Consider the following 72,089-nt stretch of genomic DNA (forward strand, 5'->3'; position numbering starts at 1 on the left):
TACACATTAACACATAACTATAGATGCAAAATGGAGAGAACGTCTAAAATATTTTACAATATTATACACATGTTGCACAGGAATAACTTTGTGCTGTGGTCAAACTTTAAATTCTAGTGGATATGTCCATAGAATTTAATAAAAAAAATCAATGTACTACGTGTCACATGTCACATGTATTTGTAGAATGAATATAAATAATTCTACGTGGGAAGAAAATGTTGATCAGAATGTATTAATTTCATAAAGAGGAAAAAATGATATGTGAATAAAAAAGTCATACAAATAAGAAGTCAATAAAAAAACTTGTTTAGAAGTAGTACTGGAAGAATAAAACGGACCAACGAACAAAAGCTTTCATCTAGAAGGGTTGTTTTTTTATAGATATAGGTTGTCACGCTGAGTATATATTATACTTTTATAATATCATTATGAGCAATGTGCTCAAAAAGGATGTAGATCCTATCTTTGGCTCAAGTTATTGCATAACTTCTCAGGAAAGTCATTTCAGTCATTCAGTTAATGGAAGCATCAAACACATAATTTATAAGCAGCCAGTCAAACATATATATTTAGAGACGACATTTATAAAGTTTTACAAATACGATGTTATACTTTAGATGTTAGGCTGAACTAAAGTAGTTAACCCTAAACCAACACTTAATTGCAAAATAACACTTCATATTGTGTTTTTCCTATCGTTGTGAAAATACAGATAGACGTTATCAGCCGAGTACCCATCTGTCACTGGATGTTTCGCCTTTTATCTCGGAACATCATCTAGATGGTGGAGCAGGTAGTGTTGATCAGGTACTACCTGGTCTTCGATGGCTGCCCGGTTGGTTCATTGCCAGATTCTCAGCCAAAGCCAACTGGACGCTCTCTCTTAGTCTTGCCAAGAGCATGTGATGCGGTTTTCCGGGCTCCTCCTTTAATGCCCACTGCTCCCAGCATTTTCCAAACTGACTGTGATGGAAAGCCACTGCAGCTAACTTCTAATGGGAAGACCCATGACTTCCATCCTCAATCTCTACAAGTGTTCGCCAAGTCTTGGTATTTTCCATTCTTGATCTCATATGACTCTTCTACTCTCTCTTCCCAGGGGACTGTGAGTTCTACCATCACATCAGCTTCTGAGACCTTGACCACATAACTTTGTCTGGCCGGAGGTATGTGTGAGTCACTTCATCCGGGATCGTAAGTTTCTTCCCAAGATCAACCAACATTTCCCAGTTCTTGAAATCATGTAAAATGCCGGTACTTGTTGATTTTGCAGACTTCTTCTCCCCCTCTTTAACAAAGTTGAGTCTTGTTTAACGGACTATCTTTCTTTCTCTCTTTCTCCAGGATGTCAGCCATTTCACGAAGAACTTGGTCGCGGTGACATCTGTATTGTCCCTGGGACAGTGCGGTATTACATGATGCCATGAAATGGCGTAATGATCCCACATTCCCGCAAAGTGGTCAGCTGAGATCTTCTGACAACTTCCACAGTTTAAGATATATCGGGGAGGGTAGTAGGTCGTATACAGATCTAAGGAGAAAGCTCAATTGAAGTGGATCATATCTCCACAGCTCCTGCCAGTTTAATATCCTCTCTGGTAAATTCCACTTCATCCAGTTCCCCTGTGATCCAAGTTGAACTGATCTGGATGACCGTGTTTCATCTTCTGCTCTCCTTAGTTCTGTCTGCACCATCGATCTTCTGTTCACTTTGTCAGAATCTCTCCATCGCTGATTGAACCTTGTACCTAGTCCTTCTCTGCCCTTGTTTATGGGTCCTACAATATCCTGGGAGCTTTAAACTACTTTCAGCTTGTCCTACTGCCTGCTTCATTGACCATTTCTTCCAAGTTCTTACTTCAATGCCTGCACCCCTGATTCTTCTCATCAAACGAGTCATTTAGTGTAAGCAGCAGGCCTGCCTAAGCAACTTTGTACTCTTCAACAAATGAGTCGGATCAATGATAGACACTAAAATAATGAAAACAATGGAAAATCTACATTAACTTGCTTATCGTTTTCACAAACGAAAAAACAAGTTTGTTACACAGAATTTGAAAGTATAGATCAACTAGGGAAAGTAATGTACAATAAACACATCATAACCAATATCTAGCCGTACAGGACCAGTAAAAATATGTATCCTGTGTAGCACCAAACATGATCTGGGCCAAAGGCTATAGAGAACACTACAGACGGAGCAGAGTGTAGTTTTTTACTTTCCTAGAAAGTAATGTAAAGCATGTAAATATTTTACATGTTGTTTAGGATCTTGCTAAAACAAAACATGACATTATATATATTCATTATATTTTCCACATTTATATTATATAGCAATTTTTTATCTGTTTATTTAATAAAATATTTACATTTATTATTGTGAGGACTTACGTGAAATTCGTGCCTAAAACTATTAAATGTGATACTGCAATCCTAAGATATATAAAACAGTAACATTAGTCATGACTAAAAACATAACAATGATAAAATGAAAGTTTGGTACGACTTCCACTCAAGACAGGAATAATTAAATACTATAGAACTTCAAACATTCTATACTGATTGATTCTTATTATCACGAAAAGAAAATGTATTAGATATCTCTTGAATATCCCTGTACAGATGACAATCTTTCTTTTGTTTACCAAATGAGTCATAAACAGAGGAATAAGTCCTAAAATCATTTGCATAATTATTATGAATTAAAGAATTATGTAGAGTTATTTGCATTGCAGTTGTAACCTCTCATGACTAAATTAGATTTACAAAAAAATGATAAATACAGAAAGTAACCTATAAACAAAAAAATAAATACATTTGAATCTAAATTTAAACCTGGTTTAAACACGATCAGAAAATGCTATCGCGCCCGTCAAATATTAAAACCATGAAAAAAGATTGACTGCATAATTCTTAGTGCAAAATATTTTTATGAATGGTTTGTTTTTATCCGTTGGAGAATTATTTAAAATCGTTTGTTTTGTTTTTGTTTGTTGTTTTTTTGCGTTTTGTGAAGAAAGGCTTTTGTTTGTTCATTCTGTTTATCTATCCGCCTTTAATTAAGAAAAGAAGTTATGTTCTTTTTGATGAAATAATATTGTATCATAATAACAGTGAGATTTTGTGTATGAGAGGTCACAATGTTATAGTTTCAATAATACAATGTTATTTTCTGACACAAACACATTAACAAACATGAACAAAAGTCTATAGATAACACTAGTATTTTTATTGAGCATAAACTACGAACTGGGAAATGCAAACAACATGATTCATGCAAAGTATGACGTGAAAAGAAAAAAACGTAATTTTGAGAAAACATAACGTATGTCAAATGAGTTTGATACGGCGTTTATATATTTATCAAATGATTCATATAAAATTTCTGGAAACAGGGATCTCTAGATGTCAATGAAAAACAAGAAAGGAGTAAAATAATATTTGAAAATCTAGAAAAGGTATATGCCTCGAGAGGTGTTACAATTTGCCAATAACATTAAAAGACACACATGATTTTTTATTAGAAAGTTAGAAATGCATATACCGAACAAATATTTTTTTCCGAAATTGGACGTTTGAAATTCTGAAGTGTGTAAAAGAATGTGTTTTTTTTTCAAATCCAACAAAGAGATTTCGTAAGGTTTTTTATCAGTTAACCAGAATATACAGGTTTAAAATGTGGCAGTATTTTCGCTAAAGATAGTAAATAAAATTCCTGATGATAAATAATTCTACCAAAATATGTGATATTATCATGCATACAATTATGACATGAGAGGATTAAACTTTACCAGATTAGGTTTTGTGAATGAAATATTTTTCTCCTTAAAACATATCCTCTTTAATTTGCTTTTTGATAAACGCGTTTGCTATAGTTAACATCTGTTGTGGGGTGCAAACAAAAATGGTTTATTTGCATTCGACCTAAAACCAAATGTCAGTGGTTTTATAGATATTGTTTCATGTCGTGTTTTTATCTGATAAATTTTATAAAATATTTGATAAAAATTATCGATATATCGTAAAAGAGATAGCAGTTTCTTTTGAAATACTGAGGATACCTACAAATTTAATTGTACTATCAAAAAAGTAATACACCCAGTAAAATATTGTTTTTGTTTTTTTTTTTATTGAATCAAATTGACATATTTCACAAAACAAGTCGTTCAAATATTTTAATTCATGCATTGACAAGTGCAGTGCCATTGTAATTCATGAGGAATGTTTGGTACAAATTAAGATATAACTATAGATGCAAATTTTCGGGAAAGTCTTTAATCTTTTACCAGTGAGTATGCGTCGTAGTAAAAGGCACTGCTGGAACCTTGAGCACTAGATCAATATCATATTTGTATGAATGAAAATAAATAATTCTACTTGAGAAAAAAGGTGGATCAGTATTATTACGATAAAGTTCTGAAACTGTTCTTATCAGAGAAAGCAATGCGAACAGAGGGCAAAATACTTTATGTGAAAATTATAGGCATACAAATAAGAAGTGAATGAAAACCTATTTAGTATTAGTACTTGCAGTTTAAAACGGACCAAACCAACAAAAGCTTTCATCTAGAAGGGTTGTTTTTATAAAGATAGGTTATCTCGGCGAATATATACTATACTTTTATAATATCATTATGACGAATTTGCTCAAAATGGCTATAGATGATATCTGTTTTTTGTTTGTTTGTTTTTTGCACCACTTCTCAGGGAAATCATTTTACGTCATTCGATGAATTGAAGACTCACATATTTTATAAGCACCCAAACATATACGACATTCATAAAATATACAAGCACGATGTTTTATTTTAGATGTTAAGCTTTTAAAAAATATAAAGCCCGGAACCAACACTAAATCGGAACATAACACTTCATAGTGTAATGTTCCTATCAAATAAACACTAAAGATAAAGAAAACAATGGAAACTATCTTCACTAACTTTCTTATCTGTTTCACAAACGGGATACAAGTTTGTTAAATAGCATGTGAAAGCTAATAGATCAACTAGGGAATGCAATGTTCAATAAACACATCCCTACCAATATCCATCCGCACAGAACCAGTGAAAATGTATCCAGAGTGGAACCAAATATGTTAATGGCAAAAAGCGGGACGGAGCAGATTGTAGCTTTTAACTTTCCCGGAAAAATACAAGAGAGCATGTAATTATTTTGAAAAAGTTGAAAAACTAATCCATGCTTTTTCACACTATTTCAGAAAAAATGTTGTTTTTAACGGGCTTTTATATGTGTGTGCGTGCGAGCGTGCGCGTGTGTGTTGGTGCGCGCGCGTGTGTGTGTGTACATGTGTGTGTGCGTGTGAACAATCATATCATTTAGAAAAGGAAGACCTTAAGAATTGAGTACCGCTCAAGTCGGTGCTAGGGGGCGTGAGGGATGTTGCACTCATTCATTATCCCTCATGTACAGACTCAATCAAACCGAGTCTGCAATTCTTATGTAATTTTTTTATGAGTAATGCTTCCGAGGGATAACTTTGTTTCCAGATTCTTAACATCAAACTATTTATTTCTTAAAACGAAACAATGACCTAACATACTGCCTGATGCATAGTATACAAACATGTCTCATCTTTATAGCAAAACTTTAACACTATAAAAAAACATTTCAAAACAAACCATATCTGTTAAATACAGTCCATAGATTAAATGAATCTAACAAGTCATTTTACGTTAAAATAGCATAGACTTGAAGAAATAGAAGATATTCTAAATGTGGATTATACGGCATTGATAACCTTGAATAACTTATTTGTTCTAGTTACAATAGCATTGTGTTAATGATCTAGTAAACTAGTAAATATCCTCAAGTTAATGTTTTACTTGTAACTGTTCGACGTTTTATGGATGAATGAAATAAGAATGTATTATGTTCGTCCATTACATTGATTGTGTACAAGTTTAGTGTCAGTGTAAACTGGTTAACTGGTTGACAATAATGTATTCTGGTTTTGGGGAATATTTTAGCCTTTACACAAGTCAGAAACTTTGGAATGATTTTATTTTAGTTTTAATGGTTTCCATTCAAATTGTAAAACGTAGCATTTACAGTCAAATGTACAATTTTATGTTTAATGGAATAAAAATTATAAAATATTTTTAATTCGTTAGACATCAACTTTGATGATACTTTTTTCCAATTCCTTTTCCAATAACATAAGGGCAAAGAACACTTAAATGACAATATTGAACGGAACTCATCAATGATTTTTTATTGATTTAGTTTATTTCAAGACATTTATGAATAACAACGAATATCTGAATAAAAACAAATGAGACAATCTCCTGGAATGTGAACCATAAAACCATACTGAGCATTCAGAAATAGTAAACGTACACATTTTCTACATTTGAAATAGATATCTTTCTACAACAAAACTAAACCATTTTTTATCAAATCTTGATAATAAAATTAGAGCATTACAATTTATTTTATCAGACTAGATTTTTTATAAAATGAATTGGTCTGTAAGGGAAGGTGTGTGATATATTCAATAATTATTTTTATTGTATGTAGCATCAAACATAAGACCAGGAAAGAATTATACATGGATGCTGTTTGCAAATGGGAGATGCAATATCCGGGTAAAATGTTGTAGAACAAAAATAGTAGTATTCATCATATAAATGTTCATACTAAATCACTAAGAATTTTATCAACATTATTTTTAAGTAATATTTTAAAAGAATGAATATATTATAAAAATTGTTTTCGTCAATATTTAAAACGCTTATGAAAAACATTTGCCCATTGTAGACCAATCTACTGTAAAGCATATCATGTTTATATTCATTTGATGATTAATACATCCTTTTGCTATGGCTCACACTTGTTTTGGGACTAAGGAAGAATGATCTATTTGCGTTCGACCTAAATCCATATAGATATTGTTTCATGACGTGTGTATATTTGATAAATATTGTACAATATTTGATAACATTAATTGATATATGGCTAAAGAGATAGCATTTTCTTTTGAAATGCTGAAGCTACATACAAAAATTAATTGTGTTATCAAGTATGATGCATGAAATATCTGTTTTTAATTAAATTAAATTCACATCTTTTATAGGAAAAGGAAATGAATTCGACAAGTTCTTCAAAAAATTAAATTCATGAAATGTTCAGAGAAATTATTAGTCATTATAAAAATGTTAGTTTCAAATTGAAAAATTATAGACATGAAATTTCACGAAGAATTTCAAATTATTTTATAAAAGTATGGATCATTACGCATATAGAAATATTAATTATATTGAATCAAATGATAATCTGCATGAGTATTGAAACGTTAACAATCAAGTAATTGTCCTTTGAATTTACAAAATTTTAAAGTCAATAAAACGTTTACAAAACTATTTGTAAAACTGATTTAACATGCAACTTTAAACGGGGACCAACACAGCTGTTCATGGATTAGCACTAAACTTGTACTTATGTCTCTCACTAAAGTCACGCATTTAAGAATAAATTAAAACTGCCAAATGAATACATATACAGACGTATCTAGCTTCAAAATTTCACGATTTCCATAAATGCTTAAGCCGGTGCTATTGGCCGTGTACGACACTTTGCACTTACCTCTACAATCCATGAGCATGCATCATTTTCAATTTAGTGGATTTTTTGTGCGGAGTAAACTGCTTTATGTAGAAGAAAATATAACAGCTGTAGAAAATTCATTCTTTTGTATTGAGTTCAATATTTTTAAATACACACAGATTTTACACACAGATTTATATTTGTACAGGGAAGTAGGGTTGCTAATGTCAGAACGTGTTGTTCAGTCATTTTGCCCTTTGTCTTGATTATTGGTATGTGTAAAAAAATGTAAAATGTGTACAAAACTCTATACAATGTTATTAAACTAAACTATACAAGACATGACATAACTTTTTATACGTTCAGAAAATTATGAATGGTCTATTTAAATTAAAATCGCGTGATATATTATGATATTATAATGATCACATCCCACCGACTGAGAGTGACCTGAGACAAGTAATTTGTATCGAAAAAAATAACGTTACATAGAATGATATCTAAAATGACTCAACATTTACATAGACACGAAGTTCATACCTTTTTAAGTACCCATAAATTTCTGTTGAAAATGAAAAACTCTCCCATTATCAAACTATATATTTCTTCAAATTAAACAATGACCTAATAATTTGTTGTATGCATGATACACAAACATGTCTTATCTTTAAAGCAAATTTTCAGACTATTAAAAATGTTTCCAAACAGTATCTGTTGAATACAGTGCTTTGATAAAAGAAAAATAAACATCTGAAGTTTAAAATAGAATCAACGTGAAAAAATAAAGATATTCTAAATGCGTATTATTTGAAATGAAATTTCTAAGATAACCTAGAATATAATTTATTGTTTTCGAAACAATGGCATTATTTTAATGACATGGGAAACCTCAAGAAAATAGATATATCTAAACGGTTTGATTAATTGGTACTTTGATGGATTGTATTTTGTTAGCATATAAATTATATTCAAATTGTTTAAGATGTACAAGTTACGGATGGGTGTGAAAAGATAAACGAGTTTGTTTTGTGGTTTTTTGTTGAATGTTTTAACATTTTTACATCAGCACCCTCTTCGAATGTTTATATTTTCGTTTTAGATGTTTTTATTCACGGTGTAAAACCGTAACCACAAATCACCACAACCACCAGTCGAATCTGCAACAGTAATGCCTTTATTTTATGAATGAAAAGTGATAGAGTATATACTTTAAGATAAGCAAAAAAAAACAACGTTTACAGAACGCAAAATTTAAATACAGTTAAAAACATCCGTTCCTATCGAATTTCATGTGAACGCAATAACTGCAGAACTGAATTGAATGAAGCTATCAATCGTGAATGCAAAAAAGTAAGAAAGCATTTTTAACAAGATTATAATTGAAAAATAACAAAGAGATTAGGAAACAAAAACATCTTATTTGAAGAGGAAATATGACTAAAAATAAAGATAAGTAAAATATATTTTAATAAAGGATCGTTGTTTTTCTGTTCTATTTACTATGTTTACATTTTATCTTGGTGCCGTAAAAACTACTTTCAATATTTTATGACCTTGGTCCTCTTTTGAAGAATTTTATTTTTAGTGAATGAGGTGATGTGTAAAACATTTAGATCTACCGCCTTTCAAAAATAATGGTCTTGAGATAAAAGAATTAATGGCTTAATATATCAAACATGAAACAATATAGAAATGCTTTATTGTTGATAAAAAACGCATGTAATCGTGGATTGTTATAATTCCTCCTTCTAAAAGTAATCATTATATAACATGAATACTTGAAAACAAGAAACAAGCACAGATAATATTGTGACCATGTCAATTCTATTTTTGATATCCCTTGAACAGAAATGAGGATATGAATAACACTTTATATAATTTGGCATTAACAAATCACATAATATCTTTAAAAAAAATATTCCTATCTTGGTTTACTACACCTTTAGTTTATACAAATAATTTTACTTCGATTGTGTTGAACGCTATTAGCTTATTGAAACACTCGAATCCGTTGAAGAACCAGTACAAAGCAACGAGTGTAAAGTTCCTTGCTCAAGGAAACAACGGCTTGCCCCCGACAGGGTTTTAACCCAGGCGGTCAGTAATCCTACGAATACTAGTCAGACGGATCGACCACTCGACCACGCCGCCACACCATTAACGTCACTCATTCGTATTGGCACTTATTCTTTTTTCGATCAGATCATTAAGTATGCCTAATGCAAATTGTATCACATAACAAGCACAAAATGCTACAATTGCCATAGGAAACAATTGACATAAACAAAATTTATAAAATAATAATTTCCATTGATTTCGGTTTTATTCAAGACAATCATGTATAACAACAACCATTAACATCAGCACTGTATGTAAATATTACGTAACACAACAGCAATATGGCAAATGTTATAATCTCCGACAAGTAGGACATAAAACATGCTGAGCATTAAGAAATATATAATAATTGTACTAATTAATACGCTAATTTCTTGACAAAGTTATCACTTAATGTATAAAGCCTATTACATTGAATAGGTAATTTTCGGTTCTCGCAATAACTGCAGAGCCAAATGTCATTTAGTACATAAAGATTTTAGCATTCACGAAATACGGATTATCTCCCTTCCTTCTTTATTAACATGTTACACTTTGAATGACAAGTATTATAATAAACTGATACTAGTACCACACAAACGTTGATCTTACCGACGTAACCAAACAAATTTGTTTTACGGTAACAGATCTAAAGCGACTTAAAACAAGCATTCCAAACTATGGAAAAACATTAAATTTTTGTATTCTTTCGTTGCTTATCTTATTTCTTTTCATTTATTGATGTTTTAAAAATTTTATATAGAGTCAACATCGCAAAGCAGTTACTTCATTGTAGTGAGTTCTGTAGAATTTGAACTGCAATCTGAACTTGAACGTTCCATGTAGATTCAGAGTAATTGAACGTTATATAAACATTATATAGACCTTTAATCAATTTCACCCTGGCCACCATTAACACAATCCATTCATGTCCAATCCATGGTATATTAACAGGTTCATTTAAAGGAAAGTTCATGTAGCGTGTTTCACTAGATGCATATGTATATGTATCTCACAAAGGATGGGAAGATAGTTGTTCAAGTCTCCGGCCGATGTCTGGTAAAACTATCAAGAAATCGTTGCACCTTCCCAACTTCTGGTTCTGAAATGTCAACAAAAGATGATATTTATGCATTATGATTTATGGTCGTAACATGGTGTACATTTAAAAGACATGTACAAATACTTTTTATATCCTATAGTTATAGACGATAAATAATTTGCTTAAATCATAATTTGCCTAAATTTGAATCACACATGTCACTAAATGTCCTAAATTCAACTATCCAGGTTTGGATATAAAATTGTAGCATGTAAATATTAAATACATAATCTTGCAAATACACTGATGATACCAAGAATTGTTTCTACCGTCAGAAATTGTTAAATTTTTATTCTAATCTTCTTCTATATATATCCACCTCCACCCCAATTTTTTCTATACGGGGTCCCACTGGGTGTCAATCGTAATGCCATGTACATATAGATGGAAATTATGGCTGACTACATCCTATGAATTTTGATCTCGCTTGCTGAACTTTAATTGATTTTATGCTATTTCTTGTTTTAATTGTGTCCTGTTTCATATTCTACCATACATTCCTGAAGCATTTCGAAAGTTAATTGGCAAGTCCTGTACTTCCTTTACTAAATACATTATTTATTTACGTGCGTTACTATATATACATAATGATAGACTTGTGACAGAAACTTAGAGCAAGATAAGTTTGCATATTTACCACTTTTAGAACTCTCTATACTCTATATATTGCCGGTTGCTCAGTTTGATAAACAATGACAACAAAAATTTACAATATACGACACTCTTCATGAAATGAGATGGCTTCAAAGGCACCGATGATGTATTGAGAGCAGCTGCAAATGCTTGGAAAAGCTTTGAGTGTGTGATGGTTGACGCCATCGCTTTAACTATATGCGCCTAACTAAGTTTGCTTAGATATGCATGTGCTGGTTAAGAGTTGTTTAATTGTTATAGTTTTAAACTTAAAAAGATTATCGATTCTGTCTGTAAGTATTTTATGTGGTAAGATAGTGTTGGGTTTTTTTATATTTCTAGAGTAATTTCAGATATTTCTTGAGAATGAAGTGCGTCAGACCGGTACATTTAGCAAGACATTGATAATAAAATGGAAGCAGAATTTTCACATATCCCTGTAAGAAATCCTGACAAAGATAAAAAATACGTAGGAATAAAGATGTGGAAGTTTTTACCAGAGGAGGCAGACGTGGAAGATGGAGCAATGGTATGTCTTGTGTTTATCTCTGTATGAGCTCTGTGTTCCTCTATGTTGTAGGTGTCGTCACCACTCTCACTGTGCATTGATGCCATAACTGAATAAATCAAATAAACTATCATTGTTGTAATATGGTCGGTTACACAAATAACGAAATGTATACATCATTACTTCATCTGTTCAGCTGTTCAGCAATAATAATAGAATAAAACATCATCATGCAACTGTTTTGCAATACGTTCGATTACACAAATTACGAAATATATACATCATTTGTTCATGTATTAAGCTACTCAGCAAAATTCTACATACTCAAGACATGAGAAATATAAAGACATAATCCTTATATTCATTTTTTTTATTGTTGATTAATTAGTGCGACAATAATGATTGTCAAAATCAATTTTAACATCTAAATCTACATATTTATCTTCACAACAACATTTGAAGAACGCAGCATTCGACCAAATACGAACCTATACACAAACAAGACGACGCCAAAACTTAACACACAGTGTGATTAACAGCGGTAAAAATGATTATGTATTGCATTGACATAATGATAAACATTATTTACATTGTATAAAAGCGCTGGTTCTTACATGTTTTTTATCTGTGTGTATTTTCTTCACAGTAATGTATCCTTTATTTCATTTTCAAAAGAACAACCTATAGGCTGATGAAATTCAAATACGAATTAATTCCAGCACGTATGTTGGGCAGTAATTTCCTGCTAAAACTTATCATTGTGTGAAAGGCTTCCGTTCTTTTATTGACTTATCGTACAATATTACAGACTGACTCGATGTCTACTTAACGCAAGGAACATGACTGTCAAGATAATTGCAGAAGACTGGCGTGTAGAAATATTAATGAATAATTTTTTGGCAGAAAACAAGCATTCTTCTAAAATTAGCGTCAGGCATCGCGTGCCAGATTGAGTGTAAAATATATGTTTATCAAATTGACCTTTGCATAACGCCTGTCTGGATGCTTCCAGATTGGCATGATTCAAAATTTGATATACATATAAAAAATATTGTTGATTTTTTTTATGAACTTCATAACGTCAGAATTTCCCTATATTTCACCAATGGCATGTATTTTGTTATAGAAATTTTCAATGTACAATTCGATCAGTGGTAAAGCATTTTCTGTTTTGCTGATAATACGAGACAGAAAACATCAATGTCTTAAAAGGATACACTGTACATATGAAAATAATCCAAATAACATAATGCAAAGGTGATTGATGTGAGTAAAAAGCGTTAAGTTGATGTTTTAAAAATAATTAAACCTAAAAAAAAAACATTTCGAAATTGTATATAAAAGCGTAAGAGCAAATCATATATTTGTTGAATTATTCCGCCCAGATCACACCAGAAACCCTAAGTTATACATGAAATTTACTTTAAATATCATTGATATGCTTGGATTTTAACAGTACATTGAATCTTATAGAAATTGTAATGTGTGGAAAATAAAATCTTTAAGTATGAATTGAACTTATTGATTTCAAATGAGCATATACTTTTGACTAATGTTTTGTAACAAATATCACTGCATATTATCGAAAGGACATATAACAAAATAGTTATTTTTTGTTCACTTTATTAAGATAAAAATTAAGAAAGCATTATTTTTTACATAAATAAATAGGTATTTATTTAAAGACCTATTTATTTAAAGTGTCCCTAACAATATAATGACATCGATATAAGATTTAAAAGAACATTATTGCTGCGTAAACACAATAAATATAATCCAAAGACTTGAACAAAATGAAATGAAGCATGTAATTTATATGAACACATACTTTTGCTAAAATTGTCAAAAACGAAATCCCTAAAGAACGTTGTGAATGGCAAAATTGAAAAATGTTGCAGGATTGGTTTGATTAAGCCTGTTTATTGAAGGCTGTGGAAAGTAAATGAAACTACAGTCCATCAACGTGGCACCGAATTAAGTACAATTCACCTTTTGAACACGGAATGGTGCAATTTTGAATGTAGAAATATCCAAAGTTGTGTTCATACGGCGATTATCAAGTAACCTCTTTTAATGTGACACTTTTGTGCCAGTTCATATAAAGCGGCATTTGGTCCTAGAGTAAAAAGAGTGTGTACCGTAAACTGGAAAACAATGGGCACATCTAAATAAATGAGATCAAAGGTAATGAAGACTGTCTGAGATAAAATTTAAAGTTTCGGGTTTTTTTACTACTTGTATAAAGTATAGTACATACCTGTCAGTGCTGACAACAATATTTGACCATCATCTTGAACAGCTTCTTGTATCACTTTTGCTATCTGAAACCAAGGCAACGGTTACTATGATATCAAATAAAGTTAGATGATATTTGAATGTGTGATATAATTATTATGTTAAAGGACTCTTGCATCTAATCTATATAAACAGCTGTAAAGACATAGAAATAGAGAAATGTCTTAAAACTGACCTCTTTTGGGTACACATTTGTGTTTTATTTGTAAAAGATGTAAAACAGTGTTAAAATATTCTCATTATTAATTCAACTTAATAAGTCTTTGCTATTTTCATTCGTTTTGTTTTAAACTCATTTTTCATACACATGTACTTGTCAACATGTTATGTAAGTTTGCTGTTGGAAGTATGTCATACAGAACGATTCATTTAAAAAAGATGTTTGTTTTATGTAAATTTACACATTTTAGCTTTAAACACATACACTAGTTGTATTCTTTTTTCTGATATTCTATGACATTTTCTGGATGAAACAAATTAAATAGGGGGCGCTTGAAACAAAATAAATCATTAAATTTCGTTTAATTGGCATAGTACATATTGCAGGTAAATCAATACAAAGTGCCAAGAGCAATATGTAGTCTTCATGACAATTCGTATGGAAATCAATTATCATGCTTGACTAAACGAAAACATTACAAATCTCTTATTTCAAGCAAGAAACGGTATTTTATAGATCTATTGCGAGTATATAAAATCTGGGAGGGAGAGAGAGATCTGCGGTAATGATTACATAGCGACAAGTTAAACACTCAGGCAAAGTGTGTCTCCTCAAAAAGATTAACGTCTTTCACAATCCAGACATGTGTTGACTTTGAAATAGTTGGCCTAATTTTACAAAAAGCAAATGTTTAAAAGGTGCACATTTGATAAAGTTATTCTAAAATGTTTAAAAATAGATTATCTAAGCACGAACTTTGTGGAGCATAAATATCCATATGTGTACATGTATATGCATTCAAAATTAGTTGTTTTAAAAACTAATAGGAGCATACATTATTCTAACAAGCCAATATATCATATTATAGCCTGCAAGTGACATTTAAGTATTTTACGGAATAAGATTATTTTATATGCGGAAACTATTCAACTAGTTTGCGGAACGATGGTTGTTCTACTCGGGTGACTGTTCGTGCCTGAAATATAGCACGGAAATGCAAAACAATTAACCACCCGGCATAGGACGCCTCTTATTTAATATTACCTGAGCTTCTAAATGGCGTCTGTAGACCTTTATGTACAAAGATGTTAAAAACTGGCACAGTCTTGCCGCGCCTCCCTGAAATTTAACTTTTATAATGCCAACAGTGCATGTGACGTCATGCGGAAGTGGGCGGTGTCTGTGGTGATGGGTCGGGCGATGTTGATTGTGATGTCGGCTGCGACGCGGTGGTGAAGGTTGTGATTCTAAATATAAAAAAAATCTATATAAAAATTTAAATCACATAAACAATACAAACGATACAACGCATCACACATGAAGTAATAGTTCTGTTCTGTTTGTATATTAATCAATGCATAATATATGCGGAATATTCCGTATGGTATCTATGTTTATTCCCTATGGTATATGTGTTAATTAAACGGTAATAAGTCGTCCTTGCCTTATACAAGTATTTCAATAAAGTATACAATGCATTAGGAAAATATATATGTGAAACAATTTAATACAGATAGATGTAAAACAGAAGAGGGTAAAAATTATAATAGTAAGAAATGGTCTTCATCGACTTTCTATATACATGTTTATTCTATAAAAAAAAAGGACAGCGCCATTTTGTATTATTTACATGTTATTATATGAAATTATGTCAATAATAGAATATACAAACAACAGATGTCGAATGCTTGTAAACTATTACATAACTTTTGTTTAGAATTGTTTTCGTATTACCATTCTATGTTGCATTTATAAAGAAAACCCTTACAAACGCAACAATAACTCACCTAATGCCAATTAATTATCAGTAAACACTTTCTACAACTTATACCATGCCACTATAATCAAACTTTATTATCTAAATTAAATTACTTTAAACTGTTATAAACGTTGGCAATCACATAACTCGAGCATTTCTTACAGAAATAAAAAAAAATCTATTAATCATTCGTACTGCGTAGGAAAACATTGTCGTCTCTGAAACAACAGTGATTAATAATTAATATAATCAAATTTGTCCTTGTGTTGTGATAATAAATACCTAACTTGGTCACTAACCTTAATGGACTAATTGTCAGCATATGGTATAAATATAAGTATCTACGTAAATGAGTATATACGAAGCCATAATATCTTATAAATGAATAATAAATAGTCTGATATACCGGGTATGTCATATGGTATAGAACTATGCTTAACAAAAAATCATGATTAAATAACGTCGATAATTTAAGTAAAAATAAAATACTTGGGTATCGAGAAGTATAAAAGAAATAATAATTAAAATTATAGCAATACTTGAAATAAGTAGTTGTCTTAGGTTCAGAGACTGGTATCCTTATCAGTAACAAAACATTTATGACAAGTCAAGGTTCCTAAATTATGTGCATATTATATCGATTTATATTATAAATAATTTCATATTATCCGGACATCTTCATATGATTGCTTACCTGTACTGTTGTCTTTGATTGTCAGACATATGGCACCAAGATCGAACACAAACTCTCCAGTCTTGTTGTAGCCAAGTCTGTCAAGGAAAATAGTGAAATAATCTTATCATGTTTTTACCATGTTATAAAATATAACCATCTTATATAAAGAGAAATCATAACATCAATATCAAATAACAGAGAGAGATACGGAAACCTTATCTTGTGTGACATTAAGACTACGGCTTTGTAAATTGAATTTGGAAACGGTGGTGCTAAGCTACTAATTTAATTCAATTAATTTGGGATTTGCACATATATTTTATGATTTAATTATTACCACCTTTTTAGTAGTGAAACAAGTGTCACCTAAATACTGGATATTCAGATTTGATATTAAAATAGCATAATTATTTCAATTTTGTTCCAATAAGGTTGATTTAAGAACTTCATATTACTTAAATCCAACTCATATCAAGAAATTAACATTTATTTTAGTATTAAAATTGCGAAAAAATATATGTTGACAAGATTTTATGAAAGTTAATAAGGACAGAGGTGTGTCTTTTATCTTTTACGATGAAATACCATGACGGAAGTAGGTGTGTTTGTTGACTGGTAGAAATCATTCAAATATATTAGAGTTAATGTAGCAATAAATAAGGTCGAGTAAATTATTAATGACACACTTAAAATGGTTACAAGCACGTTACTAATATTATTGTACTGTGAATGTTATTACTAATTGTCATTCATCAGAAACCTCGATAGAACAATAAACTAGATACATGTAACAATACTTTATTACTTGTTGTTATACAATTAATATTGCTATTTATTATATACATTGTACTTGTAACTTAAATATGGAGATATATTGATGAAAAAAAATGCGTATTTTCAATGCAAATAAAATAATTTTCACTGCAGTGAAACATATTTTCCGTATTTTCAATGGTGTCTTGCCGGACTACTTTCTGCTTAATTCGGCCAATATACAAAATTTAAGAGAAAGTCTTCAAAAAAGAGATAACAAAAGTATATGATAAACAGAAAATTCAAGTTTTTTTTTATATAAATACAGGATTTATTATCATCTTGTGGTATGAAACTTATCATATTTCATACCACTTGATGAAAATAAATCCTGTGTTTATAATTCTTGAATATCGTCTGTGCATTCTACGTAGTGTTTATCTAAATATAATGAGCGTATATTAGAATATTAAATTTTGTACAGATTAGTCTGAAACTTAATATAATATAATAGTGTTTCAGGTTTGGATAATTTTGTATGACTTGGACAATAAAATTGGAAGAAAAACAAGAACAATGATTATCAAATGGAGGAAATGTTTTAATCAGAGACATAGATAACATGTTATCTACATCTCTGTTATAACCATTTACATGTATTAACATACCAATTGTCACTTATGAATTGTTTCCATTTAAGTCATTTTGGATATTTGCCCGGTAAAAAAGACACGTATTTCTTCCATACTTAGTCTATCAACAAATAATATCCTAACAGCTCGTATTCGGCTTAATGCCAAAATGACGTAATCAGACGCAGTACGTGACATATACCATTAAGAGGGTAGAACGCCATTAACTCTATTACGATAATTACCTATCAAGCACTGATGACAATTTCTTATCTCTGAGATAAATAACGGGCCAGGAAAAAAGCGCCATTAGTATACCATAAGTATATGCTTTTAATCCAGTCTGTTATTTAATCACAATGCGATGCCTAGTTAATGATGAGGCGAATTAAGAAGTCAAGTGCGATAAAGCCAAGTTCGTGTCTTAGTATTACGATATATAGTCTTGTACAATTATCATTGTAAAATGTATATAAAAAATGAGATTTTAGATGTTAGGTCAATGTAGGTTTAGGAAAATGAGATGAAGCCATGTGTATTGCAGATACAAAAGTTTATCTTAATCTATATGATAACAAATGAAAAGCCTAATGTTTAGTGTCAATGTATCGAAGGATATCGAGATCATATCGTTTCAACGATAATTCGGGTAGCGTGAATGTATAGAGAATAAATGAGCCGTGTCACGACAAAACCAACATAATGCGTTTGCGACCAGCATGGATCCAGACCAGCCTGAGCATCCGCGCAGTCTGATCAGGATCCATGCTGTTCGCTATTAGTTTCTCTACTTGTAATAGGGTTGGTAAGCGAACAGCATGGATCCTGATCAGACTGCGCGGATGCGCAGGCTGGTCTTGATCCATGCTGGTCGCAAACGCACTATGTTGGTTTTGTCGTGATGCGGCTAAAATGATCAAGCACTGTTTAGATAGTTACAAACTTCACCATTTATAGAAAATAAATGAGCAGTCAATGTTTTGGTAGTTTCAAACGGTGCCATTTTTTATGATTTTTCGACAATGAACAACATCAGTTAACGTAACCAATTAGTTATAACACATTTGAGCTGGTCTGGATCCATGCTGGTCGCAAACCCAGTATGTTGGTTTTGTCGTGACGCGGCTCATTTATTTGTGAAACAAGTATCTGCAATTCATGTTAATCATTTTCGAGACCGATTCTTCATGAACTTAACCATGATGGTGTCATATGGGAAAACATGTGTCATATGGGGAAACATGGCCAAGTATGGCTCGGAGCCAACACGATCGCGATCACTTTAACCACTAAACCACATTTTCCCTTCTCCCCGTAACTTCAATGGCCAAACATATTTATCAATATAAGATTGTTGCAGCTTTCTTTCCCAGAATACCGAGGACATACCTAAAAACTGGACATGCTATGAAGATGAGCTTGACGTGTCTCGAAGACAACAATCTCTCCAGCAATACATACTTGTGTACTTGTTAACATTTGCAGAACATAGACCATCATCGAAATGAACCTTTAATTCTTATAACTGAATATTATGTCAAATCTTTACTTTTGGCTCCGAAAGATGTTTTTATCGTTTATTTTGTTGCAAAAAATCAACATATAGGAATAACTAAAATGTGACAAAATGCGTGTTAGAAATGGGCGGCAATGTTTAAGGATCTCCTAATTCATCATCGGAGAATTGGTAGGAACTGTTTTATTTTTTATTTTATTTTTTGTTCTAACAGGTGTTAAAACATGATCTGAGTTATGCAGTTTATTGCTTTTCGATACCATTATCAAATTTTATGAAATTCATATTTCAACTTGGGCGAGTTTATTAACAAAAATTGTTTTATATCCGTGGGAAATTTGATTTAGATGCAAACATTGAGGTAATAATTTGTGTCATTTATTGCATGTTACAGACAGATATGCAAAGAATGGTTTTGATAAATGACACTTCTGTACAAGAATTTATGATGAATTTAAATTTTATAAAAAATCATTTCATGCCGCAAATCCAGGAGATTTATAAACACATTTTGTAACATGTATAGATACTACATTGTATTTGTTTCTGTGGAAAATATTGTGTTTAGAATTGAGAAAATCAAAATATGTTCATGACTGATCAATGCGACTATTTAACATCGTAATGAATGTTATTCCATTATTCATATAATGTTAATAATTAAGTGTTTTCATAATGGCCGTGTTATTGGGCCGAAGACTGTCATATTAGCCTGAGGCCGAAGGCTAATATGAAAGTCTAAAGCCCAATAACAAGGTCATTATGAAAACACTTAGTTATTGACATTTTTTTTAATTAACTACTGTGTTATGTATCTAAAAAAAACTTATGTGAAATTCCGTTGTGAGGTATTGCAAATGAGATTCTTGTTTTAAAAATGTCTCGAAACCTACTTTGCAGCAATTCAAAATGACGACTATTTTTAAATGAAGAAAAAGCAGATTGATAATGACCGAGCTGGAGAGCCAATCAAAATTCTCCAATCTCATAAAAGCAGAGTTTTTCATAAATTCCGTACTTTTTGCATAATGGCCTTGTTTTATGTTCATAATGTCCTAGTGAACTACATATTAGCCTAACATTAGAAGTGAAAACGTGCCTTATATTGAAACGTGAATTTATAAGGAAACATAAGAAGTGAACGTAGGTTAATCATGAATATTTCATGTATATATTTAGTTTTCCTTTTCAAATGGAATATGGTAAGTGATTTAGAGTGTACTTTTCAGAAACAAGATAGATCTAATAGTCGCGTCACGACAAAACCAACATAGTGGGTTTGCGACCAGCATGGATCCAGACCAGCCTGCGCTTCCGCGCAGTCTGATCAGGATCCATGCTGTTCGCTTACCAACTCTATTACAAGTAGAAAAACTGATAGCGAACAGCATGGATCCTTATCAGACTGTTCGGATGCGCAGGCTGGTCTGGATCCATGCTGGTCGCAAATGCATTATGTTGGTTTTGTCGTGACGCGGCTCATATGTCTCAGTCTATAACTATGTGACTGGTAAACATTGGATTTAGCGCCTCTTTAAAGAAACAACTAAAAAGCATGTTTACCAACCCAATGGTTAAATGTGTTCATTAAATATTCTGCAAAAACTATAAGCACAACATGCTTAATGGTTTGTAAATCTCTTTTCAGAAATTCCACTATTGATGATAAACGTCTACACTGCCTATAGCTAGAAACAGACAAACTTACATATTGTAAAGTCGGCATTATAAATTAGGTACACACCAAAAACGTATATGAGTACATGGTGTATATGGGATTTTTCATACATTTGAACGACTTTACGTATATAAACACATTAACAATGCCATGCCATTCTGTCGGGTTGTAATATTGTCGCTCCGCCGCTACAACAGCACGAATTGTTGCGTGGACGCTAAGTCAGACTAGTAAATAGCTGTGTCGTGTTGGCGACATCACCTTTTGTTTAAGTGTTCTTGCGTGGTATAAAGATGGTACCGTGTCATAAATCAGAAAGACAAATAAACAGTCATAAATGTTCGCGCCAAAACGACAACAACTTATATTTATACTTACACCCCAGGTCTCTGTATATTGTAGTTCCCATGAAGTCTTAGAGCACCGTTGTTTGCTATAAACAATTTACCAGTGTTTGTTACTTTAGGCCAATGAACATGGACAATGCGCATTCTGGAAAAAAAGAATAGTTCGACAATCAGATATATCATACACGAGAGTTAATCTTACAGTATATACCAACCTTATAAACATTACAGAAAAAGTATATTAAACAAATTTACACATAATACAAGAGCAATATGCTCAGTAGTTTTAGTTGTTTGTTCTACAGGTATATTATAACACATTTTTGTAAGCAGTAAAAAAGTAAATACAAATATTAACCCTTAACCTTCTGAATGTCTTAATTGGACTTATCCAGCTACTTTTTACCATCCATTTTAATTTTTGGTGGTATTGACTTGGAGATGAAAATTGTAAGTTGATACAGCATGGTCCGACTGCAGGGATGTACAGGCTGACCTGGCTCTATACTGGCGGCAAAGGCTGGTCAATGTCGGTTCCAGCATTGGGTGGGTTGATGGAATTGTTTGTTAAAGGAGATTCTAACATTACTTCTTCCAAAGCATTAAATATACATGACAAACATATACCAGGAGCTCCTGGCGTGTCACATTGATATTCATGGTAGAAAATAAGTGTGAAACCATCTTGATTATCAATGGCATACGCCGAAAGCCTGTGGTATATACATGTACATACATTCATTTTGAAACTTTATAAAAGGACAGAAAACTTCCACTTATTTGTCAAGCTGGAAAAACAATTACTCTACTCTCACTAAGCAATCAATATTTTACGATTCATAAAGCTCTATAATTCTCTACATGAAGAAATGGCATAATGGTTGTTTTGCACGAAATTTGCGTGCCTGTAGATGACAACTGTAATCAGATAATGTTGATATTTTCAAATCTGTTTTCAAATAAACTGTTTTCAAAAGCTTAATCACACCATGTCACCAACAGACAAGGGAAAAAATAAAGTTAAAATAATAGAATAATGAGTCTATATTTGAAACATACTGTTTTCTGTAGAAGAACATGAAAGACAAAATATATAATTAAGTATACTATTTTATGTAAGAGTATTTAAGGAAATTTAAGATATAATACATTCTTTAATGACTTACTATAATTTCTGTGATTATTAAAACAAACCTAAGTAAAACGATATCGAATGACTGCTCATAAAATTTAACATTTGCCTACCCTATTTTTTTCATCCAATTTTCTATTTATTTATTAAACGATTTGCAATTTGGTCACATTATAGCATCCGAGATTTAGATGGGTATATATGGAAGGGTTAATTGTTTGGGCTGTCCGTAATCTGATCTGTAATCTTGAGGTTGAAGAGAATGTTATGGAGCTTTTTTCTTTGTTGTTGTTTTTAATATATTGCATGTGAGTTTTTGTAACGCTTGTACAAGTTAGTTAACATTATTTATATTATATTATTATACTTAAAGCTGATAACCTTTTAATAACAAATGTCGTAGATAAAAGAACAAATGAGCCGCGCCATGACAAAACAAACATAGAGCGTTTGCGACAATAATGAATCCAGACAAGCCTGCGCATCCGCGCAGTCTGATAAGGATCCATCCTGTTCGCATACAAACCCTTTTACAAGTACAGAAACTGACAGCGAACAGCATGGATGCTGATCAGACTGCGTGGATGCGCAGGCTGGTCTGGATCCATGCTGGTCGCAATGCACTATGTTGGTTATGTCATGGCACGGCTCAAATGATTACAAGACGTTTGACAAACGAATTTGCCGATGTCAAACAGGAAGTACACTCCAGAGGACAATAAATATTTTCATTATTCTACATGTGTATGGACATTGATTGATATGCAATGATTTAAGCAATGTAGTAACTTAATTAAAGTCATATTGTTAACGCATACTTATCGCATACAAAAAAGACAATATTTTGCCACCAGTACATAGCCATGACAGCCTTTGCACTCATGGAGGTTGAGCTCTACTGTTGGGTGACCAACTTGAGAATTTCGTCCTGATATCCTTAAGTTGTCTAAAGGCAGTTCCAAAAATGAAGTTGTGCAAGTCGTTTGGGGTTTACAAACCAAATATCAGTTTATCGCGGAAATGTTTTATCCTATATGTGAATTGCCGCAAAATAGTGTCCTATTAGTTACATTATATTTTACAAAGCAATTTGAATGCTTGAGTATACCTTTTTCGTAATAATAGTTTAGACATGCGATTCCAGATTAGGAGATGTTTATTTTGATTTTTGTAATGTTTTATTTATTTATTGTTGATATCAAAACGTACTATATATTCGTCTGCTTTCCCTATTATCAAGCAGTATGTATACATGTATATTTCATATACTCGAAAAATCATTTGACAATCATGTATAAGAAATCTAAAACAAGAGATTTAAACTTCAGACTTACTCTGTGAACCTGTAGTGAACCTTGCCAACTTGGCCAACCTGGTCAGGTACCACATGTTCGAGCAGCTTGTCCTGTAAATTCTCCATCAATTTCTGGTAATACAATTTATACAAATACGAAATTAAACAACCCATCTCTATTATTTACTTTATCACGAAAATTAAAACTACGTTGTATTTTATAAACAGATGCTGCATGGAATGCTAGCTTTTCAATTATACTGGAATTTGTAAAGCATTATATGTATGTATATATTGTATTAAAGTGGTAACATACTGTTGATAATGATTCAAACTTCATTTGCATGTACTTTATGTTGTTAATTGTTATACTATTACAATAGTGTTGCTGTATACAACATAGTGTATAAAAACGATAAAGTATAGAAAATACCAATCGCAACTTTCCGGCCCTTCCGTCAGTCTTCGGATACAGGCACATATTATTGATAACAGCCGAGATGTTCCGATTGAGAAAAAAATCACATTACAACAGATCGAGATATTTATTAATTTATAAAATAATTTATTGTGTTTGAGGTTTTCACCTTTTTGTACTAATAGTTCCACCATATACAAATGACCAATGACTGCCTACTGTGTTTGAAGTCCGGAGTCTGAGTCTGTGCAAATCTGTTCTCAACAATTATGACCAACTTTTATCATCTGAATGAATCAACCATACCTGATTAGCTGGAAATATAATGTGTTGCTGACAGTTGTCATTATAAAGAAATAGTTGCATACAGTTTATATTCAATATTTGTAAAAAAAAAAGTTAAAACAGTAATAGTAATCAACTTTCGCAATTTCTAAATGATTTCAATTACACGTGTATATATAATAATATAAAATTTACAACGCAAAATAATACAGTTAAACGATATACTTGTATACAACGGAATCACTTCGGAACAAGCGTACATTTACGCTCAAAGCATAAGACGCAGAATAATTGATGAAAAGGTCCTATCGGACATTGTGACACACGAGTTATATGGATCAAAACGCTCAAGCATTATATGTATCATAGAATGTAAACAGATATCGATATAGTCTCAAAAATAAACCCATTTCATCAATAGTGCAATTATTACTATCACTTTTATAGAGTGGTTTGGGCTGTTTCACTATGATTGAAAAAAAAATCAAATTAAGAGTAGAGTCCAATAAACGTATGAAATTTAATAAGAGTACAGTTCAATGTCTAATTATGCCGGACGCGTACACATACTACCGCAAACATGTATGGACAAGATGCTCAAAAGATGCGTGAGCATACCCTATTAAAATGCGTACATTTAGGTGTACACACACATATTTTATTATCTGAGTCATTCTTTGAACGTATATGAAGACATAATAACAATACCGTAAACAGAAGAGCCATATGATTATGAAAATCTGAAATATCATTACGCGCGCTTGAGGACAATTGTACAGGAAACATATGTTACGTAAGATCACTCACCTCATGTTACAATCCAAATGAAATCCTAAAGGAACTACTTTTTCCCCTGAGTGAAATAGTCAATACAATACGTGTAACATACTATATTGTCATCATTTAATCTCTGTATGAATATGCCTTTAACAGATTGATCGATATATTTAGCTGGTCTGACTCGAAGTTTTCCATTTTCACGCTGATCGAGAGTTTGTATCGATTATTGCGCTGTGAAATCTTCCTCCGTCGCTGGCGGTCCTGTAACCGAATGCTCCGCGGTACGGTAAATAAAATAAATAAATATGTAAGTTTGTTTGTTTGTTTTGGGTTTTACGTCACATCGACAGATAATAGGTCATATCGCGACGTTCCAGCTTTACTGGTGGAGGAAGACCACAGGTGCCCTTCCGTGCAATATTTCAGACACGAACGGGCACCTGAGTAGAACCACCGACGTTCCGTAAGCTAGCTGCATAGCTTCCTCACATGAAAGAATCCAAGGTCCCTGTCGGGATTTGAACCCACAGCGGTGAGGGGCAAGTGGTTTGAAGCCACTCGGCCACGGACGCCCCAAATATGTAAGTATTAAGTTTAATATATGCTGATATAACAACTTACATTTATCGCTTTCTCCTTTACAATAATTCCCTCTTTCTATTCACAAATAACAATTGTTTGATTTTAATTTAATGGGTGTAATTGTTATCTATAGTTTTTATCATGTGACAAGGCATTTGTTTATCATTGGATACATCATACAACAGAGACGCGTGCCTGATCAAACCTGGCTATCTCATACGTAATATTTGATAACTCTTTATCTGTTGATAACAATGTTGTTATTCTGCATGAATTTTTTAATTGGTACACAATTACTCTGGTAACAATAACGACTTTCACTTTCATTTGAACCAAATTTACATTATATTAAATATCGTTCAATACTCGATATATAATTTTTCCAATATATCTACTCATGACCCTTGTAACTAAGTACTTATGATGTTATATTAAGGATGTGAACTATCTAAACAAGAGCCATGTCAACAAAGCCATCCCCCGCCGAATGTGTTTGCTCATTGTAAGAATGTATATGTAGTAGAGCAGAATAATTCAATTTTAAAACGTTTTCTGGTAATGAAAACTGATGGCTGAAGTGATTACAGATTTGAAACCTATGTGAATACTGATGGCTGAAAATAACAAAGAGCAATAACTGAAAAATAATGATCGGTAGCGTTATCATTCTTATGCGCGGCCCTCCTCCTCAATGAGATAAGTTGATACCTCTAACACTTTTGAGATAAGGTCCGGACAAAAAGTATGAAAAATAACAAAGGGCAATAACTCAAAAAATATAAAGGGTAGAGTTATCATTCTTGCGCACATCATTCCTCCTCAATAAGATAAATCCACCTATGAAGTTTCATGTTGACATCTCAAATACTTTTTAAGTTATACTCCACTCAGGTGAAAAATTAAGTATGAAAAGTAACAAAGGGCAATAATGAAGGGTAGAGTTATCACTCGTGTGCACTGCAAACCTCCTAAGTGAGATCTATCCACCTATGAAGTTTCATATTGATATCTCAAATGTTTTTTTTTACTTATGATCTGGACAAAAAATAAGTTTAAAAAAATACCAAAGGGCAATAACTGAAAAAATTATGCAGGGTAGAAATATCATTCTTGTGCACTGAACTCCTCAATATGATCTATCCACCTATTAAGCTTCAAGTTGATACCTCAAATACTTTTAGAGATATGCTCCTGAAAAACATGTCAGACGAAAGGACGGACATACTGATGGACGAAAGGACAGAAAGACGGACAGAGACTAAGTTACACTTTGAGTTTCAAGTGAATACCTTATATCGTAAATACTTTATAAGTTACTGTCTGGACAAAAAATAAGCATGAAAAATAACAAAGGGCAATAACTGAAAAATTATGGACGGTAGCGTTATCATTCTTGTGCGCTGCCCTCTTCCTCAATGAGATCAATCCACCTATGAAGTTTCAAGTGGATACTTGTAAAACTTTAGAGATAAGCTCCGGACAAATAATATGAAAAATAAAAAGGGCAATAACTCAAAAACTATAAATAGTAGAGTAATCATTCTTGCGCACAGCATTCTTCCTAAATAAGATCTATCCACCTATGAAGTTTCATGTTGACATCTCAAAGATATTTTGAGTTATGCTCCACTCAGGAAAAAAATTAGAATGAAAAATAACAAAGCGCAATAACTCAAAAATTATGAAGGGTAGAGTTATCATTATTGTGCACTGCACACCTCCTGAGTGAGATCTATCCACCTATGAAGTTTCATGTTAATATCTCAAAGGCTTTTTAGTTATGCTCTGGACAAAAATTAAGTATAATAATAACAAAGGGCAATAACTGAAAAATAATGCAAGGTAGGTTATCATTCTTGTGCGCTGCACTCCTCTTCATGGACATATATCCACCTAATATAAAGTATGAAGTTTCAAGTTGATACCTCTAACTCTTTTTGAGATAAGCTCCGGACAAAATAGTATGAAAAACAACAAAGGGCAATAACTAAAAACTTATGCAGGGTAGAGTTATCATTCATGCGCACAGCATTCCTCCTCAATGAGATACTTTTTGAGATATGCTCCGGACAAAAAAGTCGGACGGAAGGACGGACTGACGGAAGGATGGATGGAAGGACAGACGGACGAAGATTATTTCTATACCTCCCAACCCCCCCCCCCCCTTTCCGCGGGGGATAATAAACAGAAAATATAACAATTTTCTGTTTTGATATTTAAAATGAACGTGGTACTGTATATATGATTTGTTGGGAATGATTTACATTTAACAATATCATCACTTAATTTTTGATAATATTATTTTAAAATAGTTGGAAATGAAGTTATCATACTTATGAGAATTTACGTACATCAAAATAAAAAGGAAACAATTATCTCCCATAACGTAAACAATACGGATGGTAAAATGCAACACGGTCTGTATTTTTATGTAGCTTGTTGGTAAGAAGTAACTTCACTTACTCTCTTATTTTCAATCTGGCAAGTGAATGAACTTCTCCATATAAAACATCAAAGAGAGTTATCAACATGTCAATGACACCAACACCATCCATTCTAAATGCTGAATACAATGTATTTTGTTCCACAGTGTTTTGTGCCTCGTTAATCATTCGCCGGGCATCACAGACAAATTAATTTAAAGACAGTAAATGATAAATTACCGTGTTTAGTAGCAGTTAGATAATCTTATTTATTGCGGATGCGCGGGCAGGTCTCGATCAATGCTGGTCTCAAACGCACTATGTTGGCGGCTCATTTATATTCGATGACTACATTATCAATTCTCAAATTTTCATATTATTTTAACGACTTTGGAAATCTGAGTGACCTTGACCTTAGCTAAAGTTTCACTCAGCACGATGCCTTCATATGTAATTTATAAAACAATCAATCTATGTATTAGAAGTTTCACTATAGACAAACGTTTCCTCAAACCTCTGTGACCTTGACATGACGGTGAACATGAAGAGCCTTCCATGCTTGTAGAAGATATGCTTCGGACAAATTGTGACATTTCACCATGCCTGGTGACATGATATATGCTAAACTCGTTCATAATTCATAGAAAATATTCTCTCCCTCTTCTATATATTTTATCTATCTCTGAATATGCCAACCCTCTCGTGAGTGTTATAGGCAGTATTAAATTGTCCCTACACCTTTTTTTATATTTTTAGCCAAATATGACTTTGACTGCAAGGACACGAATTTTGCGCGTGACACACTACCTCTGTGTTTCAATTTTTCATTTGAATGCATGGCACAACACATTTGCTTAACTTGTGTAATTGTGCCGAACACATAAATTCTCAAAGGCGGTTTAATTTTGTTCTAAACAACATTCATAAAGAATGAACTATTGAAACTGCTACATTTAGAAATTTGTATCCTTGTAAATAATAACAATAAAATATGAAATCTACCAAATTTTTACACAAAAAATCAGAACTAGAACCTAAGTAACTTATCCACAGGGGATGAAGTTTAAAACATAAAAACAACATTGCCTAAACTAAATTAGTTATAACAATTGTTTCAATTTACATAAAAAATATTCACACTTCTTCAGTTTTGTCAACATCTTTTCAGATTATTGTTCAATAAAACAACATTATAAAATGCAATGAATATTTTGAAATCTTACCAATTTAGAACATTTTTGTAGTCTTTGTAAATAATAACAATACAAATATTAATATTTTACAATTTATTTTTAATCACAAAAAAAAATCAAGAAATAAATATCCCATACGTAACATTATATTACAATTAATTTAAAAATATAAAAAACTAAGGGCAATGTTAAACTAAATATAAGTTATCAACAAAATTTCCATTTCAAGTACATAATTATAAAATATTCACAATTCATTCCTCTCACCTTTTTTTCAACATTCTTTCCAACCATCTCAAAGCCTTATTGGCCTGTTGTAATGGCCTAAACTACCTATTTACCACCTTGCACATCAGTATACAAACACAATACAAATTTAGGTACTAAGTAAATACTGTTTATATATTCTCATTCTAAATCATCTATTTTTCATAATAAAACAAAATCATTAAATGTAATGAAAATATTTTATCAAAATCTATGTGAAATAAAATTTGACATCTTTTATAATTCACAGAAGATGTGGGCATTATAGATATTCATATAGTAGATATGCTCTGGGAAATATCTGGAAAATATCTGGTTATATTATCATCTCTAGTGATTTTTTTTATCTGAATTTTGACCCGTGTGACCATGACCGAAGGGACCTAATTTTGCATGCGACACTGCCTCACAATAGTACACATTTGTGCCAAATTATATTGAAAACCCTCAATGCATGTAGAAGTTTTGCTCTATACAAGTGTTTTTCGATGACCTCTAAGTGTGACCTTGACCTTTGGCCTAGAGACCTGGCTCATGCACATGAACTGCTTCTCATAGTGGTGAACATTTGTTTGAAGTTTCATTAAAATTCTTCCATGGGTGTAGAAGATATGCTCTGGAGAAAAATTGGATGCTGGGGCGGCACCCACCAGGAAGTAAACTATGACTTGTTTTTCAAATAGGCATAACAAAAAAATTCAGGGAACAAAAAACGACTGATAAAATGCTCATCTAAGTGTATTTTACTAAAACACTTTACAAGCACTTACAAATTGTACTACTTTTAAACTAACTTTCAATCTAAAAATAAATAATTTGATATATTTTGTATCATATAATCAGTGCAAATAATTAAATTAAAATAAAATCACATAATGATATATAGTAAATAATAAATGTAACATGAAGCAAAATTGTTACAAAAACATTTACAAAAAGGGCCATGCTGCTACAAAATAACACTTAATATTTATCAAAGATGGGCAAAAAAAATTATAAAGAAATGAATGCCAAGAGCAGTCTGTCAAAACACCAGTCAATGTTGCTACACATTACCAGTATTCAAAAGGGTAACTTCACAAAGGGAAGAGTATTTGATGTCTGGTGTTACTGTGTTTTTGAAATGTTTTAATTTTGTTTGTTCAATTGGGTTTTACGTCACACCGACACAGTATAGGTCATTTGGCGACATTCCAGTTTTACTGGTGGAGGAAGTCCTCAGGTGCCCTTCCTTGCATTATTTCAGCCACAACCGGGCACCAGAGAAGAACCACCGACGTTCCATAAGCTAGCTGGATAGCTTCCTCACATGAAAGAATCCAAAGTCCCTGTCAGGATTTGAACCCACAGCGGTGAGGGGCAAGTGGTTTAAAGTCAACAACTTTAACCACTCAACCACGGATGCCCCTAAATGTTTTAATACAAATTACATAATTGTTGAGGTGAAATTGGTTCATGTTTATGTATGATAACAGTTTGTGACTTTGCTGCCATTTGTCATGCATTTTCAATAATAAAAATATTTATACAATTATGTTTTACAATTTTATCTTTGTACAAATTTGTTCTGAATTGAAAATGATGTTAAGCACACAAAAAATCTTTAAAACTAAAATCCATGCTGTAATACACAAGAATGCAAAAGAGGCAATTATTATATTAAGTTGTCCATGACAACTTAAATACACACAACATAAGTAAGTTTTAATTTATCATTAAAAATATAACCAATGTGTACAACTTATCTCCATGCAAAACTATTGTCGATTATTTCCTAAAACATCTTTGCATTGGGATCTTTCCCACAACTATAAAATATACTTAATACCTCAATACATAAACACATGCTGAAGTTTACCCTCCCCCCTACATGAAAAAACACAAACACGGAGATCAACTAGAAATAATAATCATCTTGCTATTTTTTCACTCTTAATGGATTTAGACCAACCAGTCAGATTTCAAAAGCATCTGATTGGTTGAAATAATTCTTTTTTTAAACTGACCAACAGAATTTCAGCATTTGTATCTTTACCAGACTATGTCACATAAACAACTTTTCATATCACACTAAGGCACTTAATTAAGTAAACTTAAATAAATGAAGTTGTCTTGATTGTAGAACTAATTTTTACAGTATATAATAAATGTCCATAGTGATGATCAAACAAATGTGGTTGCTAGGGTAGATATTGTCCTGTCTTTCAATGGCAAAGTTATACTGTCAAGATAATGATGAAACCTGAAAGTAAATCAAATAAGAAAGAGTTAATTTCATAAAAAAAGAGAAACTATTGTTAAATCTGATTAATCCTACAATATAAAAATTGTAAAAACACTTAGTAAAGAATGTTTTTATATTAATAATGTAGTTTACATGTTCAAATAGAAAACAAGTCATGATAAAATAACATAATATTAGTAAACAGTTTTTTTGTTTTATATCAAAATGTTTGTATCATACTCCGCAGAAGACTATCAGTAAAATCTGGGTAACTAAAATGTGTTAGTTTAAATCAAGCCATCAATTTTTTCTCCAACAAATAAGTTGGAGCAAATATATAATGAGACTCAGAGTCCTAAGACTCAGTCCTCCTTTATATATATATCTCAGAACTGACAATTTAAGAACAATAGTTTTGTCATGTACCCATATTTTTAAGTCTGACATGCTTGTTAAAAAGTCAAGTGAAAAACAACTTTCTTTAGTTTATACTAATTTATTTCCGTTTGTTATGGAAGCTATAAACTTATTGAAACACTCTCGAATCCATTCCTGGAACCAACCAGTACCAAAGCAATGAGTATCAAAGTTCTTGCTCACAGATACAACACCTTGTCCCTGATAGTGTTTGAACTCACACTGCCCGCAACCCTTAAAATCCTAGACGTGTTAACCACTCGGTCACAGTGCCACTAAGTATCTTAAGAACATTAATACTAACCTCCTTTTTGTGTTAGTAACTTGTCTACATTGTTCTGTTCTGCAGATTTCCCTGAGTGTAGGCAGGTAGTCTAGATGTACTGATCTAAGATGTGAATGTGATACCAGAGGTAGATTATCTACAGTATTGTCACATGCTCTCTTGTACTCACCAGGAATGCTACAAATAATAATGTAAGAAACCTACATGAAAAATATATTCCTAATTGTTACAAAAGAATATCAGTTTTCACTTAATATGCTTACAATGAGGGACTTCTCCCTCCTTGTTGGCCGAGTGTAAACACATGCCCTCAGTTGTAAGTCACACCCAAAACTTGTATTATCACCTTTCATAGTACATTTGACAAAAATAATCCATGCTTCATATAATTACTTTACTTTACACAAAGTGTTTTTGTTTTGGTTTTACGGCACGCCAAGACTGTAGCACCAAAAGAGGGAAGACAATTTTGGCTAAACCCCGGTGTTACAAACGACACCAGGTGCAACCCCCAGCCCCTCCACCACAACAGTGTAAGAAATTAGGATTTGAATCTACTAGGCTGGTCGGACTACCAGATTGGAATATTCACTAGCCCAAAAGACATTTCACTAGCATGATTCATTTGTTCAAAACAGTTGTTTATATTGCATCTGAAAATACAGTAGCCTGGTCCGGCTTGTTACTGTGAAAAGTTGGTAGCCCGAGGAGAAATTTAGTAGTCAGGGGCTATAGGACTACTGCTAATTTCGAAAACTGCCACAAGGGGCACAAAGTGAAAACTTTAAACTGAAGATAAATGCAAACTTAAACTTGTATTACCACCTCTCATAGTACATTTGACAAAAATAATCCATGTTTCATACTTAAATGCAGCCAGTATCCATTTTACATAACTTAGGTGAAATATTTGTCCACACCAATTTTGCCGGCGGTCACATTTTACTGATTATCCAGCCCATTACAGTACTAATTATTTGTGAAAACTGGCTCAAATTACTGTAACCATCTTAACCATCACTTTCCACTTGAAGGATAACCCTTTGCATTTTTACCTCTTTATCTTGACCACAGCAATCATCAAACATTTCTGAAAGTCCGAAAAAACAGGTTCTTCTGGCTGTGGGCAATTTTATTACAACTTGTACTATTAAATCGTAGAAATTTTAAAAGAAATCTTTTCAGACTTATTCTTACCTGATAACATTATTGTCAACTAGGGTGAAATGTTCATTCTGCCTGTTGACTGGAAGGATAAAATTCTCCTCAAATGTCTCATTCTCCCTGCACAACTTCTCCACTTCCTCCTTCACCATACCACAACCACTATACATCTTACACATGCTCCTAGTTCCTATTTCTGAGCTATAATCCCTACTTGTTTTGAGATCTAATTCACAATGTGTTGGAAATTTAGCAAGTTCATTTCCCATACCAGACACTAGAGTACCTTTAACGTCCCTACCATTAAAACCCTTTAAATTATCACAAACTTTCTTTGTATCGATAGCTTCTAACATATCTAATGATGACATTGTGTCGTAAAATTGTGTAAAATATGACAAACTTTTGGCTAAACATAGATTTTCCTCTTTGCATCCTTGCTTTGAGCTTTCTACATTGGTCTGATTGTCCAGATTGTCTCCCTTAGGTTCAGCAGTATCTTCAACTTGACTGGCATCATTTGATGCCTCACTGTCATATAAATCACTTTCTATTCGTATTCTTTGCCTCGTTTTATTTTTACTCTTGACCTGAGACGGTTTGAATACTGAGTCTACAACTGTAGAAGTAAAAGGTAAGATACAGTGTAGGTTGTTATAAAAGAGATCACTCCCCGAGTTCTGTTTAACATTACAGCAAGTACATATCATCTCTTGAAGGGTGGACTCTGTCTTCGCCTGTAAAACAGAATTTAAGAATATATATACAGAAATTTTTTTCACACTTCTCAAACAAGGATCAAAAGTGCTACTGCTTTATTTCTTGGATTTTCAGTTGCATTATATAGAGGATATATATATATATATATATATAAACTTAAAATAAATCCATACCTACATCAAACTTGTTGCATTTTTTCAGCTTCAAAGTAGAGTTTGCTACATTAGTGAATATATTTTTTTTTCCAATACATTTTTTTAAATTGCCAAAAAACCTTTCTTGGCTTCTGTTTAAGCAGTTTAATTTCCACTTTTGTGTTATTTTGTGCTACAATAAGGTATAGATTAAACGAAAGTCTTCAGCACTGATGTAATATATATTGCTGGAAAAAATACTAACCTTAAGCCCCTGAGATAGCATATCAGCTATGCAAATGCTACTGGCACTTATCAATGACTCCAATCCTAAACTATGAACTAAAGGATAATTTTTACACTCCTCATTTGTCTCCACAGGTATCGATTCTGACATGACTGGCGTAACAACTTTGCTACAAGCATCCACAGAATTAGAACTTTCGTCTTCCAAAACCCGACGTCTTTTCCGAGATGGTTTAATGGAAACAAAGTCATCATCACTGTTGTCTACATCTTTATCTATTGTATCAGTCACTTGTCTATTTTCCGTTACTACAGTATCACTTTGTGAACAGCTTTGAGAGTTTTCCGTTTCTAATCCAAGCAAGTTTGCAGTCTTTGTCCGATCTTTAACAGCTGGAATAACTCGACTAGAGGTCACATGACCTCCTCCTGACTCTAGAAGATATTGTAGAGTTATCAGACATTTCCTCATATCACAGTTGTAAAATTGTGCCATTTCTGCGAACATCAACGGGTCGGTGCGTACGTTCTCAACCAGTGAGACTGTTTGAAGGTGAGATGTAATACTTGCCTAAAATAAAACAGAGGACAAAAACTGAATACCTACAGGACAAAAACTGAATAACTAAAGGACAAAAACTGAATTAGTGAATACCTTCAGCACAAAGAAAAAACAGTAGCCATCTTTCACCATCAAGCCAATGTGAAATATGTTGATTTCTTATTAAGAACAGTTATCGTTATAAATAATATTAAAGTAAATCTTCCTTTAATGAGTAAAAAACAGACACAGTACAACATTTATAGAGTACAGAATAAAATTTGTTTACTTAAAAAAAAACCCTAGTCATGAAACATGGCAATGCCATGAAACCAGAATTTTACAAACTGGAAACCATTTTTCTATTTTTAGAAAGAGTGACTTTGACCCTTGTCTCAAGCTAGGTCTTCACAAAAGCTTGCTATAAACAAAGTCTGATTACAATTTCTCATTCAAACTCTAGTTATCAACAGAAAACCACCTGTTTGATGCCCAAACAAACTCAACCAGCCGAACGCCTGCCATTCCGCATGATTAAAAGCAGGATTTTCAAAACTGAATCCTTGGTGATACATAATAGTTTTCTGAAAATTAGGCTTCAAACAAACAAAATCATACCACTGAAGGTCTCTTTAAGATCATTTGTTCGTATCTTCCCTTAAACGTGCTAGTAAAGCCCGGATCTGCTGTTGTTAGAATTATTGGAATCTTTGTTTTAGACATAAAGCTTTGTATAGCTGATAAAAATCCCTTGTCTTCATCAAATACCACATCCACCTAGAAAATAATACAGCTTTGTGAAATGTACGCATTAGCACCATCTTTAAGTCTTTAATGTAAGTTTGTGTGTTTGGATTTTCCGAATTTAGGGTGCACAACACAATTTAGGTCATATGATGCGGAAACAGGAAAGATAATTTTGGCTAACTTTGGGTGTTAAAAACTTGAAGCAACACCAGGGGTCAAACTACCTCACCTGGAGCTAAGAGATGCATAGAATCCAGTAATTCAAACCCATTTAATCGCCTAATATAACCACGCTGATTCTGATGTCTTACCTGTTAAAAGCAAGTGCTCAGCTTCTAGCAGACTTTCATGTCAGAGGTTGACAAAACTGGTTGAAATACAAAATTACACTTAAATATAATCAAAAAAGTTAATCAAGTTTCAAGGGAAAATATCTAGGACTAAAGATTAATGGAGGTCTCTCTCAATTTATCCTTTATGGGCAAAATGGATGTTTAATTTAAGAGATTGGGTAATACAAATAAAGAGGTCATACATGATCTGTTGAATTTATTTTAAAGACTGTACAGTCTAACTTGCCTATGCGACCACGTGTATTAAGCGACTTTTGTCTTAAACGACCACTTTAAATTCCCCCCGATCATTTTCTCTCTATATCTTTAATGTATTAAGCGACTTTTGCTCAACGCGACCAGCGACCGCTAATTAGTCACCTAATTGACATCAATCTTTTCATTAAACAACCACTTTTACCTGTCAAGTAATTGTGTTTTAAGAGAACGCCACCTCGTTATGTCACAAGTGTCAGCAATCAAAACACAACAATAAACGTGTGAAAAACTCTATTTCCCATACCGTTTAAGCGTATGCAAATGAAGTTAAGTATACGCGTGACGTGTTTTATCCAATAATATCGGATAAACAATGCAACGCTCCGCCCATACTGAGATGGTGTATACGCTTCGCTTGTTGACATTTAGACTGCATTGAATTGACCTTGAACTTGATCAGCCATTAAATTAATCGTAACAAATAGATGTAGTTTGTTTATTTCAAATGAAAAAATGCACAACAGAAAACATCTTCACTAATAGGGTTTTCGTGTTGGAGACAAGGAAAAACAACGGAGAAGTTAAAAAATTCTGGAAAAAATGTCAAACATGTATGTAATGGATCAAAACTGTTTTGTCAATAAATATCGGAACGTTATTTTTACATTTGCATCCGTTTAGATTTTCGGACCGTACTTATTTTTCAACATTTATATAAAAATGAAGTTGAAAAACAATCCCATCGAATAAAAAAGATGTCATTTATAAATTTTGACTTTTATATCATGCTGACTGTCTTAAGAGACCGTTTCATTAAGCGACCGTTTTTGGTGTTTCCCTTGCCCGGTCGCTTAATACACGTTTCACTGTATTTTCCATTAAAGTTCCTTCTTTGCATTACAAATCACAAAACCATTGATAGTTTTGAATAATTTTGAATAAATAAAACAGGTACAAAATTCAATTTGCAATGTTTATACCTTCAACAAGAGGGCCATGATGGCCCTGAGGTCGCTCACCTGTATATAGCCCCCCCCCCCCCCCCAATTTTTACCCAAGGGCTTTTATTTGTTTATTTGAACAGACTTGGTAGACACCCATAAGAAGATGTTTCATGCTAAACATCTAAGTTCTAGCTCATTGGGTTTTTTAAAAAGAAGATTTTTAAGTTTTTGCTATACACATATAAGGAAAATCAATGACCCCCCGGGGCAGGGCCAGTTTTGACCCCAGGGCTTTTATTTGAACATACTTGGTAGACACCCATTAGAACATGTTTCATGCTAAATATCTTAGCTCTAGCTCTTTGAGTTCTTTAAAAGAAGATTTTTTAAGTTTTTACTATATGCATATAGGGAAAATCAATGACCCCCTGGGGCGGGGCCAATTTTGACCCCAGGGCTTTTATTTGAACAAACTTGGTAGACACTCATTAGAAGATGTTTCATGCTAAATATCTTAGCTCTAGCTCTTTGGGTTCTTTAAAAGAAGATTTTTTAAGTTTTTACTATATGCATATAGGGAAAATCAATGACCCCCTGGGGCGGGGCCAATTTTGACCCCAGGGCTTTTATTTGAACAAACTTGGTAGACACTCACTAGAAGATGTTTCATGCCAAATATCTAAGCTCTAGCTCTTACGGTTGTTTAAAAGAAGATATTTAAAGATTTTTCTTTCGGTTGCCATGGCAACCAGAGTTCTGCATGGAATTAAATTCTTTGAACAATTTTTAAAGGTGACCACCAAAGGAACATTCCTGTGAAGTTTGGATGAAATTGGCTCAGTGGTTTATGAGGAGATGTCATTTAAAGCAAAAGTTTACTGACGGACGCCGGACGGACTGACGCCGGACGAAAAGTGATCACAAAAGCTCACCCTCACTTTGTGACAGGTGAGCTAAAAAAGAAGGATTTTGCATTCAAAATAATTACTTCGACAAGGGAGGCAATCAAAAGGATAAAATCTCTGAACTCCAAACTTCATTACAAGGGAGACAACCATTTAAGTATTGTTCATTGAAGAACATACCTCATCAAACAAAATCAGTGTTGTACTGGACAGGTTGAGACTCTTCGCTACACTTTGGGAATTACTGTCTTCTATAATTAACTGTAAACTTTTGTGCTTCAACTCTGCTTCTTTCTTCTCTCCCTTAGTCTTCGTGTTGCCATCTGCAATAGAATTGACTTTTTATTTATTGTTTGTACAGTAGATCAGTCATGCTTATGTTGCAAAGAATTTAAAATTATTTCCAGTACAATGGACTCTGTTTGATAAAGATGATGTTCAAAACAAATTTTCAATGTGACTTATATTCAGTGTTGTTTTATATAAGAAATATAGGATACAAATCCTTTTTTCAACCACTGTTTTGTTGAAAACTTGAACCTTCGTACATTGAAAATACAGTAAATGCTATTCTAAATACCTTTGCAAATGCCTAATACAAAATTGAAAAATTTAAACTTCCTTATGAAATCTTGAACAGAGATTTTAACATATCCAGTTATTTACAGGGTGAATATTAGCAATAAACAAGACTCTAATAAAAGAAATTGACATACTTGATATCATTAAAACATATAACCAAATCTATACACCTCTACCAATTTCTTGATTAAATACATTCTGAATAGGTGTTGTAACACCTAGCTGGTGTTGTAGCACCTAGCTGTCCAAGTGTTTGAATTTTCTAGATTTACAATGAGAAAAATTCAGCAAGAATTCATGCCTGAGAGTTTCATACTGTGACCTAGAACCACGTGAGGTTTCAATTGAAAAGCTTCATGAGTAAGATGCAATATCATGTTTTTAGAACAAGCAAATGCATCTAAAACGATTCCATCCCACTTTGGTTTAGATCCAGTAAACCTCCTTACAAGCAAATATCACAATACTGTATACCACTGAGCCAAAGTATCGAACTCTGGTGAAGAGGCTGTTTATCAGAGGAGTATCCTCATACATAACACAAGCAGAACCTTACAAACGTCAAGTATTATACCAATGCAAAGGAAAATGATAGTCTCGTTTTTCTTCAAATAATTAAGATAATATTTGTGGGAAAAATTGTCCAGCATTACCTTTATCAGATTTGTGTCTTTTCCTTTTCCTCCCAGCTGGTTTTTCCTCTTGTTTACTATCATCAGAAGGTGCTGCTTTCTTGAACAGATTTGTAAATGCTGTAGGCATCTTGTTTTCTGGTTTGGGCTTGTCACCAAGAGCTTTAATATCAATATACATGTATCTTGTTTAAACTGACAAAAAACATTGCAAGATAAACACCCCTCTGTTTCTTTACAGAAAACTCCTAGAAAATGAAAGCCCTGGTCTTTGTTAACAGAAATTATCTAAAATTGCACTATGCTTCAGTGTTCACAGGAAAATATCAAAATTGTCCTTTTTGAAATACATTAATCTTAAAAAATTTATTTTGCAAGTATAAAATATTAAAATCTTACAAAAGATGGCATAAACATTTTTTAAACGTAGCACTAACACAGTATAGGTCATAAGGCCACTTTTAAGCTGTACTGCTGGAGGCTGCCCCTCTGTACATTATATCAGGCACAAGCGGGCCTTGTAGAACCACATATGTTATTTTGATATAAACTGATTTTGAAGTGTCTGAAAATCTATCTACAAAAATGTCAACAATGAAGTTATCAAGACATTAATCACAAAATGAGGTAAATATCCACAACCTCATAAAATCTTCATACAACATGACAAAAAGTACAGCAGTGTAAAAACACATTTCTTTGTTACTTATGCTTTAAATTTGATTTGCAAAAAATATACAAATATAAAACACAATTAAGAGTAATCTCACTGTTACAATAGATATACATGTATTGATAACATGCAACAATTCTTTTAAAGCTATCAATTCTTTGCTTTGCTTTCAATAAAAACAAACATGTTTCTGAACATTTCTCTACACTACCTGTGTTTTTCCTTGGTGTATGATTTCCCTGACTAGAGACTTGATGGGACTGTGTGGCTTCCTGAAGCTGGGACAGAATCTGTTTACCACTTCTACATGATGATGCATTTACTTCATGTACCTGACAGCAGTAATGTTGAAGTTAATATTATTCATTTTTCCGTTCTTGAATGGGTATTAAGTCACCAAAGATTCAAATGAAAATGAAAAATTTAAATTCTGAAAAAAGTCCACAGGCTCATTTATGTGTATTATAGAAACAATGAATGAATAAAACCATCTTTCTTCCATTAGGTATCTGAGAAAGAATAATATATTTAGCTTAACTCAAATTTACAATAATGATGGCAAGTAATGCAATTAAAATATTTTCTGTAATAAATGAGAGACATGAGGGCCCTTAATCACTAAAATGACAAGATTTTATTACCAGGATATTCCTTGTTAACTGACCAAAATGATTTGCACAGTTTTTGTAAAGGATAACGATCATTGCTGTAAAGTTTCATCAAAATCTAGTAAGTTGTTGAGGAAACATTTTTTTATTTTTAGCTCAGTTGACCATCTTGTTTAGCAGATCAGAACCATTTGCACAATTTTATAGAGAACCATCTAGAAATCATTTCTGTATAGTTTCATCACTATTGGCCAAGCAGTTTAGCAGATCATGTTTAAGTAAAAATATTTACAACAGACTGTCACTCTGTTTGACAGACACAAGGTGATCACAAAAGCTCACCTTCAGCACTCAGTGGTTTGGTGAGCTAAAAAATGAAGATAGGCAGAGCTTAGAGTTCAACATTCCAATTACTTCATAACAATGACATGCAGAACTAAGATCAAACCAGTTCTAAAACGGCAAATTTACCTTAAATCCTAATTCCAGGGCAAGAGCATAGACTGAGCTAGTCTTGCCACAACCATGTGGCCCTGACAAGAGCATAGTATTACACAAGGAGTCATCATCATCACTGTCATCACTATCCATTTCAAAATCACTCCCATCATCCCATAAATCATCATTACCTGTAACAACAAATAATTTTACTCCTGTGATTAAAATGTAATGTTTATTTCAGATAAGACGATGTAAATAAATCATATATATTGTGTGAATAATTAAGAACTTTTTTTTTCTATGCTTTATTGGCCCCTTTCTTTTTTTTTTCTTGGGGTCTCAGGTCACATCAATAAGGTCAAGGTTATACTGCAACCTTTCAGCTCTTGTGTGTGGGAAAAAATCCTTGTAAAAAATATGCAATCATTATTACATATTAAACAAAGTATTCCTGCATTTATATTAAGTTTCAAAAAGTACAGGTCCTAAATGGGTGTTAACTTGCTACCTAAGAAAACCTTATGAGCTTCTTTTTGAGCCTTTAAATAGGAAATAACAAAAAATCCTATATCATACATTTCTTATTTAGTTGCTTCCCTTTGTTTTTCTTCATCAGTAATTTTCTAGCTTTTCTTGCCTCCTTGTCAAGTAAATGTTTCCATTCTGTCAACCAGGTCTTCAATTTCTTCAAAACTCCAGAGTTACCCAACACTTCAGCAGTTTTAGAGGGGCAATACTTCTCTGTCCACAACAAACTAGATCCTAAAATAGTAATGCAAATTATGTTATACAAAATTTTAAGCTTAGCAGTGAATTTCTTCAATGGACTTTTACAACTTTAATTTTTAGAACTGGTCATAATCAAGTTATGGGATATTCATTTGTTCAGCCAAAAGAACAGAGCCCTGTCAGTGTGCATGCTGACCCAGCTATATACTGATGGCAAAGGCCAATTTCTTTTCTTTTCAGCAGGATAAAGGCTCACTAATTATAATATAAACTTTTGCACTATTCATTTACATAAATACTTTCTTAAAGTCACCTTCCATATTCCCAAATGATTACTTTTTACAACATGAAAATTTCTTTTATATAATGAAGATATTCTGTCTTCTAGACAATGAAATTTTTAATCTGTTGATATAATAATAGATTATAGTATAATTCAATATTTACAATTAAAACACATAACAATTCATTAAAACATCTGTACAACATCAAACTTACCAACAGCTTTACATTTATCATCAACTTTGGGTTCTTCATTCTTTTCTTCTATTTTATCTCTTTTCTGTAGTTTCAGATTTTTCTTCTTTTTCCTTTTTCCCTGTTCTTCTTCCTCATCATAAATAACCATCATATCTGTACAACCATCCAGTATACCTGCCATGTCTGTCTTTAACATAGACTCTAGAGGAAAGTTTATACAAGGTGTTTATTTTTGTGGTTTTGGTTTTATGTAAAAACGACACAGTTAACTCGAAGTTATGTGGCATCATACAGGCAATATCAATGTTATATGATATCAAATAAAAATGTTAGTTATATGGTACCATACTAACAATGATATATGGCATCATACAGGCAATATTAATGCTATATGATATCAAACAGACAATGTTAGTATTATGGTATTATACCAATAATTTTAGTCATATGGTATCATACAAAGTTAGTTATATGGTATAATACCAACAATTTTATATGGTGTCATACAGGCAATATTAGTTATATGGTATCATACCAACAATGCGAGTTATATGGTATCATAACAACAATATAACCTATTAGTTACATAGTATCATACAGGTAATGTTAATGTTAAATGGTTCCATACCAACAATGTTAGTTATATGAATATGGTATCACACCAAAAATTTTATATGGCATCATATGTGCAATATAAAAGATACATGGTATAATACCATCAATGTTAGTAACATGGTAGAAAAACCAACAATTTAAGATGGTATCATACTGACTGTCAAAGTTTTCATTAAAAAGCTTTAGTGGAAAATATAGCAACTATAAAAGTTCACAAACTTACCAGATTTTGGTGGTGGTCTCTCTGTTTCAATTTTCATTTCTTTCACAGCTTTATACATCGCAGTGACAGGATATGTGGAATTAAAATTGGCTATTTCCCCTTTACATAACTCTACCATATCATCAGATATTGGCACAGGTGGCTTGTAATTCTGTAACATTTAAGTTTGTTATTAAAAAAATTCATATCAAAATTCATAAATATTTTTATACTCTTGGTCTGATGCAGCAACTAATTCTTCCAATGTAACCAGGGCAGACCAGGATGAGCAAATATCATGGTCTGCACTGTTCACTATTCTATACATAATTTGAAAATTTCCCTAAAATGATGAAATGCTTTGTCCAGTTTGAAAGAAAGACAAATGCATTTAATGGTTTAGCCTACCTAATAAGGATTAAATCAAAGAAAACATTTGAATAGTATAATAAACTTGTAATCAAGACTATTAACGGGTTATGCAGTAGTATTTGCTGTTTCACATTAAACTAGGGACATGTCTTATATTAACAAGACACATCTGTTAACAATGAGTCATATACCTGAAAAATATCTCTTAAATATGATATCTCTCTCAATGAGAAATGAGATTTTTTTAATTAACTTTACTATCAAGGGTGTCAATTAACATCAATAAGCAATGAAAGAATCTTATATACAATCATATTATGAAGTTTTTTATTATTCATTTACATAAAATACTGCACATATTTTGTTCTTGAAATTTTTTCACAATCACATGTAATGAGTTAGTGATATTTATTGTATCTCACTTATATTACCTATACTGCCATTTAAGAAACATAAAACTGTGGCTTACCACTATTCTGCTTAAACTGTCAGGTTTCTTATCATATCTCGCTATCAGGTCACCAGTAAACCTTGCATGTGGATGGATAATAAAAGGAATAATAAAATAACGCAGACCCAGCTCTACAGGGTTCAAGTCCCAAACATTAACCGTGCCTCTTTGTACAAGTATTTGATCTTTTGGGACCTGAAAGAAAATATAAATGTTATCTCAAAATTGTCTTCCATTTTAAGAAAAAAATGTAAAAGAATTCTTTTTAAACTGTGAGCACACGTAAACTTAGTTGTCTATTGAGCAATCAAGGCTGTCTTGTTTCTTTTTTTTTTCTTCTATAAAGATAGCCCGAGTAATTTGACAGTCCCCCTACTTCAGAAAGCCAAGGAGACATTACCAAGCTTACCAACTCTATTACAAGTAGTGAAACTGATAGCGAACAGGATGGATCCTGATCAGACTGCGCGGATGCACAGGCTGGTCTGGATCCATTCTGGTCGCAAACGCATTATGTTGGTTTTGTCTTGACGCGGCTCATTTATTAAAGATTTATGTTGTGTTTCTCAAACAAAATTATATTACAAATTTACTATAACAAGATTTTTTTTTTCATTTTATGTGCCTTCCATTATATCGCAATTCTCATTTAAAATAATTTGTGATATAAAGCTCAGTATTATTTGTTGATATGTATAATTTCCAAGGTATTGCAAAAAGGCCTGGCAATGCTTTTCAAAAAGTTATAGAAGTTTCCTACCTGTAAAACATGACTGGTTCTAGGTAAAGGTGGGTAGTCAGCATCAACTTGTGATGCAATCCTGGTAGCAGTCTGTTTACGTAGAGCTTCAGGTACCCCACTCATCAGAAATTGTTGTCTCTGCTTAACAAGCTCTGGATCTAAGGGTGGTTTTTTCGGGGAGGGCTCTGCCGCCTTGTTTTTTCCAATTAAAAACATAGGGGCAAGCTTCGATCCTAAGCAAATATTAATATGAAAATATTAATGATCAATTTACCAGTATTTTAAGCAACTTTTTTCAGATAATTAATAAATATAATATACTGTCATGAAAAACACACTTTCCTTATCATTTTACTAACATCTTTATAAAATGTCGCCAAAGGCATTTAATTTCTGAAATAAAATCAATTATCCATGTCTTTTGAGAAGAAATGGCAAAAGGTTCTAAGCATTGAAATGTTGCGTGATTTGTGTTTCTTCTAATTTGTCATCCATTCTCTGTACATTTATTGTCATATTTATATAAGATGTAAATAATGAACAAACTTGTATAAAACTATCACAAAAAACAGACAAAAGTTTTGTGGCTGTAAAATCTGACGTTTTTTACAATCCAATAACTGGACTACATTCTCAACATTTATTAACTATACTAAATATACAAGTATCTGACTAATAAAGTTATTATTTTTTACAAAAATTACTATTATCTTATGTTTTCTCATCTCAATACTGAAAGGCATTTCTATGTTACTTTAACATATATACCTTAAGTTTCTGAAACTTTTTAGAAATCCACAAAATGATCAATATCTAGACATTTGAATTCAACTACAGAACAGAATGATCAATACCTTTCTTGGATGGAGTTCTATTTTTAGATGGAGTGCCAACCTTCTTTTTCACGACATCCTTCTTTGGGGTCCCCTTATTATCTACCAAATTGATTTCATCTACATTCTTTGGTATCTCTGATTTAACATTTTTGGACCCTTTTGGACGACCCCTTTTCCGGACAATTTTCACACTCTCATCTTCATCATCAGATGATGATATCACAATATTTTCTAACGAGACCTCTTCCATTGATGCCATACACTTTCCCTCTAATCTTGAACTTCTGCGAGTCAAAGAATCCTCCGAAGAATTTGATGCATTTCTTTTCTTTAGGTTCTTTTTCAACTTCTTGGCCTCTTTGTGTTTCTTAAGGCTAAAAATTTCTTTGTCTTTCTTTATCTTATGTTTCTTAAGCCTTCCTCTTTTAGCTTTTTCCAGCAAAGCAAGAGCTGTGGTTTGATTCACTGTAGGCTAAATAAAGATATCATTTCAAATATCAGAATGGTTATATAAAATAAATAAATCATAAAATTAATCAATCAATTAGTTACATCAATAATTTGTCAACAAAAAATCCTAGAAAACCCTTGCTTAATTTTTATATTTTGACACAGACATAGAAATGTACATGTATCAAGATGAAAATTTTAAGCTGGATAGAGCCTGGTCAGACTTTAAGGCTGGCCTAGCTTCTTTTAAGTGGCTTACGTTCTAATAGGGTAATGGCTAAACAGTGTGTTTCAATTTTAAATTGTTTAAATTTGCCAAAAATACTCCATACCATGAACTGTTCATAATCATAATCTAAGTTTACCTTTGCATTCAGATTACAAGACATGTTAACAATACCTTGACTTTTTTTAGATTTAAAGCAGACTTGTCAACATCTTCACCACTGCTGCTACTTTTAGGACATCTGAAAAAAAGCAAACTTGAAATAGCATACAGAACTTAAAATAACATGCAAACTTTGGACATTTGAAAAGAACTTATAGTTATATACTAATTGTATACAAGTATGACTGTATTTCATTATAGGAAAAACTGAAAAAATCTAACCTCTTCAGTTTTATCTTGATGGGGGTCTTTTTATCAGCATCCATCTGAAAAGCTTCGACTTTGTATCGTTTTCTCAGTGAACGTCTCCTGTCATCATTATCACCAGATTCAGATTCATCATCCTCAAGCTGCCTCTTTCCTTTCCTTATAACCTTCTCAGGTGTAGCAAACACAGAACTGTCACTAGCATTAAGAGCCTCGGTAATATTTTGTTTTGGCTTTCTCCCTCGTTTTCTTGGAGGAGCTTTCATTCCTTCCCCCTCATTGGTACTGGGTTTCTCAACTTTATCATTACTCACTATCTCACTTGTTTTATCTTTAGACTCCTCCTCATCTGATTTAGTTATTGCTTTAGAAACAGTAAGGCCTGATTTACCAAAACTTAAGGTGGCTTGAGTTTTCTTTCCACAAAATAAACTTTTGCTGCTAACATCACATTTGATATCCTCTGAATGTATTTGTTTTTCTTCCTTTGCATCAGTAACTTCTACATCTATTTCCATCTTTTTGGTTTCAATTAATTCAATTGCTTGTTTATTTTCTACCTCGCTTGTAACTGACGATTTTATTTGCTCCGCCTTAGGCTTTCGGCCTCTTTTGCCAACAACTTTTCCCGTCTTTTTATTCAACTTTTCTCTGTCTGGCGTTGAAGTCATAAATGTAAAGAACTTTTTGGAATCACCTTTTTCAGCATCTTTTTCCACTTTTCCAGAATCATTATCGATTATTTCCAAGTCAATCTCATCATCATCAACAAGCTGAGGTTCAGTCACATTATCAGTATCAGATTCTATCAGGTCAACACTCTTTTCATCAACATTTGATTTTTCAACCATTTCCAAGTATTCTGTATAGGACATTTCTTTGACTTCATTCCCTTTTTTTACTTCATGTTCCTTTGAAGTCGTCTTATCTAAAGTATCAGAAAAGTCTTGATAGGATACTTGTTTTGATCCACTTGTTACTGAATCCTTGTCCAAGTCTTTACTTCCTTTTAATTTCTTATGTTTATGCTTTTCATTTACAACCTCTTTCAAATTACTTTCTTCTTCCTCTTCAATATCTTTCACATCATTTACGACTTTACTTCTTCTCCTAGTCACTCTTTTACCAGCTTCATTAAATATTTCATTACCAGTTCTCTTCTCATCCTCATTATCTTCAGCAACCACTTTGACCTCTTCTTTACCATCAGAATTATCTTCTGAAACTGCTATTTCAAGAACTTCTTTATTAGGTTTATCTTTTGCTTTATGGTGTTTATGCTTCTTTTTGTGTTTTCTTTTATTTTTCTCTTCTGATTCTCCTGACTGAATCTCTTTTAACAAGTTAAGCATATCTTTTCCTTTCAATGCACTTTTCTTAGATTTTTTCTTTCCATTATCTAAAATCTCACTTGAAGTGCATGTTGGTTCAGTTTTTCTTGCCTTGCCTACCACTTCTTTCTCAACCTCTTTTCCATTTTTATCACCTCCATTTATACATTCTAATTTCGATTTTTTAATCTTCTTACTTTCAGTACTTTCTTTTATTTTTGTCGACTTTTCCAGCTTTTTATTTTTGTCTTTATCTACATGTTTTACAAAAAAAGTTTCGCTGTCCCTAATATTTTCAGTAATTTTATCAGTATTTGCTGTGGTCTTTGTTACTTCAGAACTTTCCTGAACTACCTCATTTGTCTGTTTTCCATGATTTCTCTCTTTAAATAAACTGTAATTTTTACCTTTGCTTATAACTTTGCTATTGTTTTCATGTGCTCCTGTTTTAACCTCTTCTGTTTCCATTTCAATTTCATTTCTAATTTTCTTGTGCTCAACACTATTGAATCTCTTCACTTCTTTATCTTGGTCAACCTCCCCTTTCACTTTCTTTTCTCTTGGCGATGAAATACACTTATTTGCTACATCTTTATCACTTACCATTTCTTTGTTTCCAACTTCTGTCTCTTTCAGTTTATCAGTACTTTCAAGAAATGAGAAATTACTTGAACTTGAATCTGATAACAATATAACAGAGTCAGACATGTTAAGCTCTGTTTTTTCATCTTTGGTCTTTCTTTTCTTCTTATGCTTTTTGTGCCTTTTAGTGTCATTAATCTCCTTATCATGCAACTGCAGCCCAGGATTACTTTCCTCGCTACCAGCAGTTTTTGGCTTTTTACTTAACTTAGATTTAGTTTCCCCATTTTCAGTATTTGCTCCATCATTGTCAAGAACTTCATTATTTTCTTTGTCACTATTAGTTGGAGTAGTAACATCAGTTCCATTAACTAAGACATCATCTGAAGTTGCTATCACAATGTTTTCTTCTTTCTTGTCTTCTCCTATGTCTTGCTTACCAAAAAACTGTAACAGACTTTTCTGTCTTTGTTTTTCAACTTGCTTTTCAGGGGTTTTGAAGAAATCTGAAATCTTTCTGACATTTTTGCCAACTTGCCCATCTAGATCTTTTTTCTTCTTGGCAGACTAAATTAGCAAACAAACAATTATTTGTACTAATTTAACCAAAATTATATATGAACCGAGCTCCTGAACACTTTTTTCATTTTTTTCAAAACTACTATAATTATTATAGACTTTGTAAAAAACAACAAAAAAACAACAAAAAAATGTGTTTCATTCCTTCTGAGATGTTAAAAGAGGTGCAATAATTAACATGTTTATGCAAATAGAAGTTATCTGACAATATTCCAACTTGAACAATAGACTTTGTGCTTTTTAAGGTCATTTTCTTAATATGAGCAGACCTCTAGTTAAAAAATAAGCATTAGAATTATTTTTCTCACTTTAACAGCAGAGCAGTCACTGACCTTAAATTCAGTTCATGCTATCTATAGATTAACACTTTACCTGCTGAACTGGATTTTCCTAGCAGTTCATTTGAAAATTAAGGTATGACAATACCAAGATAGACAAAAATTGAGCTGTGCAGGCTGGTCTGCCTTTATACTGGTAGGAAATGATCCAGCAGGTGAAGATTTAAACTACAGTACACACACATATTGAGGAAAAAAATATGTTTCCATATCAGTCCATACCTTTGTCAATGATTCCTTTGGCAACACTTCTACCTCCAAGATGTCCATAATTTTACTATCAGTAGTTCATAATACCATACATCATTCTAAAAAAAGAAAAAAAATTGATAAAATCATTACTTTTAACACATTACAATACATGTAAATGAGTATCATAGGGTATTGTGACATACATTTTTTTTTATCCAATATCTAATTAGCACCATGTGTTTCAGCCTAGAAACACAGTGTTAACATTAACCCATATTGACTTGTTTACATTAAAGAATGACAGTTTGTCTTTAATTAACAAGAACTTCAGTTTGTTGAAGGTGACCAGTAACTGTATACTGGAAGAAGAAGAATTCAGGTGATAAAAAAGCAGTCATCAACGAAAGGTATTTATTACTGGGTGGTAAATGCACTGTCAATCCTCAATGTATGGTGACAACATAAATTTCCACTTTACAGACTCTTTCTGAAATTTGCTTTAAAATATTTAATACAGCACATCATGAGAAGGGTCACAATTGTATGTAAATGCAACAAATATTGGCTGTAAAACAAGGGAAAATTCTTTCTTTCCCTCAGTATGTGTACATCGAAGAGAAGACACAGGGCATCAGCAGAAGATTTGAAGACTGGGGTCGCGAAAAAAGATCAGAACTTGTGCTGCGGACCAGCTGCCGATGTCCTGACTAAAGCTGAGGGGAGTGGTCCTACAAAGAAGGCTTTTGGTAGACGAGGATGGTGTGCTAAGGTGCGTGAGCCCTTAGCACGGTTAGACTGCGTGAACTGCAGGCCTTTTGCTGGCACCAACAGCCCTTCTTCAGGGCTAACCTTTCACATTGTCTCAGGTTACTGTTCATTTAGGTTCTTATTGACTGCTGTTCAGTGACAGACCTGTTTACCCCATTAATGCCCTGTCAGTAGTCGGAAAGTGGTTTATCAGTAGTTTTAAAAACTTGTCAATAGTTTTTAGGCCCTAGATTTATAACCACACTTGGTCACTAATTAAAGTCAAAAATGACAACAGAAAACAGTTAGACAGTAGCATGCATGCAACTAAAATCACTCACACACACACAGTGTACGAAATGGGCACCTTTACGAGATGGTAAGAGACAGGGCCGCAGTTTTCTGTAAGAATCTAGGAACTTCTGCGAGGATTTCTTGCGTTTTACCGGTGATTTGTGAATCGCAAATGCTGAATCGTGGATCTGATCGAATCATCACCTATCTGACTATCCAAACCCCTACTATTTTAAATGTGTTTCTTCTTCTGTTTTTCTTGCGTTTTTTACTTATTAATTTCATGAATGATGCACTGAAATTTGCAAAGCACGTTTTCTATGATGCAGTCATAATCTACCTTATTTGGATGTCTTTTAATTAGTTATTTCTCCAATTAGTAGTGCCGACAATTATTGTTTGAGTATTCGAAATTTATTTATTTCCAGTAACTGCCTGTGTGTGTGTGTATAAATTGCTAACCGTCGGCACATTTTCTGTCCGACTTTTAACTGTTCTACAATCAGTCACGGTATCTGGGATTTAGACATGTATGGTCTGGATAAACAAGCGATTTGTGTATGCAGACACTGTTCTCACAATGGCAAACACACCACAACAAATAGGGGCTTTAGTGGCCAAAATATATACCATAATACCATGTCTACAATAAACAGATGTCTGACAGATTGAATGTTTTAACGCAAATAAGCCTTGGCTCATCCTTGGAACTGCAAAAATTGAGAAATTGAAGTTAACACATGAAATCAAACAGTTCTGAGATTTACTTTTTTAGTTTTTACTTTTTTTTAATTTGACCCTTCATTATTTCAAAAGATCCCCATTATTTTATACAGAGGGTTACAAATGACCCCCAAAAGTCTAGTCTTGCTAACACTGATTTTATTCTTTTTTGCAAAAGAAATTTTTGGCTAGAACCCTGTAAGACCTGTATTCATCAAACAAACATTCCCTTTGCACATCAAAATGCCAAATATTTTGCAATTCGTTTTATCTGTGATCACAGGTAAACGTTGCGTGGCCATGACTTACACTATACCCCCGTCCCCCCTCTACAACCCAAAACCCTAAAAAAAATTATGAAAAAAAAAAATTTTATGACTAAAATATTATAAAGGTATTTTACTCTACTTTCATTTTGCATAGAAATATCACTAGCATCTCAATTATCAGCGCATATATTCATCAATTTTTCACCAATCTTAACAATCTTGGTCTCAAATCTTAGATAAATAAATACTCTTTAAGAAAACAACACTGGCACCTTCGCTGATTATACGTAGCAAGAAATATCCAAGCCCAAACTGTCAACAAATGAAACTCGGAAGAGATCTGATTGCACCATTTCGGTAAAACTCTCACGAGTAAAACACACTAAATTCACCGTGAAAGAATATTTCTTTGTATTGCGTATTTAAATATGATAAAATTAAGTTATTATTTATAATAATTGTTCAATCAAAGCATCTTATGAAACTATAACGCACCTTTTTTCCTATATGTCAAATTCTCATTCCAAAATGAAAGTAAAATGGGCCTGCAGATTGTTTTCAAATGGAGTATTTTCATTGGTCACAGGAAAACCTCGGACCAATGAAAATACTTAAAGGGAAACAACTCTGCTGTGCAATTTACTTTCATTTTGGATTGAGAATTTGACATATAGGAAAAAAAGGTGCGTTTATAGTTTCATATGATGCTTTGATTGAACAATTATTACAAATAATAACTTAAATTTTATCATATTTAAATACGCAATACAAAGAAATATTCTTTCACGGTGAATTTAGTGTGTTTTACTCGTGAGAGTTTTACCGAAACGGTGCAATCAGATCTCTTCCGAGTTTCATTTGTTGACAGTTTGGGCTTGGATATTTCTTGCTACGTATAATCAGCGAAGGTGCCAGTGTTGTTTTCTTAAAGAGTATTTATTTATCTAAGATTTGAGACCAAGATTATTAAGATTGGTGAAAAATTGATGAATATATGCGCTGATAATTGAGATGCTAGTGATATTTCTATGCAAAATGAAAGTAGAGTAAAATACCTTTATAATATTTTAGTCAAAAAAAAATTTTTTTTTTTCATAATTTTTTTTTAGGGTTTTGGGTTGTAGAGGGGGAACGGGGGTATAGTGTAAGTCATGGCCATGCAACGTTTACCTGTGTCTGTGATTAAAACTTGAAATATGTTTTAAAATAAAGCATTGAATTGGAAATTAATTATTTTCTACAAGAAATTTCACCTGTCCTGTAGAGCAAGCATTACCTGGAATTATACACACACATAATTAATTTCTACTGGTAATTATGAGCAGACAAGTGAACTTGTCGAGCCCTGTGTACATTTGATGGTTTGCGGCTTAGTGTGAAATTTTGCTGAGAACAGTGATAATCGAACATTTGTGATAACATGAACATTACCGGATTATCTATCTCTATTAGTCTCAATAAGACCGACTGATTTTACAAACTGATATTACACAGATGTCGACCATCGTCTATATAATAAAAGGAAGTGGCTAGCTAGCCAAAAGTTCTAGCTGTACATGAGTCACACATGGCTAGCCAGGACACACTGTAGTGCTAGTCGTACAGCACTTTTCAAAATTATATGAAAGTCGAAAATGCATATGTTTTTTTTATAACTTTAAGCAAGGGTTTTAACCAAGAAACAGCAATTGTCTTCGTATGTTTACCTTTTAGAGATAAATCACCATGTTGGCTACAGAAAAGAAAATACAAATATTGATCTTTGTCATCTCAATAAAAAAAAGCATTTGGTTGAAGTTGAATAACACCAATTGAAATATTTTAATTTTTACAAAATTGTGATAATAATCCTTTTTATTTCAATAACTTTAATTTTAAACACCTTTTAAAATGTTAAAAAGCACCGAAAATAATTGTTATGTCAGGCTCTGATAATTGCGTCAATAACTGACAGTAGAAGTTGTCCATCATTAAGGAAAGTTTGCAGGTTCCGTGAAGCGCATTCCAAAATTCTATTGTCAGTCCCTGGATAGGCTTTAATTTAGGGTAATTGATTGTGCTTTGTGCTCGATATTTATCTACTGATTTAATAATATTACATTTGTTTTTGCTTTTCAATTTTTTTTTTTTCTTTCCATGATCAGGGTTCTCACTAGAACTTTAAAAGATGGAGACCATTGACTCCCAACCCTGAAAAACTTGGAGTCCAAAAACGCGTCGCAATTAATAAGTTTACAGATTAGTCATTCAATGCTCACAATAGCATTGCTGATATTTTGAATCTTCAAGAGACTTTCAAAGTTTATAGTTATTCAAAAGAAACTCTGAACTACATAGTATAATTATTGTTTTGTTGTTAATATTTATTATGAAATTATTTCATTAAATCGTTTTGTGTTTTTCACTTTTATACCAAATCAAATTTTATTCTGGTTAGATAAGTCCACTCTAAAGACAAAAAGTTTATATTGTAAAAAAAAAACGTAAATGTATATAGGCAGCGTTTAGCGGAATGAATAGGAAAATCGTGTACAGCTTCACACAGTGTGTAAGAGATTCATCCAATCGACAATTATTTTAGCAAATATCTTCAAAAGGGGGCAAAATGAAGATCGATATTTAAAGACTTAATGTTGATTAAATAATAAAAGAACAATTCATTGACATGTTTGGCTTGGAAACTGAGAATTTTTGCGAAATTTTAGGGTTTCTGGCGAATGTGAAATCGCCGATGTTCGGTATCAATTTTCGGATAGAATCTAAATATCAAAGAAAAGCGTATGTGTATTTTGGTTTGTCGTCCTGGAATTTCAGCACAATATCTTAAATTCTTAATACACTTATAGAACGTTTTTGCTAGAATGAAACTAAAGCAAAATTGCGCCTAGAAAATGCCGAAAATATTCGACATCATTCAAAATTACATTCATTAAGTCATTTGTAATTTGAGAAAACAGTCTTTAAACTTGCGTCGTAAATTGTCGATAATTTTATCCTTTTGTCGGTAAAGTTCGCTAATTTCCAATCAACTGTTGATCAAAGATATAAAATTATCACCTCGTGTTATATCTGGTAATTACATGTACAGCGCGTGTAAACATTAGTCTGATCACTATTGCGTGATAATGATGGGAAGCGTTATCGCTGATTGGCTAATCGCTTCACGGGTCGATGTGCATAGGACCGCCTACCTATAGACTAACACGCGCTGATGTGTGTATTGTGGTTCTAAAGAATCGGTAATGCTTATGCGTCCTCAGGCAAAATTAAGCGTACGTGGAATCCTTGCTCTGAAATATTTGCGTCCAGCTGTAATAAACATGCGTACCGGGACGCCGAAATAAGCGTCCCCGAGAACCCTGATGATATTTTTTTCTTTATTTTTTTTCCACTTTGATCATGTTGTTATGAATCAAGCTTCTTTTGCCGTTATGATTATTTATTCCATACTATGTGCTTAAAGTTACATTTAATAAATTTCATAAAAACAGAAATAGCGACATTTTATTAATAAATTGGGTTTCATATCGACTCCAGGTCTTATTTCGGTGTCCAGACAACCAAAATAAGTTTCAGGGTTTTACATCTCTTTGAAATTTTAGGGGTCCAGTGGATGCACAGCCTAGAAAAGTAGGGGTCCAGGCCTGAATTTTAGGAGTCCAAAATTATTTTCACTATAAAAGACTATGAAGACCACTCTATTTTGCTTAAACTCATTTATTTACCCTGTAAGAGATATGCATGTATATTGTACTGTTTTCATAAGAAGTATATGATTTCAATATCTTTTATCACTAGGTTTTTTTTATAGCCCTTTAGTAGCCCTTTACAATAATATCAAATGCTATTTCCAAGGCTTATAAGTCTTTGAGTGGCTGGAATGTCAAGTTTTAGTAGCATATTTTGTTATTGATAAGGTGATAACACCAACAGACTGAAAATTTGTACTGATCTATTTGTAAATATTTTAGCTGAACTAGTAAACACACAATATATAACTTTACAGACCTGAGTCAGGTAAATATGTTGCGTTTTTAAAAATATCATATAACAAAAGGCTGACGAAACCGCTTTTGCACCTCCTCATAAGTTGGGACATACTTGATGTCCCAGTCAAAAGTTAAGTTCGCCAAAACCATTATATTTATAACACCAACGATAATAACATACCCAGTGACTTAATTTCTATAACACTATGAAAATAAGTTTGCAAAAAGCACTGCCTTTTTTATTATCGCCGTTCATGTACAAAATACATTCGCATTGACACTGCATTGGATACGCTAACCAATAGTAATTGCTTGTTATAAATAGTCCGTCTAAATATAGCAACAGAAAAACCAAAAACAGCTACCTAAAATAGATTTTACGGTAAACGTCATCAGTTACTGTAGCTTGCACGATAAACGTCCTCAGTTTCTGCAGCGGGCACTTGCAAATAGCATGCGCAGTAGATTTCAATTATGTTAACTTCCGAAATAAACAATGCAGGCATTTTCTGCTCGCTGTATTAGATTTAAATGGAATTTTGTGAGCTTCGAGAAAGAAAGAGATAAAATCATGTCCGGCCAGAAACAATAATATCTATTGTCTAGGATTATTTTTGTGCGTACACTTGGACGCAAGTGGATAACTTATATGCGTACATGTCAAAATTTATGCGTATAGGGACGCAGAATTCTGCGTCCCGTAAAACCCTGAAGTTTTATGAGCATACAAATGTGCAACCTCATTGTGGCGAATTCTGAAGTACAATTTTTGTTTGCATGAGAAACTCCGCCTTCAGATAATCCGTACATCAATGTTAAATCAACAAACATTACTATAAGTAGTAGTCCTAATTTAACGGTATATTTCTGCATTGTAACGGTTATTTTCATACAAATTTAATCTTTTTTATGTGATGATTAATTTTTCTGAACCCCAGGCCTAGTGCACCGTGATGCTTAAACGGTTAAATTGTGTTTGCACAAGAAAATCTTTTATTTGCTGTGTTCCGATAGCAACAATAACACCGTGACGTAGTGCATACACGAGCTGATTATAGTCTTCATTTGCATGTTAAAATTCGTATACGAACTTTAGTGTTACCGTGGGGTTTTCCATTTAAAATCCTAATATATGAACAGTATTTGATGAGATTTATAACGATACTGTTAAAAAGGTTAATGAAACTGTAGAATGCTTGGTTTTTAGGCTGACGGCAAAAATATTTTTACATATTTATTTAATGTAGCTTTAATTAACAAAAAATAATTCATCTTTCATACAAAAAAAAGCAACAAATCATAAGCATGAAAAACAACAACGTTATAACTTAACTATTAATTATTTTAAACACAAATAAATTGCATACAAATAAAAAGTATTTTAAAATGTGTATGATTTGTAAAAATCCCAAGCTTGAAAATTTCTTTTTCAATTTTTTTTTTTACCAAATTAACAGGGCAACATTTAAGAGAACACACGAGGACAAATGCAGGTCCTTGAATAAAATCCTTGTTTAAAGACATAAAATAACATATATGCATTTTTGACTTTCATATAATAATGATAAGTGCTATAAGGCTAGACAATACAGTGTGACCTATCTAGTCATGTGACTACGAAACAAAGCGTACAGCTAGAACTTTTGGCTAGCGGTATTGGCCGGTACGCCTCGCCAATTCCATAATAAAAAGCCTATGATTTTAAAGCTTACAATTTGTTGTTCTACTACAGTTCTCAATATAACAATCTCAGGTAAAGTGGCTGCAGTCTGGTAACTACAAGTCTATGTTATATGCTGGTATAGCAACCAGTCCTAGCAACGAATATATGATATATATTCGTTGTAAGGACTCTGGTGTCTATACCGGCATATTATAAGACATGAAGTTCATTCCATTTGGCCAAAATTATAATTTAACCCAACGGCTACACACAATCACCAACATATTTGATACTAAGCACGTTAGTTTACGGGTCTCTTTGGGTTCAGAAACATTTTAAACGGCTATCTATAACCAAATCGAATAGTTAATGGTTGTTACAATTGATGTCACGTTATTAAATTTCGCAAAAACTCGGATATACCTTCTTTTGTTTTGTTAATTTCCTCAAAACTTGGCGGGAAGTTGTTGTTCCTTTCCACTTCCGCTTAAACATTAAATTTGTCATCTAAACTTTCGTACTACACTTATTCGTCCCAGGACTTAGGAGTATCACTTGAATATTAAGTAAACGTAAAAAAGTCCCTGTTTTTCTGATTGTTTTATTCAATTTATACATTGATAACGGGACGGTATACTTTGCAGACGACTTTGCAGACAAGTTAAACATAGAGGGATTTTGCAGACAAGTTAAATAAAGAAGGATTTTAGATTTTGCAGACAATATAGATTATATAGGGGGTGTTTAATCCCTTGTTAAAAGGTGTGAATGGGCAATTATATTGATTTAATGCCATCTAGAAAGATCTATAATTATTTGTAAAACTTTATTTATTAATTGAAAAATAGTTTTAATGATGTTTTTTTTTTTAGAATAATTTATGCTTTAATAAAAAAAAATAAGAATATAATAATAAAAAAAAACACCAGAATATAATGATTTACATGTATAACAAACAAACAATATTAATTTACTTTTTTTAAGATAATACATAAAGTATAGACAGAATAGAGGTTGAGTTTTGCAGACAAGTTAAACTAAGAAGTATTTTGCAGACAAGTTAACTTAAGAACAAAATATAAAATCATAGTTGAAAATAAGGAAAATCTATATTTTGCAGACAAAATTTATGTTGGATTTTGCAAACAAGTTAGATATAGAACAAAATATAAAATGATAAGGGAATATAAGCAAATCTGTATTTTGCAGACAAAATTAATGTTGAACTTTGCAGACAAGTTAAATATAGAACAAAATATAAAATGATAGGGGAACACGACGAAAATCTGTATTTCGCAGACAGAATTAATGTTGAATTTTGCAGACAAGTTAAAATAAGAAGGATTCTGCAGACAAGTTAAATATAGAACAGAATAAAAAAAAATAATAGGGGAATATTAGAATATCTGAATTTTGCAGACAGAATTAATGTTAAAATTTGCTGGCAAGTTAAAATAAGAAGGATTTTGCAGACAACTAAGATATAGAACAGAATATAAAATGATGGGGGTACATAAGGAAAATAAGTATTTCGCAGACAGAATTAATGTTGAATTTTGCAGACAAGTTAAAATTAGAAGGATTTTGCAGACAAATTAGATTAAGAACAAAATATAAAATGACAGGGGAATATAAAGAAAGTCTGTATTTTGCAAACAGAAATATTTGTCTGCAAAATCCTTCTTATTTTAACCTGTCTGCAAAATTCAATATTAATTCTGTCTGCAAAATACAGATTTTCCTAATAGTCAACAGTTCTGAATTTAATTTGTTTGCAAAATTCAAGATAAATTCTGTCTGCAAAATATAGATTTTCCTTATTTTTACCTATGATATTATATGTATTAGAACATAAGTAATTAATGAATAATAGAGGGTTATATTACTACAGATATCATTGACATTCAAGATATTTTAACCAAGATATCACAAAGATAATCAAATTGAATATACAACATGTATTGACACTTTGAAATAACAATAAACACTGGTACAGATAATTTATTACTAATTGGTTCACACCTTTTAATCATTGAATGTCATTAACGATGCACAGGACAAAAGGTCATACAAAGAACTGAAAAGGCTATAAATTAATTAAAATTATTAATAGTAGATATAGAAGAAGCAATAATTAATTTAAAGTAAAGAAAATAATTATTGATTAATAATAAATTCAACATAATTCTGTCTGCAAAAAACAGACTTTTCTAATATTCTCCTAACTTGTCTGCATAGTCCTTCTTATTTTTAACTTTGTCTGCAAAATTCAACAATTAATTCTGTCTGCAAAATACAGATTTTTCTTATATCCCTTTTCATTTTATATTATGTCTTCTATACCTAACTTGTTTGCAAAATCCTTCTTATTTTAACTTGTCTGCAAAATTCAAACATTATTTTCTGTCTGCGAAATACTGATTTTCTTATGTTCCCCGTCATTTTTTTATTCTGTTCTATATCTAACTTGTCTGCAAAAATCCTTCTTATTTTAACTTGTCTGCAAAATCAACATTAATTCTGTCTGCAAAATACAGATTTTTCTAATATTCCCTCATCATTTTATATTCTGTTCTATATCTAACTTGTCTGCAAAATCCTTCTTTATTTTAACTTGTCTGCAAAATTCAAACATTAATTCTGTTGCAAAATACAGATTTTCCTTATGTTCCCCTTTCATTTTTATTATGTTCTATATCTTAACTTGTCTAGCCAAAATTCAACATTAATTCTGTCTGCAAAATACAGATTTTTCTAATATTCCCCCATTATTATATATTCTGTTTCTATATCTAACTTGTCTGCAAAATCCTTCTTATTTTTAACTTGTTTGCAAAATTCAACACTAATTCTGTCTGCAAAATACAGATTTTTCTTATATTCCCCTTTCATTTTATATTCTGTTCTATACTAACTTGTCTGCAAAATGCCTTCTTATTTTAACTTTGTCTGCAAAATTCAACATTAATATGTCTGCAAAATACAGATTTTCTTATATTCCCTTCCAGTTTATAATTATGTTCTATATCTAACTGTCTGCAAAATTCAACATTAATTCTGTCTGCAAAATACAGATTTTTTCTAATATTCCCCCATCATTTATATTCTGTTCTATATCTAACTTGTTCTGCAAATCCTTTCTTATTTTAACTGTCTTGCAAAAAATTCAACACTAATTCTGTCTGCAAATACAGAATTTTTCTTATATTCCCCCTTTCATATTTATATTCTTGTTCTATATCTAACTTGTCTGCAAATCCTTCTTATTTTAACTTGTCTGCAAAATTCAACATTATTCTGTCTGCAAATACAGATTTTTTTATATTCCCCTTCCATTTTATATTATGTTCTATATCTAACTTGTCTGCAAAATTCAACATTAAATCTGTCTGCAAAATACAGATTTTTCTAATATTGCCCCATCATTTTTTATTCTGTCTATATTTAAACTTGTCTGAAAAATCCTTCTTATTTTAACTTGTCTGCAAAAATTCAACATTATTTCTGTCTGCGAAAATACTGATTTTCCTTATGTTCCCCATCACTTTAGTTTTCTGTTCTATATCTAACTTGTCTGCATAATCCTTCTTATTTCAACTTGTCTGCAAAATTCAAACATTTTTCTGTCTGCAAAAATACAGATTTTTTCTTATATTCCCCTATTATTTTTTTTCTGTTCTATAAGTAACTTGTCTGCATATTCCTTCTTATTTTAACTTGTCTGCAAAATTCAACATTAATTCTGTCTGCAAAATACAGATTTTCCTTATGTTCCCCTTTCATTTTTATTATGTTCTATATCTAACTTGTCTGCAAAATCCTTCTTATTTTAACTTGTCTGCAAAACTCAACATTAATTCTGTCTGCAAAATACAGATTTTTTTCTAATATTTCCCCCATCATTTTATATTCTTTCTATATCTAACTTGTCTGCAAAATCCTTCTTATTTTAACTTGTCTGCAAAATTCAACATTAATTCTGTCTGTAAAACACAGATTTTTCTTAATATTCCCCCATCATTTTTATATTCTGTTCTATATCTAACTTGTCTGCCAAAAATCCTTCTTATTTTAACTTGTCTGCAAAATTCAACATTAATTCTGTCTGCAAAATACAGATTTTTCTTATAATTCCCCCCTCATTTATATTATGTTTTATATCTAACTTGTCTGCAAAATCCTTCTTATTTAAATTGTCTGCAAAATTCAACATTAATTCTGTCTGCAAATACAGATTTTTTAATAGTCCCCTACCATTTATATTCAGTTCTATAATTGCCCATTCACACCCTTTGACAAGGGATTAAACACCCCTATATAATCTATATTGTCTGCAAAATCTAAAATCCTTCTTTATTTAACTTGTCTGCAAAATCCCTCTATGTTTAACTTGTCTGCAAAGTCGTCTGCAAAGTATACCGACCCATTAATAACGGAAGTAAATTGAAAAGAAAAACTTCGTTAAAATCGGCCCCATTTAAACAGGTCACAACTATTTTCTATACTTTAAATATTGAACACCATAATTTATGTCTGTACATTATGGAGGCTGTAAAGTACTAAATGCAGGTTGTTTATTCATCTCATAAAAAAGTAATGCACTGTAAGCATATTTTAGTAAAATCCGTCTTCCCATGTTCCATATATTCAACAATTTTCCATAAGTTATATTAAATAATATAATAGACTAATTGTGAAAATGCAGTATTATAAACAAAAATATCTTAAAGCCCCATGTGATAGTCAAATGACAACCACTCCATTTGCCTAACTTAACAGTAGCTAGAATTTCAAAGATACTTAAAGAGGTTTGAGATTAGGTTCTTTACTTTTTAAGAGGCTTATAGTTTTACAGAAGAGGGGTTGTGCTTTTCCGAGATGGAATTGGAGCTTTTTAATTGTTGAATTATGTCACATTTGACAGAAATGTTAAATACATATTAAAGTGTATATATGTGTATGTGAGAAGTTAGCAGTGAACAGTGAGCTAAGCAAAAAGGAATTTCAATTTATATAGGGAAGTCAATGATCTGCTGTAATGCTCAGCTGTTTTGGGCATCTAGCAGGGCATTCCTAAATAAAGTGTAAAAATGCTCTGCTGCAATACTCAGCTGTCTTGGCAATCTAGCAGAGCATTTCTAGCTTTAGTGAAAAATGCTCTGCTGGAATTATTTACGCTCAGCTGGCTAGACAATCTAGCAGTGCATTACTAAATATACTGTAGTGTTAAAATGCTCTGCTGGAATGCTCAGCTGGCTAGCTAAGCTGGCTAGGCAATCTAGCAGGGCATTACTAAATATAGTGTAAAAATGCTCTGCTGGAATGCTAAGCTGGCTAGGCAATCTAGCAGGGCATTCCTAAATATAGTGTTAAAATGCTCTGCTAGAATGCTAAGCTGGCTAGGCAATCTAGCAGGGCATTCCTAAATATAGTGTTAAAATGCTCTGCTGGAATGCTAAGCTGGCTAGGCAATCTAGCAGGGCATTACTAAATATAGTGAAAAAATGCTCTGCTGGAATGCTAAGCTGGCTAGGCAATCTAGCAGGGCATTACTAAATATAGTGTAAAAATGCTCTGCTGGAATGCTAAGCTGGCTAGGCAATCTAGCAGAGCATTACAAAATATAGTGTAAAAATGTTCTGCTGGAATGCTTAGCTGGCTAGGCAATCAAGCAGGGCATTACTAAATATAGTGTTTAAATGCTCTGCAGGAATGCTTAGCTGGCTAGGCACTATAGCAGAGCATTCCTTAATAAAGTGAAAAAATGCTCTGGTGGAATGCTCAGCTGGCTAGGCAATCTAGCAGGGCATAACTAAATATAGTGTAAAAATCTTCTGGTGGAATGCTAAGCTGGCTAGGCAATCTAGCAGGGCATTCCTAAATATAGTGAAAAAATGCTCTGGTAGAATGCTAAGCTGGCTAGGCAATCTAGCAGTGCATTACTAAATATAGTGTAAAAATGCTCTGCTGGAATGCTAAGCTGGCTTAGCAATCTAGCAGGGCATTCCTAAATAAAGTGTAAAATTGCTGTGCTGCAATACTCAGCTGTCTTGGCAATCTAGCAGAGCATTATAGTGTAAAAATGCTCTGCTTGAATGCTAAGCTGGCTAGGCAACCTAGCAGAACATTCTGAAAAATAGTGTGAAAATGCTGTGTTGGATAAGCAATCTTGCGGTGCATTCTGAATTATAGTATTAATAAGCTCTGCTGGAATGCTCAGCTGGCAGACTGATTCTGAGTTCCAGGATTTATTGTTGCCAACGTTTTATTGACATTTTCGACTTCTAGGCACTTCTGAGGCACTGGCAGACTTTCAGGAATTTTTGGTTCCAATAGAGAAATAATGATATTTTTGACTTCTAAGGACCTTTAAGATAGATAAATACAGAATCCCTAAAGAAAGCCCAACACGGCAAAATTGAAAATGTTGCAGGCTCGGTTTGATTGAGCCTGTTCATGGACTGTACTGGAAAGTGCAAGAGACTATTTCATTGTCCTGCGACTTTTTGATGGACACTCGCAGATTTTTTACTTTTAAGGACCCCTTAGTCATAAGCAGAGCATTTTTACTTTAAAATGTCATTATCTGCATTAGCACCAAAAATTCCTGAAAGTCAGCAAGTGCCCAATAATCAGTCGCAGACCAACGAAATAGACTCTGGATGGTAAAAAATGTCAAAATTATAACTATCTCTATTGGCACCAAAAATTCCTGAAAGTCTGTGACTGTCCAAGAATAAGTCGCAGACCAAAAAAGTGGACCCTGGATGGTCCCTAGAAGTAAAAAATGTCATTATCTGCCTTGACATCAAAAATTCCTGAAAGTCTGTGAGTGCCTCAGAATCAGTCGCAGACCAAATAAATGGATTCAGGAAGGTCCCAATAAGTCAGAAATATCGTTTTCTGCATTGACACCAAAATTCCCGAAAGTCTGCGAGTGACTCAGAATCAGTCGCAGACCAACGAAATAGACTCAGGAGGGTCCTTTTGAAGTAAAAATGTCATTATCTCCATTGGCATCGAAAATTTCTGAAAGTCTGCGAGTGTTCCAGAAACATTTGCAGACCAACGAAATTGACTCTGGATGGTCCTAAAAATTCACAAATGTCATTATCTGCATTAACAACAAAAATTCCTGAAAGTCTGCGATCGTCCCAGAATCAGTCGGAGACCAAAGAAATAGACACTTGAGGGTCCCATAGAAGTCAAAAATGTCATTATCTGCATTGACACTAAATATTTCAGAAAGTCTACGAGTGCCAAATAATCATTTGCAGACCAACGAAATTTATACTATATTTAAGAATGCCCTGCTAGTTTGCCTAGACAGCTCAGCATTCTGGCAGAACATTTTTACACTAATTTTCAGAATGCTTTGCTGGATTACCTAGCCAGCTGAGAAGTTTTACCCTATATTTAGTAATGCACTGCTGGATTGCTTAGCCAGCTGAGCATACCAGCAGAGCATTTTTCGCACTATATTTTGGAATGCACCGCTAGATTGCTTAGCCAGCTGAGCTTACCAGCAGAGCATTTTAACACTATATTTAGGAATGCTCTGCTTGATTGCCTAGCCAGCTAAGCATTTTTAATACTATATTTAGGAATGCCCTTCTAGCCTAGGCAGCTGAGCAATTCAGCAGAGCATTTTTACACTATATTTTGGAATGTCCCGCTAGATTGCTTAGCCAGCTGAGCATAACAGCTATGCATTTTTTAAATTTACACTATATTTTGGAATGTCCCGCTAGATTGCTTAGCCAGCTGAGCATAACAGCTATGCAATTTTACACTATATTTAGGAATGACCTGCTAGATTGCCTTGCCAGCTGAGCATACCAGCAGATCATGTTTACACTATATTTTGGAATGCCCCGCTAGATTGCTTAGCCAGCTGAGCATAACAGCAGAGCATTTTTACATGATATTTTGGAATGTCCCGCTAGATTGCTTAGCCAGCTGAGAATAACAGCAGGGCATTTTTACACCATATTTTGGAATGCCCCGCTAGATTGCTTAGCCAGCTGAGCATAACAGCAGAGCATTTTTACACCTTATTTTGGAATGCCCCACTAGATTGCTTAACCAGCTGAGCATAACAACAGAGCTTTTTACACTATATTTTGGAATGACCCGCTAGATTGTTTAGCCAGCTGAGTATAACAGCAGAGTATTTTTTACACTATATTTAGGAATGCCCTGCTGATTGCCTAGCCAGCTGAGCATAACAGCAGATCATTATGTACACTATATTTTGGAATGCCCTGCTTGATTGCTTAGCCAGCTGAGCATAACAGCAGAGCATTTTTTGCACTATATTTGGAATGGCCTGCTAGATTTAGCCAACTGAGCATACCAGCAAAGCATTTCTACACTACATTTTGGAATGCTCTGCTAGGTTGCTTACCCAGCTGAGCATAACAGCAGATCATTGATCTAAATTGTAATGCCTTTTTGCTTAGCTCACTGTTAACTGCTAACTTCTCACTATATATGTAAAGATTTTTTATAAAGATATTTTCGTTGATGATGAAAAGACCCATGAATGCTAAGAGGTTTGAGAACTGTTTTGTTCACGATTACAAGTTTAAGGACTAAAATGATACCTGTTAAGTCCGGAGTCTTTTTGATAATATAACCAATTGAGCCGTGTCACGACAAAACCAACATAATGGGTTTGCGACCAGCATGGATCCAGACCAGCCTGCGCATCCGCGCAGTCTGATCAGGATCCATGCTGTTCGCTATCAGTTTCTATACTTGTTATAGGGTTTGTAAGCGAACAGCATGAATCCTGATCAGACTGCGCAGATGCGCAGGCTGGTGTGGATCCATGCTGGTCGCAAACGCATTATGTTGGTTTTGTTGTGACGCGGCTCAATTAACATGGAGATTTCTTTTTCAAAAACATGAAAATAGTAGCATCAATGAACACCCTTGCATGTGTGCATATGATTAAGTATAAAACTTTCTGGAAAAATATAGGAGTTAGTGTTTAAAAATGAGCACCTGAAAATGTATTAGAAGTCATTAATACCCTTGTTACGGTATCTAGTAACACAATTCCCCTTGATTTCAACTGATTATGTGTGCCACAAGATCAATTGTGAGTTTGTGGCCGATAGCTTATAACCATAATCGATCCGCTGAACACAAGCACGTGTAAAAATTGAAACAAAGACGTCATATTTTAAACATCAAATCAGCTAGCTGTAAAGTGAAAAGTAGATTTTAAGCACAAATATCTTGCTTTTATGATGAAAACTTGGTGTTATTTGTACTAACACACTATTATTGAAATATAAAGGAAAAAAATGTGACAATTTATTAAAAAATAAAACTTGCTTCTTGTTTCTTGTGGACTTTGTATATAAGGGAAACAACTGTGTATAAGTAATTGTACTGTAGAGACAGGCAACAACAGATAACTATAACATTAAAACTACACATATATATAATGAACTAAGAGGTTATTCCACATCAGAGACAACCCGGAAGGTGATAATCTGCCCTTAAATGAATAAATGCCCTCGGACGGAAGCCCTTTTTTGCGGGCCGATTATCCTTCCGGCCCTACTCTTCATGCATTTTTTCTCTAAAAGGGAAGAAACGTTGAATGTGTTTAAGCCTGAAATTTCCCGTTGAATGTATAAATGCTTATTTCAAAATGTGCACCGGGATATGCACTAGAATTCTCCATCTAATATGTAGGTTTTTTTCTCTACGACAACAATAGTCTAGTTGTGCATATTATTGACAGTTCAATGATTTTTTTCCGAGTGATGGTCCTTTTAATGACTTTTATTTTTAAAGTTTATCCAAATTACTTCTCCTATTCCATTTATGTAATTTGAATTAAACGTTGCTGGATTGATTGATAGCTGTAGTATTTGCACATATTAGGATGTAATCATCCTTTAGACACAAAGGTAAATCAGCCTACCGCGTTGATCTTTACAAAATTATTCAGTTTTCAAGTTATTTGAAATTATTCCATGCTAGTAACCAAAAAAAAAAAAAACTTCACATACAATCTCCTTTAGGATTCATTTTTATTTGTTTGGGTCGTCAGACCAAACAAATAATGGTAGCTAAATTTCAGAGCCTAATGCTGTTAATTGCAAATGCCTAAAGTAGTCCACTTTTTTGAAGCGGTTACTTCCCTTTATATGTACACTAGTAGTTCCCGAATGGTGGAAGATTTCTAATATTGTTTCATTCTTTATAGATATACATGCTTACAGTAAGCTCCATGATTATTTACATCTGTGTAAAACGTCAAAATAATAAGAGTTACAAACCCTAATTTAGAATAATATGGTTTTCTTCAGGTGTTAACTTATAGTTTCACCGTGGCCGAGGGGTTTGCACGCTCGCTTATGAATCAAGAGGTCTCGAGTTCAAATCCCAGTTGAGGCAACTCATTTTTTTTTTAAAAATTTAAGTCAAATAAACATTGAATTGACTATCAGTGTTGCAATTAGTCTTATAGCCAATTTACTACAGTTAAAACACTGGAAAGCATTGGTGGCACTATACAAAAACAAATTGGTTTATAATCTCACAACCTTCACCTTTCTGACATTCTGAGACCCAAACAAATTCAGCGCCTTCTGTGCTTTGATTTTGTTTGTTGGTTTGTTTGTTTGTTGCTTTTTTTTAGTTTAAAATTTACTGAACACGGGAGATTTGTTGCTATAACATCTGTTTGAAAGTCGCAAAATAACAAATTTGTGCTGCAAAAAAAATCAATTATAAATATTAGAAAAGTTTTATGGTATATATAACGTACTTGTTCATTTTACATATTTTAAATTTAATAAAAAGAGTTTTAAATCATCACCAATATGTTGTCAATATAGCCTCTAGATAGTCACGAAATACCAGGATATCACTTCCTCTTCCAAAAATTTTCTCGGGGGAGCATGCCCCCGAACCCCCCTATTTAAGGAGTACATATCAAAATAGCTCAGTTACGCCCCTGCTAAGTGAATGATTTTTATTGTTTTCTACAGTGAATTTGGAAAAAGGTTACCAGCTTAAATGCATGTCCCTCATATATTGAACAGATACACTTAAGGTAAACCTGAGTAAGAGTAATATGAACTTGTAACATATTAATAGTTTGATATTGAACTCAAGTTTTATCATATTTCATAATTCAAAAATAATTTTGACTACAATATACATGCTAGAAACACAATGACTTTGCAATGATGAGGCAATTTGGATTATACTTTAAAGTGAAACAGATACGTTACCATGATATCCCACTGAGAAACATTTACTATTACCAGCACTTAAAAGTAGGATCGCATTTATGCATTATTCAAATATATGCTTTATAAAACTTAATCTATATGACAACATATGTGTATATCTGATATATTTTAGATTTTTGACCAACAGATACGTTACCAATATTTATTGTTTGAATCTTAATTGGCGATTTTGCTCAGTTTTGAAATGGTTTCATGTTAAAAATCACAGCATGTTACGTACGTGTAGCCGATAAATGATGCATTGATCTCGATTTTATTGGAAAACTGAAAATGTGAATCAGGAATTTGAAATTCAAGGATTAGTTAAGTTTTCTAGAAAATAAAATGTTGAAAAACAGGAATGAAACACATAAAGATTCACATTGTTTTTAACACAGTAATTAATTGAAAAATAATAACTTTACATTCATAATTAAATCAAAGATCTATATATACAACACAGGATAACCCATGAAAGTTCAATATAAAATAGAGAACTTATTTCCAATGGGGTCCTTTGATGGTAAAGAATATATTTTCTTGAGAACTGGCATTCAGGTCCATACTTAGAGATGATATACTGGACTGATGTTAAATTTCTAAGATCAAATAATATTAACTTCTATTGCACATTATGTTAATTACATATATCACATATTTGCAGGAATAATACTATGAATATGACTAGTTATCACACCAATGAAAGATATCTATTTATATATATCACAAAACCAATCACAAGATACATATAAAACATACTATATTGATTAAAACAATTATCTCTAAAATTAATAAAAAATAATCAGCTTGTTCAAATTGTTTCATATTTTTGCTTAGTTCAGCTTTTACTTTCTTTTTAAAGTTAAATAAGTTACTTTCCTTTTTAATATCAAGTGGGGGCATGTTCCAATCCCTAATACCCTGGTAAAAAAATGTACTTTTTGTAAAACTATTAACATGGGGTATATGAAAGTTCCCTACACTGTTTCTACTATTATAACAATGAACATCAGACTTTAAAGAAAAGTTATCATACATATAAGATGGACACTTTTTATTAAATATTTTGTGTACATGATTGAGTCTTAACTGTATGACTCTATTTTCTATATTAAGCCACCCAATACTGCTAAAATCAATAACTTTCAATGATTTTCTAGAGGAATAACCATGAATATAACGAACAACTTTGTTTTGTGCTACTTGAAGTTTATGTTTAAGTTGTTTAGTAAGGCCACTATACCAAGATGAGCTGGCATAATCGAAGTGACACTGTATGTAATAGTTATAGTACATGAAACGAGTTAGTTACGAGGATATAACACTGGCTGGGGCGACATCAAGGGGTGTTTCTGCTTTAAAAAATGTCGAGGCCGTTAGGTCGAGACAATTTTTTTTTGCAGAAACATCCCGAGATGTCGCCCCAGCCAGTGTTATACCCACGTAACTAACGAGTTTCATATACTATAACTGTTTTATCGCAATGGCATAATGTTTTTTTTTTAGTAAAATAAATAAATAAATCGTTAGCTACATTACAGTTATTCATGATAAGGCAGTTTTTTAAGTTGTTTTCGCTGCCGCAAAAAAAAAGATATGAGAGTAAATTTCATTTCAATAATTATCTTTGTTTATATTTTTCATTCTATTTATTTATTTATTTTATTTTATTGATTCCATTTTTTTTTTGCTCCTGGGTATGTTCGTTACCACTGCCCCATTGGAGCCTCTGTGAAAAAACTGTATTGATATATAACAGGGGCGAAAAAAAACTCAACCGATATATAACAGTCGAGTTTTTTTCCTATATGAATCAATGAAAAAACTGTACTGTTATATATCAATACAGTTTTCAAATGCTCATTGAAGTGTACTGAGTATAATGGGCTAGTTAGAACAAAGGAAAAGTTCCAAACCATGCGATAATAAAGAGTTACATAATAGTTTTCTTAGCTCCATATTCAAACTGTTGCCTTGTCTATACAAAAATTTTAATCGAGAGTTTACTTTTTGTATTATATTATCAACCAATAAAGTGGCTGAGAATCATTATCCAAGATAGAAACGAGATACTTTACTGATGGCTAGATTGTATTGTGTGATTATTACGTTAGTTTCCAAATTTTAGTCAACGTCGTATCAAGATAGTCTGTCTATGGTAGGAATGGACTAATTTGGATATAGATCAAAATTTTGGAGGTGCACATATATATATCTCCTATTAACTAATATTAATTAACAATGTATATTTAGCATTAGATTGCCATACACATACATATATTTGTAACAACTACATAAAGTACAACATGTTATTTATATCTGAACATGTCTTTGATATATCAAAAGAAGGTAGATTTAAGCTTAAATAAACAATTTCTAATAAAGTTTTTTAAAGTAAAAGAAGATTAAACATATTAAACTTATTATTTTTCATGGAGGAGGCGTGTACTGTAGGGAGTAAAACTACTATAAATTACCTAGTTTATTGAGATATATAGAAAATAATAAGATTATTAACATATGAGCCGCGTCATCACAAAACCATTATAGAGTGTTTGCAACCAGCATGGATCCAGACAAGCCTGCGCATCCGTTCAGTCTAATCAGGATCCATTCTGTTCGCATTACAAACCCTATAACAAGTAGAGATACTGATAGCAAACAGCATGGATCCTGATCGGACTGCACGTATGCGCAGGCTTGTCTGGATCCATGCTTGGTCGCAAACACTCTGTTGG

General features: G+C 32.6%; 2 protein-coding genes across 4 annotated transcripts; both read right to left on the reverse strand.

Annotated features, from left to right (window-relative positions):
• Nucleotides 1-9,870: 9,870 nt before the first annotated feature.
• Nucleotides 9,871-26,120, reverse strand: LOC132752632 (uncharacterized). 3 transcript variants are annotated; one of them, XM_060742998.1, is made up of 9 exons: nucleotides 25,659-26,120; nucleotides 24,736-24,853; nucleotides 24,189-24,280; nucleotides 21,754-21,867; nucleotides 16,815-16,891; nucleotides 15,406-15,608; nucleotides 14,164-14,227; nucleotides 11,896-12,015; nucleotides 9,871-10,765 (listed from the first exon to the last, which is right to left on the reverse strand). In XM_060742998.1, exons 3-9 carry the CDS (start codon nucleotides 24,272-24,274, stop codon nucleotides 10,701-10,703), a joined length of 729 nt encoding a protein of 242 aa, XP_060598981.1. In that variant the 5' UTR covers nucleotides 24,275-24,280; nucleotides 24,736-24,853; nucleotides 25,659-26,120; the 3' UTR covers nucleotides 9,871-10,700. The 3 variants fall into 3 exon arrangements, with proteins under 3 accessions (XP_060598981.1, XP_060598973.1, XP_060598965.1); XM_060742990.1 differs by having other exon boundaries at nucleotides 24,736-24,880; XM_060742982.1 differs by lacking the exons at nucleotides 24,736-24,853; nucleotides 25,659-26,120 and having other exon boundaries at nucleotides 24,189-24,404.
• A 3,787-nt stretch (nucleotides 26,121-29,907) lies between these two features.
• LOC132752653 (ATPase family AAA domain-containing protein 5-like) lies at nucleotides 29,908-58,616 on the reverse strand. Its single transcript, XM_060743012.1, has 19 exons — nucleotides 58,514-58,616; nucleotides 50,436-50,521; nucleotides 47,399-49,863; nucleotides 47,189-47,255; nucleotides 46,357-46,810; nucleotides 45,521-45,735; nucleotides 44,779-44,955; nucleotides 43,959-44,109; nucleotides 43,139-43,321; nucleotides 42,488-42,673; nucleotides 41,942-42,099; nucleotides 41,074-41,194; nucleotides 40,211-40,351; nucleotides 39,156-39,298; nucleotides 36,447-36,605; nucleotides 35,307-35,858; nucleotides 34,221-34,924; nucleotides 33,042-33,200; nucleotides 29,908-32,338 (listed from the first exon to the last, which is right to left on the reverse strand). The coding sequence occupies exons 2-19, from the start codon at nucleotides 50,481-50,483 to the stop codon at nucleotides 32,260-32,262; spliced, it is 6,162 nt and encodes a 2,053-aa protein (XP_060598995.1). The 5' UTR covers nucleotides 50,484-50,521; nucleotides 58,514-58,616; the 3' UTR covers nucleotides 29,908-32,259.
• Between the last annotated feature and the right edge of the window lie 13,473 nt (nucleotides 58,617-72,089).

The sequence above is a fragment of the Ruditapes philippinarum genome, unplaced genomic scaffold (genome assembly GCF_026571515.1).
Source record: "Ruditapes philippinarum isolate M1 unplaced genomic scaffold, ASM2657151v2 ctg2671_1_1_1_1, whole genome shotgun sequence".
NCBI lineage: Eukaryota > Metazoa > Mollusca > Bivalvia > Venerida > Veneridae > Ruditapes > Ruditapes philippinarum.

What these genes read in the sequence shown, in the direction of transcription:
- LOC132752632 (XM_060742982.1), bottom strand. Translation starts at nt 24,322, where the DNA reads ATGGGTTGTTTAATTTCGTATTTGTATAAATTGTATTACCAGAAATTG. An exon ending in AATATACAGAGACCTGGGGT is followed by an intron (nt 16,892 to 21,753) that starts GTAAGTATAAAT and finishes TTTCCTTGACAG; the next exon opens with ACTTGGCTACAACAAGACTG. An exon ending in ATTGTTGTCAGCACTGACAG is followed by an intron (nt 12,016 to 14,163) that starts GTATGTACTATA and finishes TGATTTATTCAG; the next exon opens with TTATGGCATCAATGCACAGT.
- LOC132752653 (XM_060743012.1), bottom strand. Translation starts at nt 50,483, where the DNA reads ATGGACATCTTGGAGGTAGAAGTGTTGCCAAAGGAATCATTGACAAAG. An exon ending in CAAAGGAATCATTGACAAAG is followed by an intron (nt 49,864 to 50,435) that starts GTATGGACTGAT and finishes TTGCTAATTTAG; the next exon opens with TCTGCCAAGAAGAAAAAAGA. An exon ending in AAGACACAAATCTGATAAAG is followed by an intron (nt 39,299 to 40,210) that starts GTAATGCTGGAC and finishes ATTCTATTGCAG; the next exon opens with ATGGCAACACGAAGACTAAG.